This window comes from Adiantum capillus-veneris, chromosome 25 (genome assembly GCF_014529385.1).
Source record: "Adiantum capillus-veneris isolate H3 chromosome 25, ASM1452938v2, whole genome shotgun sequence".
Lineage (NCBI taxonomy): Eukaryota > Viridiplantae > Streptophyta > Polypodiopsida > Polypodiales > Pteridaceae > Adiantum > Adiantum capillus-veneris.
The window spans coordinates 81,235,306-81,307,394 of record NC_140955.1 but is presented as its reverse complement, the minus strand read 5'-3'; the positions used below and the strand labels follow the sequence as shown (position 1 = coordinate 81,307,394).

The 72,089-nt window shown below is 43.2% G+C and overlaps 1 protein-coding gene and 1 pseudogene across 2 annotated transcripts; one reads left to right on the top strand and one right to left on the bottom strand.

Annotated features, from left to right (window-relative positions):
- Window positions 1-43,136: 43,136 nt before the first annotated feature.
- Window positions 43,137-71,122, bottom strand: LOC147425164 (nucleoporin). Of its 2 annotated transcripts, XR_015186339.1 has the most exons (9): window positions 68,155-71,122; window positions 67,815-68,071; window positions 46,824-50,869; window positions 46,043-46,748; window positions 45,338-45,963; window positions 45,107-45,251; window positions 44,937-45,018; window positions 43,309-43,510; window positions 43,137-43,182 (listed from the first exon to the last, which is right to left on the bottom strand). XR_015186339.1 is itself a non-coding variant. In XM_086499471.1 (8 exons), exons 3-8 carry the CDS (start codon window positions 49,563-49,565, stop codon window positions 43,408-43,410), a joined length of 4,404 nt encoding a protein of 1,467 aa, XP_086355597.1. In that variant the 5' UTR covers window positions 49,566-50,869; window positions 67,815-68,071; window positions 68,155-71,122; the 3' UTR covers window positions 43,143-43,407. The 2 variants fall into 2 exon arrangements, 1 of the variants encoding a protein (XP_086355597.1); XM_086499471.1 differs by having other exon boundaries at window positions 43,143-43,510.
- LOC147425165 (uncharacterized) lies at window positions 53,934-55,480 on the top strand (annotated as a pseudogene).
- Window positions 71,123-72,089: the final 967 nt, after the last annotated feature.

Below are 72,089 nucleotides of genomic sequence, written 5' to 3'. Positions count from 1 at the left end.
TCTTCCTAGTTTTTTTTACCTTAGATACAATGCTCATTGATAGAAAAATCAAAAAAATTTAACATAGACAAGTACCCAAAATATGTTAGTTTTTTCATTCCTTTTTGGCTCATAAGGCCTAGCCAACTATGCCACAACTCAGTATACTGCTGCTCCTTTATGGAAATAGAATCCTCTTTTGCACACAAAACAAACATGGAGTAAAGTGTTCCATGCTTTCTACTTGTATTACATGGCTTTTTGACTAGGTAGAGTAGCACCCGATGATCTACAAAGAACCAAACTTATTTGCCAATAAGTAGTGTCTAAACTTTTTGATAGCAGATGATAGATTTACTAGCAAATTGTGTGGTCTTGCAGAATTTAGTAGAATCAAGCCCAAAACTAGGAGATAACTTAAGAAATGAGATTCATGACAACCAAATCTAGTTGGTATTGGATCAAGTGGTCAATTATCTTATTCCTTTAAGCATTGTAAGTCTTTATGTATCTTAAATCAGGCCGAATACTTGCAAATCAAGGATTTAATAGAGAAACTAAGAGTAGAGGGTTGACTGAAGAGAGTGTCAACCAAGGGCTATGATTTAAGTACATCTTAACCTTTTATAAAACCAATACCCATGGAGATTAGATTTATCTAGACCCCAATGAGGAGTATGCTGCTTGCATTGATGACCATGGCATTGAGTTTGAAAAGGAGGTTAGAGCCAACAAGCACGAAACTTTCTACATGGATAGAAATGGAACTCAACACTTGAAAATTATAAATATTGACACTGTGGATGATTGGAGATTAGAATTTGGCACACTAATTTTAAACATGACAACCAAGGAAGGACCACCAATGCTTGAATTGGAAGGTTATGAGCAAGTGGACATAAAGCCATTAAAGTGTATAAAGACTGATAACTCACAACTAGGAGTCTACTATCGGGAGAAAAAAAATGCAAAAAACTTGTTGTGTGGATAGCTCATGCCATGCCAAACCCACAACTAGGAGTCTACTATCGAGAGAAAAACAATGCAAAAAACTTGTTGTGGATAGCTCATGCCAAGCCAAAATTCTTAGCACCTTTGAAGATCATGTATGTTTTTAAGGTCGGGGAGAAAGAATCATTAGATCTTCCCTTGTATCTCTTTAGGGATTGTTTCAATAATAATTTTGTTATTATGACCCCTAAAGAAGTAGAATAGACCAAATGTTAGGGTTATTCAATCAAAAATTGGATTGTGAGAATTTGATCGTGAAATGGCTCAAAAGGTTGAGAAAATGGAAAAATCACTTGCCAATATGGCTAATCAATGGGGCGGTACATCCCATGAAACCCACCTTAGGGATGAAAATTGGGTGAGAGAACAAAACCCATCTTAAACGAAAGAAAATCGAGTGACACTAATGGTAGTAAAGAGCTACATGAGTCACTACTACCCACCAACATGTTTGAAGGATTAGATGTAGGACCACTGGCCAGAAGAGCATAATCAAAGAGTTAGACTAGCAAACCTTTAAAGAAATACAATGGATTTGAGGATCCAATTGACCACTTAGGTAAGTGCAAAGGGCTAAGAGGATTTTTGACTTCCATACACAATTTGAGGGATTTGGAATAACTTGACAAAAAGGATTTGACTTGGTTTCAAACCATCCCCCCTAGAACCATTACAGATCTAACCACATTGACTAAGAGGTTTGTTGCCGCTGTTTCAAAATTGGAAACTAAGCATAGCACAATAGCACAATTTGTAGCTTCAAACAAAAACAAGGAGAATTTGTGAGGGATTTTTTAGGAGAATGATGCAATACAATCACACATACCCATAATTGAAAGTTTCAGTTGAAGAGAGGCTTGTCTCATTATTTCTTGGAGGTCTACTCAATAAAGCATTGCATGCTATGCTCTATAGCAAAAAATACACAACCTTGGAAGCCTTTCTTAGAGATAGATAATGAGAGAGCTTGAGCTCCTACAAGCATGTGCATGCACACACATACACACACAAATGGAGGCAAGTATTTTACTTCTTCTTCTCTACTTACTTAAGATAAGAAGTATAAAAAACATAAAGGAGAAAGTGCAAAATAAGAGGAAACTAATACATCGGTTTAGTACGAACCGCTAGTGAGTGAGCTGGATGGATAAGTATCTTGTCACTCTGGTAGGTAGACCAAATCTGTGTGGTCCAACGATAGTATCATTGGCAAAGATATGTGTATTTACCAAGGCGTGCCAATGATTGATGACTGTCAGCTAGAGTCATCTAGGAGTAGTACATGTTGAGCTTGGCATCTCAACACTCCCCCTCAAGCTCAACACCATCTCATTTATGCCAAGTATCACTTGAAACCACCACAGATTCTGTGCTCCAAGGTCCTTCGTGAAGATATCTGCAACCTTCTCATCCATTTTCATGTACTCGAGGTCAATGTTTCCTGTGAAGCGAGTGGGTGCGCGGGAGTGTGAGTGCAGGAGTGTGAGCGCAATAGTGTGGGTGTGGAGCAGTTGTGGATGATAGTCCACAACCCCTTATTCTTTTATGTTATGTAAATGAATAAGGTAGGTTAAATGGACGAGCCCGATGCCCCCCGACCTATGTGGCCTGCACCCTTATAGTCTCCCACTTGAAGGCCATATTGGCCCAAGTGGCCTATATTAGTACAAACCTATACAAATGTGAATCATCATGAGGCCTCACCCTATGCCCACCATTTCAATGCAATGTGCGAATTTCTTTGTGTCTAAGATCTTCATAAGAGCATCGGCAGGGTTGTCATCCATGTGAACTTTGGCTAACTCAATGCATTTGCTAGCCAAAATATCGCATATCACATGATACATGATCTCAATGTGTTTTGACTTGGAATGAGACACGTGGCTCTTTGCCACCGCAATTGCACTCTGGCTGTCACAATGTAACATTGGAGTCTGGTGTATATTGAAGGTCTCCCACTAGAGGAGATAACCACATAGCTTCCTTGCTGGCACTGGAAACTACAACATACTTAGCCTCAGTAGTGGAAGACGAAGTGCAATTTTGGAGACATGATCTCTAAGAGACTACCGCTCTAGCAAACAAGAAAATGTAGCCAGATATGGATCTCCTAGTGTCCACACAACCCGCATAATTGGAATCAGTGTATCCAACTATGGATGCATCACTGTTCCCAAAGTGTAAGCACTTGCTGGTTGAACCCTTGATGTATCTCAAGATATGATTCACTGCTTCCCAATGCTTTCTGCCTGCTGACCACTGTCACTGCAAATGCAATATTGGTCATGTGCTAACCATGGCGAACATGAGACTGCCAAGTGCTGAAGAATATGGCACCTTTTTCATCTCTGCCTTTTCAACATCTGATTTGGGCAATCATTCTTGCTAAGTTTTACATATGCAGCCATTCCCCTCCTTGCATGTTAAAATGTTGCATGATCTTGTGAATATACTCTTCCTTTCATAGATCAAGTATTCCATGCTTACAATCTCTCTTGATACGCATACCAAAGAAATGATCACCAAAATATTTCATGGAAAACTGCTTGTTTAAGGCATTCTTGAGAAGTGCATTCTCATCTTGGAACTTATCGGCAATAAGCATATCATCTACGTACAAGATCATAATGATGAGGAAACCATCATTCAACCTCCTTGTGTATAAGGGGTGATCCTCTTGTCTCCGTACATAAACTTGGGATTGAATGTACTTATCAAACTTGATGTACCATTGCCTTGAACCTTGCTTTAGTCCATACAAAGATTTCTTGAGTCTACACACCAGTTTTGCCCTTGTTGGCTTCTCAGGTTTTATCTCAAAACCTTCTGGCTACTTCATGTAGACATCCTCTTCAAGATCCCCATGAAGAAACGCCATCTTCACATCCATTTGGACCAATTCCATGTCCTCAATGGCTACTAAACCAAGCACAAGACGTAGTGTAGTCATCTTGACTACTGGAGAAAAAATCTTATTAAAATCTATGTCTTTCTTTTTCTTGAAGCCTTTAGCAACCAATCTAACCTTATACTTAGGCTCGGGATCTTCTTCCATGTACTTCTTCTTGTACACCCATTTGCAAGGCAATGCATGTTTGCCCTTTGGTAACTCTGTCGATTCCCAAGTCTCATTGGCTAAAATCGGGTTACAGGCAGATTGCATAGCTCACTCCCACTTCATGCTATCTTCCATATGAATAGCTTCTTTGTAACAAGTGGGCTCATCGTAGTCACTGACTAACACATAGTCCAATCCTGGCTCAAAATGCTCAGGTGCACGAGATGCACGCGTAGATCTCCTCACTACCTAACTATTGGATTCTACTCTCTTTAGAGCACTACTAGTGGTAGGAACATCACCAGTATATTGAGTTGGATTTTCCAAGTTTGTGGAGGCTACATCCACAAATAAGAATTTCCAATATTTGACCTCTTTAACAGGCTGTCTATGCATTTTAGACTCATTGAATATCACTTGTGAGATATGAATAACTTTTCTAGATTTCGTGTGCCAGAGACGATATCCAATCTCTCCATTTGTACCATAACCAATGAAGATGCATGTGTGACTCGGGATCCAACTTTTTCCTAAGCTCTTTTTGGCATATGCAAGAATGTCCCACACCCAAATACACACGATCTATCATAATTGGGATGTTTGTCCGTACACATCTCTTGCGGAAGCTTAAAATTCAACGGAGTACTAGGCAATCTATTGATGATGTGTACAACTGTCATAACAGTCTCTCCCCAAAACTCAGGAGGTAAATTCGCCATAGATAACATGGTTGTGACTCTTTCTTGAATTGTACGATTCATATGCTTAGCAATTCCATTCTGACGAGGTGTGTGCGGCATAGTAAACGATCGCCAAATCCCTTGTTTGCTACAAAAATTCTTGAACTTTGTGGAGACATACTCTCCACCATTAGCAGCTCGAAAAGATTTTATCTTTCTACCATATTTGTTCTCAACCATAGCTAAGAATTTCCAAAATGTAGCAAACACTTTGTCTTTCCCCTTTAAGAGGTATACCCACACCTTTCAAGTAGAGTCATCTATGAATGTCAGTAAATATAGTTCTCCCCCTAGGGATTTGTGTGGCATAGGCCCACATAAATCGCTATGAAACAAAGCTAGAGGTTTCCTAGCTCTCGATGTAATGGCGAGAAAGTTTGCCTAGTTTGCTTGCCATAGATGCAATGCTCACATATACTGAAATCAGAATAGTTTAACGTAGGTAAGTAGCCCAAACATTGAAGGATTTTCATTCCTTTCTAGCTCATATGGCATAGTCGGCTATGCCATAACTCAGTGGAAGGCTTCTCGGCTACATAGATAGAACTCTCTTTGATTAAAGAGACATACAATGAACCAGATTTGTGAACTTTTATGACAACCAAATTTGCTTTACGCACCATCCAAGAACCATTGCCAAAAACAATACTATAGCCTAGAGCATCAAGCTGCCCAAATGACACCAAATCCTTAGTCGGTTTAGGAACATGTCTGGCTCCACGAAGCATAAATTCAGTGCCATTTTTCATGCATAACTTGACATCTCCCATACCCCATATATCAAGATGATAGGAATCTCCAAGTTTGATTGAACCATGCATAGCAGTATATGTGGAGAACCATTCCCTATGGAGAGTGACATGGAAACTAGCACCTGAATCAATGATCAAATTTTGTGCATAACACTCATTAAGAGTCAATAATGCATCTGGATGCAATTCAAAAGTGAAAAAAAGCACATCTAATGGCTGTTGCACGTCAAGAACAGCCTTTGGAGGTGGAGATTCAACCACATTGGTCTCCTCTATCTTTACACTGCTCTTTGGAGCGTCAGACTTCACAATAGCTTTTTCTTTTTTACAATGTAAACCATGGTAATCTTTCCTTGAATGGATTTCTTACCCCAATTATAGCATTCTACATTTTTCAAGTCATGACATCGACTCTTGCTACAATTCTAGTGATCCTTACGATCCTGTGAACGACTTCGACTACGTCCACCTCTTTGCCTATGGTGATTATGGCCACTTGCCATATATGCATCTCCATGCTCACTACTATTGAGAGATGGACGTCTAATCTCCTTAGTGAGCAATGCACCAGTAACATCACTGAACTTCAGTTTATCGTGTGGTGCGAAGTTACTAATCACAGTATTGAATGTATCCCAAGAAGAAGGCAAAGAGCATAGCAAGAAAATGGCCTTCATTTCATAATCAAAAGTCAATCCTTTTGATATCAGCTAAGAAAATGCGCTATTGAACTCATTCAAATGTGCAATAACAATGCTACCTTCTTTCATATTCAAACGCATAAGTTTCTTCATCAAGAAAACTTTGTTAGAAGCACTTTTCTCATCCCAAGCTGCACATAGAGAGTCCCAAAGCTTTCGTGCTATAGTCTTGTCCATAATCGTGAAGAATATGGTCTCGCCAAGATGTAATCTAATCGTGGCCATAGCATAGGCATCCAACTTTTTCCATTGATCATCAGTGTAAGCATTCTCTCTATGCTCTTTCAATGGCATTGACAAGCCCTTGTTGACCATGACATCAAGCATGCATTGCTTCCAAATCGTACAGTTTGTGCCATCAAATTTCTTTATGTAGTAGTCTTCCCTTTTTGAAGCACTCCTAGCAGCCATAACTCAAGAGAAAATGACCAAAGATTTATGGCCAAAATTCCTGGGAGAATGTACTACAACCTATATATGTACATCTATGAAACCTGTAGAACCCAACCTATAATGTAGATGCAAAACACTATGCCTCAATAGAAAAGTAATCTACGGTTGGATCTACGGTTGGATCTCCAACGCTAACTCCACATGTAGTGTTGATGCCAAATCTATGCCTCTGAGAAGCGTGCTCAGGAATCGAGTCTCTTGAGAGATCACTAACACAGAGAGTAGCTCCTGTCTGTGTCCCACTAATCAAGCAAGTGTATCCCATTTCTGTCTATATTTGAGAGCGATGTCGATGCCAAAAAAAAATGTCGAATCTCTCTCTCTCTCTCTCTCTCTCTCTCTCTCTCTCTCTCTCTCTGTGCATCTCACAAAAGAAAGTGCTCGACTTACCGAGTGAGGAGCTAGAGGTAAAGAGAGATCCACATGTGTGTATGAGATTGTCAAACCACATGTACCTGTACATGTACATGTACATGTATATACACGTGTCAAAGAATTTGTATCCAATTGTAGGTAGACAATATAGACCACACTCAGAATGGTATGGTATGCCCACACATATGTGTAAAAGTGCCCGAACTATGCACCAATGATGTGCATACACGAGGGTAACAGGTGACTATCACTTTGAGTTGCACATAGGTTTCTCACACACGCCAAGCACGACTATAAATTCAGTGCAATTTTAGCAACAATAGGCTGAAAATTGTGTTGCAAATACACCTATAAAAACTTCTCTAAAGTACCTGATACCTGTGGTGTGCAAGGGCAAGCGTATGGCTGCCCAATGATGCACAAAACACTTGCTAATGAGCTGCAAATTCAGCTCTCAGAAGCTGCCCAAAACCCTCTTATGTAGGCTAGATTCAAGGAGAAAGTATGTGCCCACAAACCACATTGCTATGTAGGGCTGCCAGACACCAACAAAATTGACTGCTAATCGGGCCTCTGATCAGTGTGAAATGGGACACAAAATGAGGGTGTGCAACTACCTTATTTGGGGTGTGGAGGTAGGTACCAGATGCGCATAGATATGAGGTGGATGGGATGGTTTGCTGAAGCGTGTGGGCTGTATGTAGAGTGCAATAGGCCCTCCACAAGCTCTATATGGCTGTCCCAAACTTTTCTCCAATCTCTCCTCTTGTGTAGAGCTCGTGCTCTACCTGCAAGATCTCAGATCTATTGTTGGGAGGTAGCACACATGTACGGGGTTGAGTTCCCCTGATGAATTCAATCCTCTCTGTTAATTGGCCAAGTCCTGCTAAGGTTCACAAAGACTCTGTGCATGCACCAAGAGCGAGTCGAGGAGGCGCCAAAGCTCTGATACCACTTGTGAAGTGAGTAGGTGCGTGTGGGAGTGCGAGCGCAGCAGTGTGGGTGGAGCTATTGTGGATAATAGTCCATAGCCCCTTATTCTTTTATGTTATGTAAATGAATAAGGTAAGGTTAAATGGGTGGTGTCTGGTGCTCAACTAGTATGGCATGCACCCTTACATTGCCTGCCAAGCCCCGTTCTTTAATAACGTGGTAATACACCTCAATGTGCTTGGTCCTCGTATGAAACATAAGGTTTTGAGCCAATTGTATGCTATTGAGGTTGTCATAGTAGACACAAAACTCCCTTTGTACTTGTACTCCAAAGTGTTGAAGTAGCAATCCCAAGCATGCTACTTACTATGTCGCCACTTCATCACCCTTGTACTCTTCCTTTGTACTCAATAGAGTAATCATAGATAGGCTTCTTGTTGCTCCATGTGATAGCAGTACTCCCAAGTTAGAACATGAATCCTCCGATAGATATGCAATTATATGTGCTATCATATGTGTAACTAAATATGCAACTCAACATAAGCCCTATAGAGAGTGCATAATCCAAAGTAGCACTCACATAGTGCAATGTGAACCTCTGGCTTCCAAGTGTGGTTTTCTAGGAGACTGCATAAACTGACTCACTAATCCAACAACGTAGCTCAAGTCTGGAAGTGAGATAGTCAAGTAGATCAAGCTACCATCCATCTTCTTGTACGTGGTAGCATTCTCAAGCACTTGATTTGCATCATTCCCACCAACTTCAATTTTTAATATAACATCATTGCAACTGACTTATAATCAATCATTGAGTATGTTCAAAGCATATTGTCTTTGTGATAGCCAGGCACCCTCTCCTATGCGAACAATTTTAATACCCAAGAAATATCACAAGTCTCCCAAGTCTTTCATCTCAAACTCCTGCATCAGTAGATCTTATACACCCTCTACTTTAACCACATTATCACCTCCAATAGTCAAGTCATCCACACATAAATGTGTATCACAAAAATTCTCGATTCATTCTTTTGGACATACAATGAATGATCTGCATAAGACATCTCAAAACCCACATAAGAAATGTCACAATCCTTTCATACAAAGCTTTAGGTTCTTGCTTCAACCCATATAATGCATTTTTTAACCTACATAGAAGGTCACATAGCCTCATATTCACATAATCCTATGGTACATCTTATACACAATTTCCTCTAGGTCTCCATTCAAGAAATCCTTCTTTAGGTCCATCTCTTTCAACAACCATCCTAAATCTACAACCACTGTAATAAACACACGAACAATAGCCATCTTGGCTAAGAATGCATCTGGATGCAAATGGGTGTACAAGATAAAGGAAATTTTTGATGGAAGTATGAGTAGGTACAAGGCAAGGCTTGTGACCAAGGTTCCCTTTTGTAATGGCACCAACTCCCATGTTCCATTTGCATCAAGGGAAACCATCTTCTCATCCGTAGCTTGCTTCCATTTCTCATCTTTGACAACATCTTCAAAAACCTTTGGGTTCCATTTCATGTGTAATCTTCACCATATGTGGACAATGACGAGCCGTATAACTCTCATAAGTCAATCTTTGCACAAGATTTCTTACTTTCTCAGTCATGCATGGTCCAAGATCCCTTCTAGGCTCCTTATTCCTTGCTTGCATCCTTATTACACTCGGAGTTCTCATAGAGGGTATGCCAAAATCCTCATCTAAACTCTGCTCAGAACCATTGTTGTCACCATCATCATGATCAACAATCAAGTTTGGAAGCTTAAGGGCATCATCAATTTTTTCCTTCCCTTTTCTTGATACATTTAAAAAGTTAACAGGACTCCTTCTATCATGAAACCTACCACTCCATGGATTCTCACCATAACTTGAACTAGGTGACCCTTGCAGCCTACATTTTCTCTTACATCAGTCCCTATGTCACAAATTGCTGACGTGTCAAAGCCCCGAAGAAGGGAGCCAACTTGTAGATGCCGATCAAGGGGCCTAAACCGTAAGAAGAATAAGTAACAGAAGAAGAAGTCCTACCAACTTATGGAGATTCCATCCGATGGGGCCCCAAGTGACATAAAGATAAAAATAAAGCAAGACCCGCACACATGCAAAAATTGATGACGTGGCAGATTTCCAAAAATTACGCTGGTATGATGACGTGGCAAGCTGTACAAATTTCCACGTTTTGCGTTGGCTGATGATGTGGCAGTTGTACGGATTTTTGTAAATTGCACTGGCAGCTTTTTGGCTTTGCTTTTGGACCAGATGCTTTTGAATTTGACGACTTTTTACTGAAAATTGGTTTTTAGGCCAAGGGCCTTTAAATATGAGGTTAGGGCTCATTCTCTGGCATGCTTCCTAGAGAAGGTCCAGAGTGTGGAGTTCCGGCTTGTACTGTGTTGATGCAATATAAAGAAATACCGAAAGGGGCGCCAAGGTTTGGGGCCAATACTCTCTGGGGTGATTCCGCCATTCCTTGTCACGTGTCATCTCTCTCTCTTTCAATTCAGCTGTTATTGAAGTGCTAAAAGTCTTTTCAGTCTATTCTTTTCTATTGGCACGTGGTTCCCGTCTTGTGACAGTGGTATCAGATAATCAAGCGTGTGTTTTTTTGAAAGCATACCGGTCCTACAAATGAGCAGACAGAGCTATTGGAATTTGATTCGAGGTATCTTCATCCAACCCGGATTTATTAGCCACTCCCACCCTTACTTCATCACGCATTGGGCGCGCTCCCGTCTTCATCGTTGTGTCTTACATGGCATAAGCCATGAAGAACCCAAGACTTGGAATTCATGGATTCAGCAGAATATTTGCAGTTTCTGCTCAACGAACTCCACGACATTCTTTCGCGGCATCCTCAGCAGAATCTTCTATTGCTGCAAAGTTTTCAACAATTTTTGAACTACATGTTACCCCCTCTAATGCCCCAGGTGGTACCCCCTCCTCCGGCATCAAAAAGTACGAGAGCTTCCGATGGGCAACCTTCTTAGCCATCTTTTCTGATCGGGGAAGTTTTCAGGGATATGGTGTAGCCATCTGACCCCGATCCAGTGCAACCGCCTTTTCCACCACCATTGCCCCCACCTCCACCACCACCACCGCCATCGCCACCAAGCTACAATGGTTGGAGTCCATATGGATACGCTTATTATCCATATATACGCCTAACCAATCCAAAGATTTCAAAGATGGCGGCACAACAGTCAAATTTTTCACTTTTTCCGGGGTGAAAGATCACAAGAAAGCATTGCAGTTTCTACAGCAATTCGACAACGTCTATGCTTTGGGAAACTATACAGAAGAATCCAAGATATCTCGAGGAGCGGGATTTCTTAAAGATAATGCTATGCAATGGTGGAGTTTGATCGCGACACAACCGCATGCTCCAAGGACCTGGCAATCTTTCAAGACAGTTTTTGCACGTAGTTACATGACTTCTATGTTTGCAGTACGGATTTTAGCAGAGTGGGGCAACTTGAAAATGCTTGCCACCGAAACCATGAACGAATATAACCAAAGGTTTCTCGATGTGTACCTTCCGGTGTCTTTCTTTAGATCTGTTCCCTTGGAGGCCCAATACGAGCGATACACCATTGGACTACCATCATCATTGCAAGAATATTGTCTATCCAAGTAAGTCTCCACCATGCAATAACTTATGGACCATGCTGTAGTCGGCTACAAACTGATGAAGGGAAAGCTAGAGTTTACCACAGAAGAATCTCCGGCCACTAACCACAACTCTCGGCAACAACAAACGAATTCTCGAGAGTCTCGTGAAAGTCAACCACAAAGGCCTCATTTGACATCTCAACAACGAGACACCTTACTACAAGAAGTCCGATGTTTTGGATGCTTTCAAACAGGACATAACTATTTTGGTTGTTCCCAATGCACTGACAAACCTTCGGAGCCGACTCCCGTGTTGATGGCCGAAATAAACCCAAGACCATCTCTAGCCAAACAAGCTAAACCGGCCATTGGATTAGTGCCTGACATCTATGGCATACGCCTTGAAAGTACAAATGAATTGTGTTGAGCATGGCAAAGTCAACGGTTTGAAAGCCCTAATTTTCTTTGACCCAAGAATTACAGAGAACTTCATCCATCCACAATTCTTGAAGCATATGGACTTTGATTATGATGCAGAGGGTGGAGAAATTGAAGCTGAGCTAGCCACAGGGCAAACTCAAAAAATGGTACCACTCGTTGGTGCTCTTCCAGTGACTATCCAAGATTATCATGGAAAAGCGGATTTCCACATTATGAAGTTGGGCAATTGTGACGTTCTATTAGGCATGCCTTGGCATGACAAGAATGATGCAACTCTCCAAGTTTGCAACCAAACCATCACGGTGATGCAGAAGGGCAAGCCTGTCGTCCTCAAAGTTCGATTGTCCGAACAAAACCCTGAATGAACTCTCTAGTTGTTTTATAGTTAATACTTTTGAACTTTGTTTGAGAAAGTATTGTTGGAAGCTTTGTTTGAAATGGATCGTATCTGTTTTGAACCTATCTTGGTGCCGATTTGAAACGTTTGACTCTGGTTTTAATACTGGTTTCAATGATTGGTGATTTTACTCCCGTGTGGAATAGTGAGAAATGATGTTTGAGAATGCTTGTTCATACTCATGACCCGGACCCTTGTGATTATTTGTGGGGGGAGTATTGAATGATTGAAAAGTGTTGTTTTTACTCATGGCCCCAACCCTTGTGGTTATTTACGGGGGGATTTTTGTTGTTTTTTTTACTCATGACTCAGAGCTGTATGGTATTTACAGGGGGTTACTTGCGGGAGGAGTGATGAGGGATTCATTGAACAGCTCATGGCCCGGACCTGGATGGTTATTTGCGGGGGGAGTGTTCATCGGCGACTTTATGTTTCTATATGCATATGTGAGCATTTGTGTTGCATTGTGATGTGCCAACCACTGAATATTCCCAATTGGATGAGATTGCCTGGGTATGTAATTTTAGTGCATCAAGACCCCCATGGAAGATTAGTACGGTCTGGGTGTGATGGCTAATTTTACTATGCCGGAATACCAAGAGTTCCTATCTGGACGAAAGGAGAAGCTAACCCTTGATCAAAAGATCCGAAAAGAGAAGCTAACTCCTTCACAAAAAGAGCAAACTGATTGTCCCTCGGAATGACCCTCGGAAATTTTTGCGCTAACTTGAATTGTTTTGCAGATATGCTGTAATCGCGGACGATTACTCTCTTTCAAGAAGGGGAGATGTCACAAATTGCTGACGTGTCAAAGCCCTGAAGAAGGGAGCCGACTTGCAGATGCTGGTCAAGGGACCTAAATCCTAAGAAGAACAAGTAATAGATGAAGAAGTCCTACTAACTTATGGGGACCTCGTCCGATTGGGCCCCAGTGACATAAAGATCAAAATAAAGCAGGACCCGCACACATGCAAAAACTGATGACGTGGTAGATTTTTGAAAATTGTGTTGGCGTGATGACGTGGCAAGCTGTACAGATTTTTGGGTTTTGTGTTGGTTGATGACATGGCAATTGTACGGATTTCTATTAATTACGCTGGCAGCTTTTTGGCTTGCTTTGGGACGAGATGCTTTAGAGTTTGAAGGCTTTTTATTAAAAATTGCTTATTAGGCCAAGGGCCTTTAAATATGAGGTTAGGGCTCATTCTCTGGCATGCTTCCTGGAGAAGGTGCAGAGTCTGGAGTTCCGGCTTGTACTGTGTTGATGCAATATAAAGAAATACCGAAAGGGCGCCAAGGTTTGGGGCCAATACTCTATGGGGTGGAATTCCACCACTCCGTGTCGCGTGTCATCTCTCTCTCTTTCAGTTCAGCTGTTATTGAAGTGCTAAAAGTCTGTTCAGTCTGTTCTTTTCTATTGGCACGTGGTGCCCATCTTGTAACACCCTAAGTCATCCTTCACATCAGCATATCAATTCGCCATTTCATAAAAAATGACATCTTTGCTCACCCTAACTTTATCTTGATAGAATTGTAACATTTATACCCTTTTTGTTCAAGGGAATATCCCATAAGCATACATTTTTATGTTTTTTGGATCAAGCTTACTTCTCAATTCATCTGGCACATGCACATAAGCAATACATCCAAACACTTTGAAATGTGATACATGTGGTTTTTCACTAAAGAATTCTCTTTTGGTGTCATATCATGTATTGCACTAGTAGGGGTCTTGTTCATAATGTAAACACTTGTAGTAATAACAACGTCGGCCCAATAACAATGGGGTATATTATTCTTATCCATCAACGCTCTAGAAAATTTTACTATGTGCCCATTCTTTCGCTCAACAACACCATTTTGCTACAGAATATACCTATATGAAAACTGTCTTTGAATTTTGCAATTTTACAAAAATCCATTCAACAATTGAAGGAATATTATCCCCCTCCATTTGATCTCAGACACTTTACATGTTTCCCCGTCTGTTTTTCAACCTAAAACTTGAAATTTTGAAAGTGCATAAACCCCTCACTTTTTTTCTTCATGAAGTAGACCCATACCTTCCTTGTATGGTCATTAATGAAGCGCGCACAGTATCTGCATCTATCCATAGACGCAATCTTTGCCAGACCCCATACATCTGTATGTACTAAATCCAATGCATTTTTGTTTACATGCTTGTCATGAGGAAATGATGCTTTTTCCTACTTTCCAAACTCAAAAGCCTCACAATCTTTTTGCATTTCAACAACTTTAAAGGTCGGCGAATTTGTAACTATTTCTTTAATTTGCATTATCTTTAGCCTTTGCATGTTTATATGACCGATGCATTTGTGCCATATCTCAATATCTATAAAACTCCTGCACCTTGTGCAAACATGGTAGCATTCACTTTAGGCATACTAACATTCAAAGTAAACATTCTATCTACTTTATTTCCTTGTGCAACCAACTTTTCATTCTTCTTATGCTCTTCAACAAAGAGACCATCATAGTTAAACTGACTTGCAAACCTTGCTCAACAAGAAATATAATAAAATTGTCCGGATCTAACAAAACATGTTAAAGATCCAAAACAATTCAAAATTTTTCGATAGAACAAAGTACCTAAGTTTATATTTTGCACTTTATCACGATTTGCTTCAAAAATAAAGCCTCTTGGAAGATACATGCATTGTGATGTACATGATGTCAATTTTATTTTAGCTCATTTAAAACATTAAAAATATACAAACCGGGCTAGGAAATTGCAAAGAATGTCTTCCTCTTAAAAAAGATTAAAATGAATATTTACCATGCAAATTGTGTGCATATACTTTCTTACATAGAATTTATGTAAATACAGCATTTAAAATAGCGATGATGATTGATGAATAAAGCATTCTTTTGAATATATTTTCATAAGAACATTTAAAAACAACAATATCAAACAATTCAAACATTTGTATATGAAATACTCTTCACGACCGCATTATCGACCAAGTATTTCATATATTTAATACTTAAAAAAATGAAATGCACATACAAATTATATGGCGGTTCGTATGGTCGGGTTAACAATCTGAACACCACATTTATGCAAAAAAAAAGCTTCTAACAAATGGCACTCAATTAGCCGCGTTACCGACGACCAAGTGCCACCCGAATCTAAGGAGAAATAATCGGTTGCATATGAGCATCATATAGCCACGTTACCAACAATCGATGTCCATATGTTTTCTTGGAAATGGGAAGGGAAGTTGATTCACCATAAGGATACTAGATTCGCCACATTACCGACGTAGTACCCAGACAGTAAGCCAATACTTACCACAAGGACACCATCTTTCCCGTATCACCGAGGTGATGCCCTCGTGGTAAGCACTGTTCCGTAGAATATCTTACGCACACACTCCCATTGTGTGGTAAGGTACCTTATGACTGCTGTGCAATACGACAAAAGGTACGCTACCACACAACGCATACACACACACAGAAAACACAGTACCCGAGTCATGTGGTCAAGTACTCCGCTACTGTCATGCACTACGATGTAGAGCACGCTCCCACATGACCCCCTCTCCTTTGATGTACCTGCAAAGGTGGTCCTCTCTCTCTCTCTCTCTCTCTCTCTCTCTCTCTCTCTCTCTCTCTCTCTCTCTCTCTCTCAAGATGGCTCAGGAAAAAACACCCAGCGGGTCCGATCGGGGCCCTATATATATAATTTTGCAGCCTCGCCGGGCTTCTTGGTTTTGGGTTTCCAGGTTACCCTAAACCGGCTTCTTTGTGATCATGTTAAGTGTGATTATGTAAATATGTCAATAAGACCTTGTGATCACACAGAATTTGTGGTAATTACGTATATATTAAATCCCTGGGGACAACCATACAAACTACATGAATTTGGGGCTGCATATGTCCAAGTTGATCAAAAGAATGACAAAGTTTACAATAATTGCTCATCAATGTGGCTTTGGGCTCATAAGTTAGCTATGCAGCTAACAACAGCAGCTGGCAACCACGGCCTCTCAAAACCTTCTAGCAAGGGAGCCCAATCTATTGGGAGTGCTAAAATACTCTTGTATGAAGAAGATGAGGATAACATTGTTTTGAGTGTTGAAGAAAAATTTAACTCTTATCTCCGATAAGTCTAAGTTTTTGCCAAACACAACACCCCTCCAAGTCTACTCATGCCCATGAAGGAATACAGCAATGAAGGTGAAGAAGATTTTTCAAAGAACGAACCCCTAGATCAAGAAAAGGATAGAGCTCCCACCCCACCTCCGAGCCTCAAAGGAAAAGATAACCAGCCGCCGCCAACCCAAGAATATATTTTGGCACCACCCCAAACCACAACAATGATCACAGAAGAAGTGCCCACATTGGAACCACTAGCTCAAAACTCTCTTCTCCTAAAAGACAAAGATAAAACCTCTTTAATCTATGACCCAAAGGAGGAAGCCCGACTTCAAGCCCTCAAGGACAAAGAGCTAAAAAATCCAATGGACAAAGAGGTAAAATCCAAATCTAGTTATAGAAAAAGTAATTGTAAAGCAAGGTTGGAGAGCTGGTGGCCATTGTGACTGGAGCCAGCTCCTCAGTGCAAGTATCAAAAAAGGTGCTCTTAATAGAGGAGGCCTTACTTCGAGCAAAATAGAGGCTTCCTTGAAAGAATCTCGAGAGAAAATTTGTACGTTCTTTGGTAGAAAAGGAATCCAAAGAACAGAAGAGAAAACACTACCACCTACATCTTCTGCAACCCCAATGGCTTCTCCCTCAATGGCTCAGCTGACAAGCACTCTGTCTCCCATCTCACCTGCCCGGGGGATTCACTATGTTTTTCTGTATGGTACCACATGAGTGTACAAGAGGGGGGGTTTTGGATTTTGTACATAAGCGTATACAATAGGGGTAGCCCCCCAATACTTACATGCCTACACCGTACATATAAGGCAAGGGGGGGAGGGGATTTGGGGGGGCGGGGAGGGCGAGGGCGAGGGTGAGAGGGAAGATACTTGAGGGTGCCACTTATAAGGTGGGGGATATATCTTCTACTATTCATTGCTCCTTCCTGATTCTCGCCTCTCTCTTAGGGAATAGCACCCATTTTTAGCCCATGTATGCATGCCTTCTACCTTCCCTCTTGGCCCTTGGTACTGCTAGCTCTCTCGGAGGGGCGACCATCAGAGGTTGCTTTTGTTCTCAAGAGCATGGCCATCTATAGCTTAAAAGAGTTTCAATGGGGCCGCAACAATAGGCTCCATCAACAAGCAACATAGTGTGAGGCAGATGTGGCCCTTGCACTTCTATATTTCTTGGCTCTGCATTCAATCATCTATAGACCAACACCCTCCTCTCCAAGGCAGAAAAGCTCATGCTATAGATGCTAGTCATGGTTAGTCTGATTTTCTCTGTGGTAAACACAATTGATGTGTGTCTACATGCCTTCACACAGTAGATATAGTAGGTTGGGCTTACGACTCATGATGGAGTTACGATAAGGCATATTTGCAATGACCACAACCAAGCATGTAAAAGTGGACCATGGAAAATTCTCATGCTGAATGTGGCCCACTTCACCTTCCTGACAAGTAAACAATAGCACCACACCTTGCCAAGCAATAACAAGCACCAACCTCCTTGTGAAGCAACAACATATTAACTTCTTGGTCTCTTTCAACATCTTTGAACACCCTCACCGATTTGGGCATTACCTTTGGCCGAGCAATAACAAGCACCAACGTCCTTGGTGAAGCAATAGCAACATAACATCTTGGCCTCCTTCAGTGGCTCTCAACACCCTCATCGATCTGTGAATTCACATTACATACTCGTGGAGTTACAGGTAACCTGTTTTTTTTTGTCATTAAACCCCTTTTACTGTAAACGATTCTTTTGACCATCTCTCACCTCTCTTTTCTACTTCACCCGACGACTTCTCTAGGCCTTTCAAAACTAGAAGATTACATCATAAGAAGATTGATTGTCTATCAATACAAGATACTAAAACTAGAATTGCTTCATTACTTTTAGACATAACTGTCTTTTTTTCGGGAGGTAATTTGTGACAAATTACATGCTAAGCAGTCAAATACAGATCTCAATTGTAAAAAAAGAATAAAGATTAGGGAATTGTGAATAATCGAACCAAAATAGATACAAGGGTATTTTGGGAATTTTTGAAATTTGAGGGGTATTTTGGGAATTTCCACAAATTATAGGGGTATTTTGGTAATTTTCTCAAGATTTTTTGAGCACTGGAATGGCCTTCAAGCGCATGCGGGGAGATTTGAGCCTGTAGAGGGGTCACAAATTCGGGCGCCCAATTAAATGTTAACCCTAGCGTTATGTCAATCCTCTCCTTCTCTTACGTCACGCGTGCCTCTTTTGTTGTTATGTGTTAGGATAGCCACATCTACCCTTCCTCGCCACTATGTCTGCTTCTCGAATCCGCTTGCTCTTGTAACTACTGCTTTGCCCTTCACTCTCGCATCGAGTATCGTAGCAGGCTGTTTGTTATCGAGGACAACAGTCTCGATCAAGGCTCCCATGGAGGTGACGCTCGTGCACCTATTTGGCTTGCCTTTTGAGGGCCCCTTTGGCTTGGAGCAAATGCAAGATTTGCTGCCAGGATGCTTTAGATGCATGGGAGAGGCTTTGGAGTGTATATATTCTTAGATTTAGAAAAGTTGGTCTTTTTTCATTTGGAGAGTTGAGTTGTGCAGCCTTAGTGCAGACTGCCTGATGATAGGAGAAGGTGCTATTGTGTGGGTGTCTTTTATTGGATGTGTGAAAAAGGGTGGCTCGTCATCCGTCACATCGAGCCAAATTTCACTGCAGCTTGACATTGCTGCTTCCTTTTCTGAACAGAGGTGGAAGCTTTGTGCAGGGTTGTGAAACTGTTGTTGTGCCTTGTGAACTTGCCCTTAGTAGAGATCACCCCCACTCGGAGGTGTTTTTTTTTTCCTCGGAGAAAGTCACCCTGTGGTTTAGGAACATTAAGATGATTTGTATGGCAATGTGTATGTTCTTAGAATCCAAAAGGGTATTTAATTGGTGTAGCATAGATAATGACAAGTGAAGTGAGTTTATTTCTTTGAGAGTTTATCGTGTGGTTTTGGAGGAATCATATCAGGTGGAAAAGAGGACAATGTTTCGTATGGATTTGTCGTGTGGTAGTATATTGTGGGTTTACGTTTCTCTATGATGAAGTAGCTCTTTTCTCATTGTTCCTAAAATGCAAAAGCATGTAGTGTGCTTATTTATTTGTTACAAGTGGTCTCCTTATTCAGTCATCATGTTTCGTCTATCACTTCAACAGTCATCATGTTTTGTCTATCGGTTTTGTCTATGATCATGTTTCGTCTTGCACAGTCATCATGTTTTGTCTCACTTACGAGTTACAATATTTCTCTAGAGACTCATCACACCAATCTATCACGTCTTGATTGATAGCTCGCAAACGGCAAAGTACACATGTGGATAGCTCTACCTTACCCACCAAGACCAAGGCAATGGTTGCCCCCTAGTCTATTCGACGTGATTCTGTCATTTCCTTTTATCCACTAGCAATAACACAATATTATTGGGTACATCGGTTTTGTCTTTGACTAGCTAGGAAGTGTGTTGCACTTGCATGTTACACTTGCTTACTTTCTTAGCTTCGATATTTGCTCATGACGATAATAACAATAATGAGGGATTAATATGTTGAGTATCAAGCTTGTGATGGTGTTTTCACAAGTTGCGTGTGGGCAACAAAACATGGAATCGGTGTATCAATAAGATGTAAAATCTTTGGCTTCCTAGCCTAGACAACAATTGCAAAATGCTAGGGGTTGCCATTGCTTATTGCATTGCTCCCCATGGAAAGTTGGGAATGAAGATTATTGAGTTCTCGTTGGAGCCTCCTTTATCAAAAATACAGCTCGCTAGCGTAGATTTTAGTTGCAATGATGAGATTTAAAAAATTATTGCAATGTTATCTATATAGAACAATTGCTACAAGCCTGGGGAGAAATAGGCACAAGTTGATAAAAAAAGAGAAGTTTTTCTAGCTATTGGGGGCCATTTTTTCCTTTTAGTTATTTAGGAGTCAAAAAACTTGAAATCTCCTTGGAAATGTCATTCCTCCTGTCTCTTGATGTCGCTCCATATCACACTGCATGAGATTTAGAAATAAGTGATAGTGTACAAAGAAAACTATCAAAATTTCTTAAAATAACAATATTTTGAAGTAAGCGTCTGTACAAAGAAAATATATCAAAAATTTAAAATTAGTGTGATGCCTAAAAGAAAGTTTCAAAATTTCTAAAAATGGCTATTCAAAACCCGTATATATATTAGAGGGGTCAAGTTTACTACACAAGCATTGCAGGAAGGGTGGTATATAAGTTTTTTAGAATTTGTAGATAGGGGGTAAGGCTAGTGCTATGGGGTCCGTAGATAGGGGGGGTTTTCCATATGGTTGCACGCAGGTGATATCCTTCCCTAAGTATAAGTGAATCCCTCGGGCTCACCCGCTCCCTCTATGGTTGACATTGAAGAAGAGCTCTATTCTAGAGGAGCTCCCTAAATGTTAGCAAACACTAAAGAAGAAAATGGAGGTCATTGAAGAGTTAGAGATAAAGCAATGGCCTACCAAAGGTTCCCACATTGCCGCAATAGAAGAAGTAATAGATTGCACATAGCTCTCCAAGAGACAAAAGATAGCTAAAGTTGTGAGCCGGGTATATAAGAACATGGGGACTGACATGCTAATCTCTACCCAGCCATGCCCTATATAGACCCCTGGCCTTCTAAATATAGGGGACCCCTTGACTGCATGTCCGTCCTGGCCCTTGGCCCGGACCCGTGCCCTGACATTACTCCACCATTAAAAAAGAGTTTTCGTCCTCGAAAACAAAAGTCGGAAACTTCTTAAGAACACTAATGCTTTCCCAAATGGCACCTTCTTCAAGTCGGTTGGAGCGGAACCCGGTTCAGTAGGAGGTTCAATGAAACCAAGAGTAACATCTTGATTTTCTACATTGTTGTCCATTTGTAACCATATGATGGTACCGGTTCCTATCCAAACGTAGTGTGTAGACTCCATTTAGAACACTCATGAGCATGGTAAACAATTTTATCACAACACAAGTTTACCAAAAAGAGTACCTCTTGTCACTTTCCATGAAAGTAGCATGCTGACACAACTCATTAGCCAATTTGAAGTCCTTGACTTTGTCCCAATTTTCATCATCAGTAAACAACCCCACCCTAACTAGTGTTCAAGGTTGAGAACCTGAGTTATACATGAAGAGACTACCTAGTCGCAACATGCGTTAAGTGATAGTAAGTAAACTCCAAAAAGAGCATTAAATGCTTATGAATTTGATTGCTTGGTGCTAATGTACGCACTTTGCATATCCTTATGCCCAAGATTACACTTTGTAATCTGTCAATCCCCTTGGATACTGACAGTCCTAAGGTGTGTTTCCCCACGGTTTACAAATAGTCTTCCCAGACGACTGGTAAACGGGAAATTACAATAGCGTATAACATTGTTGAGGAATCAACAATGTGCAAAATAACCATCGTGGTTAACTTAAAAAATCCACAAACACCCAAACCGAGCTATGACCTCGATTGGTGATTTAGTAGACTCAAAAGTAATCTCATAGAGATAGTACACATAGAGTGCCAAATGCTTCATAAGCAACAACCTGAGGAATATGCATGCCGTTCCAAATCATCTTGTGCTAAACACTAGGGCCCATAACACCTAGTGTGCATGCATTTAGCAAAAACTAACCCGAACCTGTATATCCATAAAGATCCTTGCCAATACTTATGGCAAATGTGATGCGCCTAGCACACATTAAAGAGGAATGTAAATAGTTCTGAAAAGAAACTAAATACTTTCAGTTGCAATATTTTTGCAAGCCTTGCGGAAACGTCTGAACCATAATAGAAGGTGAAACAATGATCACTTCTAGGTACAAACAATGAAACTTTTTCATTTACAATTTAGAGCCTTGCTATATGTATAAACAACCATCTGTAAGGTTGTTTAGCAGTCTACCGTGTATGGGGTCGTGATTGTACTAGGATGACTTGGATAGGGCACTTTGCCGATGAATCATTTCCAAGTGTTAGGTTCTTTTTGGTGGTGTTGTGCATGGACAACAACCAAAAATCATGTCAAACAATCCATAATTTATCTTGTCCATGTCAAAGTGTCTGGTGGTATAGCGAAAGCATATTGCATAAGGTGGTAAAATTGAATCTACCTAGTTATCATGTTGTGCATGCAGAAACGAAAGCCCTTGGCAAAAGTGATGGCCTCAAACGTGAGAGCTAAAACCATAAGTGCCTTGCACAGATGTACTGGTAGGGAGTGATATGCCATATTTTGGTAGTTCCCCAAACTTGTGCCTCTGCCCGTGATGCCAAGTCATTGAGCAGTATCTTGGCACAAGGGAGAAGCCTTGCTTCATATTAAATTGGCAAAGCACTTTGGTTTGCACCAAAAACAGTAATTTCCAAGTAACCAGTTGTCATGAAATTTCGAAGGAAAAACCCATTCCAAAATGGCTTATAGCCGTATCTACACAGACGCCGTCGTATATCCTATACACCTGCCTGGTACATAATGAAATAACCTGCAATATGAATTAACCTGCAAACACATTGCCTATGTCTTCGCAATTTTGTATGCTCATAGCATATGCCAAACACGTGAAGTCGCCACATACCCAAGCTTCACACATGAACCAACTCTCCAACATAAGGAGTAAGAGACATAGCGCCTTGCATACCCCCTTCATTGTTTTAGTTTTCAAAGGGCCCCCCTTGGGCGGCCGCATGTGAAAGAACAAGGGAAAAAAGAAGAGCTAAAAACCTGCGTTGCCATGGCGGCTCTGCGCGACAGCGAAACCCGCTCACCACAGAAGCTCGGCATCGAAGTGGGGCTCGGCCCTGTGTCAAAAAGTTCCCATCTTCGCCATGCGCTCCCATCCTGGCCATCTGCGGGCTGTTTGGTGGAGGTGGATCTTTGCTCCCTCCCCGCTCCAAGCGGTCCTTCCCACGATGCTTGGGTCTCGACCCAGCCTTCCCCGCCTGTCAAGAGGCCGATTCCACTGCCTGCTTGTCGGACCTTGCCAACAAGGAGTTGGGTCATGCCTTCCTCGCCTGTGAATCTGTCCTTCCCACGGCCTAAGCGCCCTTGAGAGGCCATGCTGAAGTCGATTGAGAGAGAGAGAGAGAGAGAGAGAGAGAGAGAGAGAGAGAGAGAGAGAGAGAGAGAGAGAAAGAGAGAGAGACGTTGCATGCTCCATGAAACCTTCCCCCCTTCTTCATGGCTCCTTCTCACCTAGCTCTGATACCAATGTAAGGACATAGGGACTGACATGCTAATCTCCACCCAGCCATGCACTATATAGACCCTTGGCCTTCTAAATATAGGGACCCCCTTGACTGTATGTCCGTCCTGGCCCTTGGCCCGGACCCGTACCCTGACATTACTCCCCCCTTAAAGAAGAGTTTTCGTCCTCGAAAACAAAAGTCGGAAACTTCTTAAGAACACTAATGCTTTCCCAAATGGCACCTTCTTCAAGTCGGTTGGAGCGGAACCCGGTTCAGTAGGAGGTTCAATGAAACCAAGAGTAACATCTTGATTTTCTACATTGTTGTCCATTTGTAACCATCTGATGGTACTGGTTCCTATCCAAACGTAGTGTGTAGACTCCATTTAGAACACTCATGACCATGGTAAACGATTTTATCACAACACAGGTTTACCAAAAAGAGTACCTCTTGTCACTTTCCATGAAAGTAGCATGCTGACATAACTCATCAGCCAATTTGAAGTCCTTGACTTTGTCCCAATTTTCATCATCAGTAAACAACCCCACCCTAACCAGTGTTCAAGGTTGAGAACCTGAGTTATACATGAAGAGACTACCTAGTCGCAACATGCGTTAACTGATAGTAAGTAAACTCCAAAAAGAGCATTAAATGCTTATGAATTTGATTGCTTGGTGCTAATGTACGCACTTTGCATATCCTTATGCCCAAGATTACACTTTGTAATCTGTCAATCCCCTTGGATACTGACAGTCCTGAGGTGTGTTTCCCCACGGTTTACAGATAGTCTTCCCTGACGACTGGTAAACGGGAAATTACAATAGCGTATAACATTATTGAGGAATCAACAATGTGCAAAATAACCATCGTGGTTAACTTAAAAAATCCACAAACACCCAAACCGAGCCATGACCTCGATTGGTGATTTAGTGGACTCAAAAGTAATCTCATAGAGATAGTGCACATAGAGTGCCAAATGCTTCATAAGCAACAACCTGAGGAATATGCATGCCGTTCCAAATCAGCCTGTGCTAAACACTAGGGCCCATAACACCTAGTGTACATGCATTTAGCAAAAACTAACCCGAACCTGTATATCCATAAAGATCCTTGCCAATACTTATGGCAAATGTGATGCGTCTAGCACACATTAAAGAGGAATGTAAATAGTTCTGAAAAGAAACTAAATACTTTCAGTTGCAATATTTTTGCAAGCCTTGCGGAAACGTCTGAACCATAATAGAAGGTGAAACAATGATCACTTCTAGGTACAAACAATGAAACTTTTTCATTTACAATTTAGAGCCTTGCTATATGTATAAACAACCATCTGTAATGTTGTTTAGCAGTACTTGTACCTTAACAAGTCATTCTAAGTATCCGACAATTTCTGGCCACAAAATTGCTCCTGATACGTCGTGCTAAAAATGGTCTACAAAACAGATGTGACCAACACTTAGGGACTTTGTCGTGACACATATTTGAAATAGGGGCGCCAGTGTCAGTCCCAGAGACTCATATTCGCCACATGTGGAATATGTCTCAACTAAGGATGTCTGAAAAAGAACATCCTACAAGTACAAGATGTACTTGTGTGTGGAGGTAGCTCTAAACACTTTACGACAGGAGTGAGAGGGACCCTCATTCATTGCTCCACACTGGCTAAACCGAACTCTTGGAGTTCCTAGACCATGTTTTATCCTATGTGACAACATGTACCAAATTGAACCCTACAAGTAGGTTCGTAACAGCATAAGGCAGAAAAATAGATTGGACACTTGGCCCAAAATACTTTGTGCCGACATGCCCTTGGCATGGCTCTGTAATATTCAAGCGTACTTATACGTCTTGAAAAACCAAGCAAAGCGTACTAACAATGGAATAACACCAAATCCATAGATGCGTACTTGGAGATTTGAACGTAATGTTCACTTACCCGTATTCAAACGGAGAGGAGCACGTCTCCTACCTGAAAAAACAAAAAACATGGCACTGGGAACCATGGGTGTTTCCCTTGCAATCCAACCCCTTTGGTTAAAATCTACATAGTCAAACCCTTTGGTAAGACCCTTTGTAGAAACTGCGCAAGTAGCAGGTAACAGTAACCAACATAGTTAACCGTGTACATGATGATTGGAATCAACTTAAGAAGTTGAATTTGTCCACTACCGTGTGGTAGATTGCGGAATTCTTTCCTTGAAAGTATAACTGGGAGAGATCAAACTATGATCCTCAATGCTTATGGGATGATTTAGCAGTCGCCCGCCGGGTCGTACCCTAAACAATATGTCCATAGACACTTCATAGTGCTATAGAGAGAGCAGGGAATCCACACAAGTGAACGGCCTAGCTCTTAGGGACAGCCATGCTGTCGCAACTGATTGCTGCATCTATACTGCCTTGTGGAGATCAGCTACTGTGAGTTAAAGATTTATCAAAAACTCGACTTGAGTGTCGCACTAAAAACATGTAGTGCAAAAATGTCACCCTAAACATTCGTAATGGCAAGGCTCTTGCTTGTCCATTAACGTCGATGTGTACTCCCTTGGGTAGATCTTGAAAACAATCACCCAAAGAATGCCAATATTCGAGTCCTACCCGAGATCCAGCGTGTGTGGCTCATAGCCCTTGTGGCAATTAGTGTGCAATCGAGGAACCGATGAAGACTAATTTAGTTGGCGTCTTGCCCAATTTCTAGCTGAGAGTTAGAGTACCTTGTCTCAGGCTGCCTCACCAGCAAAACATGTATCAAAAGCTTCTTAGAAAGTTGTCATTATACTTGAAAGAAATAAGAAAAAGAGAGAAAAGAAGAGCATGTTGGGCTGAAGATTTTTTCCTGAATTTCGAGAGTGTGTGCCCAGAACGTGTGCTCTTAGGCATCTTATGCCTAATTTGCACCTTATCCTTTAAGCATACCCCATTTTTCAGGTATGACTCCCTCATCGAGCGAGGTAACATAAAAACACAAATCAAATCTTGACCGTCTACCGTGTATGGGGTCGTGATTGTACTAGGATGACTTGGATAGGGCACTTTGCCGATGAATCATTTCCAAGTGTTAGGTTCTTTTTGGTGGTGTTGTGCGTGGACAACAACCAAAAATCATGTCAAACAATCCATAATTTATCTTGTCCATGTCAAAGTGTCTGGTGGTATAGCGGAAGCATATTTCATAAGGTGGTAAAATTGAATCTACCTAGTTATCATGTTGTGCATGCAGAAACGAAAGCCCTTGGCAAAAGTGATGGCCTCAAACGTGAGAGCTAAAACCATAAGTGCCTTGCACAGATATAATGGTAGGGAGTGATATGCCATATTTTGGCAGTTCCCCAAACTTGTGTCACTGCCCGTGATGCCAAGTCATTGAGCAGTATCTTGGCACAAGGGAGAAGCCTTGCTTCATATTAAATTGGCAAAGCACTTTGGTTTGCACCAAAAATAGTAATTTCCAAGTAACCAGTTGTCATGAAATTTGGAAGGAAAAACCCATTCCAAAATGGCTTATAGCCGTATCTGCACAGACGTCGTCGTATATCCTATACACCTGCCTGGTACATAATGAAATAACCTGAAATATGAATTAACCTGCAAACACATTGCCTATGTCTTCGCAATTTTGTATGCTCATAGCATATGCCAAACACGCGAAGTCGCCACATACCCAAGCTTCACACATGAACCAACTCTCCAACATAAGGAGTAAGAGACATAGCGCCTAGCCTAGTCTCATCCAACGTAAGGAGTAAGAGACATAGCACCGAGCCTAGTCTCACATTGGACAAGCCTTATGTGTCTAACCTTACTCATGCCCTGCACAAGGAGGTAGCACAATCTATTGTCCTTGCATCGTACATGCCATCACCATGCCATGCATGTGACGCATGCTTTGACGCCTTGCATACCTCAAGCTCTGCTTTCTCCTAGGCATGCTTACTGCCGCTTTGGCAAACATGGTGCTAGGCACACTTTTTCTGCCTCCAAGACATAGGGGTTACCTCGAGGATGGCCCTATCATCGGTTAGGCATAAGGGTACCTCTTAGGCTTACCCTAGCGCGTCCCAAGCATAAGGGTTACAACTTTCCTCAAGCAAGTCAACAACATGCTCTACAGATATGACACATGCATTGATTGAGTAGACGAGAGTATATGCATCTACTAAGGACATCCCCGCATCATGCTACCAAAGCCATACCCTCCGCAAGCACACATGGTTATGCCCCCTCCGCAAGAGCCATGTCCATGTCGTACATGTAGGGTAGAAGCCGTGACACACTTACAGTGTATTCCAAAGTAATTCCAAGTGTTCTATCGTAAGCATACCATATCAGGCATACAAGGTCGTATGCCTTCTCTAGGGTCATTCCTTGTCATGCATGATATCAAAACATCTAATGTACAATGTACACCAAGCAACACATAACTGTCTCTACGACTACTCAAGCATAACTGCTTGTGTCAAATGCATATGTGAAAGAAGAAAACATAACTTGAAAAAGTTACCTTGGCTTTCAGTCCATCAGCTTCGGGTTTTCTCCAGCAATCAAGCATGTCGAAGCGTGTGCATATGACTGACCCAAGCCTAACCAGACATTTGCCATCTTTGAATGCTTCCATTGCCCCATGCATGCATCTATGCATGGCAATATCCTTGACGTTCCATCTTTGCATGCAACGTCTCGGTATGTGAACTCCCCGTAATACCAGCAGTCCGCTCGAAGAGCCTATGACGCCTCCCAACGCCGTTCCTCAAGCCTGCGAGTCCTCGGATGTTTGCCTCTTGATTGTATTCGACAGCTCCTCGGTCCCGAATCTCCGAGTTGGGGAAAACAAGAGGTCAATCTCGGAGGGTGTGTGCCCGGGGTGGGCATGCCCCCCTTCATTGTTTTAGTTTTCAAAGGGCCCCCCTTGGGCGGCCGCATGTGAAAGAACAAGGGGAAAAAAAAGAGCTAAAAACCTGCGCTGCCATGGCGGCTCTGCGCGACAGCGAAACCCGCTCACCACAGAAGCTCGGCATCGAAGTGGGGCTCGGCCCTGTGTCAAAAAGTTCCCATCTCCACTATGCGCTCCCATCCCGGCCATCTGCGGGCTGTTTGGTGGAGGTGGAGCTTTGCTCCCTCCCCGCTCCAAGCGGTCCTTCCCACGATGCTTGGGTCTCGACCCAGCCTTCCCCGCCTGTCAAGAGGCCGATTCCACTGCCTGCTTGTCGGACCTTGCCAACAAGGAGTCAGGTCATGCCTTCCTCGCCTGTGAAGCCATCCTTCCCACGGCCTGAGCGTCCTTGAGAGGCCATGCTGAGGTCGATTGAGAGAGAGAGAGAGAGAGAGAGAGAGAGAGAGAGAGAGAGAGAGAGAGAGAGAGAGAGAGAGAGAGAGAGAGAGAGAGAGAGAGAGAGGTTGCCTCCTGCTTCGATTGAGAGAGAGAGAGACAGAGAGAGAGAGAGAGAGAGAGAGAGAGAGAGAGAGAGAGAGAGAGAGAGAGAGAGAGAGAGAGAGAGAGAGAGAGAGAGAGAGAGAGAGAGAGAGAGAGAGAGAGAGAGAGAGAGAGAGAGAGAGACGTTGCATGCTCCATGAAACCTTCCCCCCTTCTCCATGGCTCCTTTTCACCTAACTCTGATACCAATGTAAGGACATGGGGACTAACATGCTAATCTCCACCCAGCCATGCCCTATATAGACCCCTGGCCTTCTAATTATAAGGACCCCCTTGACTGCACGTCCGTCCTGGCCCTTGGCCCGGACCCGTGCCCTGACAGGGTAGCTAAAAGAGAAGGGGATTCTCTGGAAAGCAACCCCATCAAGAAAAGAGAAATAGATGTTGTTGTGAGAAAAGTTTGACCATCTACAATTGGCACGGGCCCCATCCTACAAAAACTTTTGCCCTATGCTTGGCTACGGGTGGAGCCACGGGGGCCTATGCCAAGAAGGATCTCAAACTCTCTTTGACTTTCACACTCCCCAAAGATGTGTTCAAAGCCTGAGTTGGTCATTGGGGACAAGCTTATCAAAAAATGCTTCAAGGATAGAATGCAACTCAAAGAATGACACCACCAAATTGACCTCCTTTGTCTAGCAGTCCAAAAGTAGAGTGATTTAATAGCTCTCTCATGGTCTCAAAAGGAGGTAGCCATCGTCAAGAATGACAAGATGGTTGCACAGAGGAGGAAAGAGACCAAGAGACTAAAGAGAATCTTGAAAATGACACAGTTTCTAGAGTATGAGCAACCAAAATTTGAGATTCGCAACAAGCAAATTATGGTGGATCTCTCTAAAACAAACCTCTCAAGGAGCCACTAGTCGTGGTTGTAGAGGCTAAAGAGATAGCCGACGATGAGCTAGAGGGACATTGCTCCGCAACAACCCATCCTACCTACCGTCCCTCTTGAGAGAAATTCTTTTGCTAACACCAAAGCCTATTTAAAAGCAAAGCAAGAAAGCTCCACCAACAAAATGAAGCCCTCAAAGCAAAGCTACTAAGAATGGAAGCGGCCTTAGGTCAAGAAGCGGGTCAAACCACTGTGAAAAACAATGTCAAAAAGGCTATCAAGTAAGCAGAAGTGATTGCAAGGAAAATAGAGGCAGAGCTAGAGCTCCAACGACTAGCCGCAAAAAGAGAAGGATAGTTGAAAGAGGTAAAGGATTCGACCAGGATTTTCTCTTACTCAAGAGGACCCATTGACATTTGATCAAACGTCTCTAGAGAGAGTTTCCCTTGGTGGAGAACTTCCCCATGTTTCCCTCTCTTCCTCCAAGCAAAGCACTTATACAGAGAAATGGTCATTGACCATCATTAGGGACATCATGAGAATGTACGACACAGTACCCAAGTTTGCAATGCAAATCATGATGAAGTTTCTTCACTTGTTGACCTATTTAATTAAAGAAGGCAATGAGCTTATTATGATGCATCCAATGATGTACTGCCTAGTTGCTAGCAGTGCATGGCCTTTGAACCAAAACGATAATCACGCTACATATCTCCGAGATGCCAACCCAATGCATTGAGTCAAGGCCCTAAACCTTAGAAGAAAGACTCCTCTACACACATTGGAAGAAAGTCGATGTTAGAAGAGCCGGGTAGGATGAGATCAACATCACGCTTGCATTTCTTGAGCTTGTGGTCATGCGGTTTGCTCAAATACTAGAGCAAGGAGATCTAAACAAGGCCCACCATAAAGCCCAACACTAGGATAGAAGAGTAGCCCACGTGAGAGAAGCTTATAAGGCTAAAGCAAGCTAAACCACCTGTCAAGCCACCCACCATACGCCCAAAGACGACCAATCCAATGCCAAAAACACCAGCTCAGACTCCTCCTCCATCACCAAAAAGGCCACCCACACCTACTAAGGACCCTTTTCCTCTTTCCCACCTCAAGAAACAGTAACCACCTCTAGAATCACCCGCAGCAAAGCCAGACGTAAAAAACACAAGATAAAATAGCAGCCTTCCTTCAAGGATTAACAACATCCGAGGATGGAGTGCTGACGTAGTAGGGGAGAATTTTGTGTTCGTACGAGCACATAGTTGGAATGTATTCCAGAGCCACAGAATAGCACTAAAGAATGAAAGACATGGGATAAAGGGGGTTCCCAAGGCCCAAAGAAGGCCACCAATTTTGTGTTATTTTGTATACAGGCCACTAAGTGATTGTAACCATTCGAGTCCATTCATCTAAGCTTTTGTAACAAATACTACGTAAAAGCTTTGATTTTAATATATAGAACCCTTGAAGATGATCATGAAGCTTGGGGAATTTTCTTGTATTTATATGGAACTCTTAAATCACAATACTAGGCACTAGGACTATAATTCATCGGTTTTAGCTAGTCAAATGTGAATTCTGGTTTTTAAGCTATATAATGATAAATAGCCACTTTAAGCTCATTTTGAGGGTTCCAAAATTGGAAAGCTATTCACTTAAGCTTACTTTGTGAACATTAAGGAGCGTAGCTTCCTCAGCCTCTCCAAGGAGTTGCCCACTTGTATTCTTTTGCTCTCAGATACTCCCTTATGCATGATAGTTAAGATATTTAATGGAACTAGTTTGCCTTGATTGCTTTACTATGCTTTTGCCCACTTGTATTCTTTTGCTCTCAGATACTCCCTTATGCATGATAGTTGAGATATTTAATGGAACTAGTTTGCCTTGATTGCTTTACTATGCAGATGGTAAGAAGGAAAAAAGTGATAGTGGTATGGATTTTACCGCATTGATCTTGTGATGGTGGCTCCTTAGCATCTCTCCTTTAAGCTTTCGCCAAAAACTCTATGACCTCGCATCACAAATGAGATTTTGCATTGAAAGATGAATGGATGTGAAAATATGCACATTATAATATTTAAAGATGGAGAGAGATGCATTTTGTGCATTGCGATGCTTGTGTCCAAAAAACAAAGAAAAAACCATACGTATGTATGGTTTGGTGTGGAGTTGCATCGTTCTTCACATTTATAATATTACCATAGGAAACGTGCCCTTCCCCTGCCACTTTTATCCCCTCCAATGTTGAAGGGGGACTTATGCTTCTTGTCCAATGTTGGAGGGACTTTTTTATTGTAAAAATACTCGAGTTGTAGAAGTAAGAACTCACTACCGATGTTTTATAAAGACATGTATCATTCCATGTTGCCATGTCATGGTGTATTATCTATGTGTCCCATTGCTCGACATAACAAAAATTCTTGAGTCCTTTTCACCTTCATCTACAATCTTTTCACGATAAAAATGATGTAAACTCATTCCTTTAATGTGTACATGACGTAATCTAATTGGCCTTAAGTGTCGTCGTCGCATTATTTTAGACCCCGATGCCCACAAAGTAAGCCACTCCCTTACCGTTTCTGTTGGTGGAAGTTATGGAAAAAAAGCCCTACCTCAAATTCTACTATTGTGCATATCAACAATAACACACCTGTACCTGTTTGGTGTGTAAAGGATCTGAACATTGGATTCATGTCAACTTCCAGTGTTCCTTGAATTAACTGGAACAAAGTAAAGATAACAAATTGTTGTCATTTTTTGATTTTACAAAAGAAAATTTGTCAGAGAAAAACCATAAGTCCCAACACTGAACGGGGTAAAAGTGGCGCGGGAAGGGTACATTCCCTACAATATTATAAACAATGTGGAGAACCGTGCCAACTCCACACTGTACTTATGTATGGTTTGTTTTTTCCCCACAATACACAAGCATTTTGTGCATGATGTGCTTCCACAACACACAAGCATTTTAATTGTGCACTCGATATATGTGGTTGCATAATCTACATGTTAACAGTGTAAAAACGCATGCTGCTAGCAATGAGACATCATCACTCTAGCTTGTAGATACCATTGCAGTCAATGTTGAAGCCCTCTTGGATTTGTCAGCCTCATTCTTCTTCCTCTATCGACAATTAGGGTAGTTGTGCCCCTTCTTCTTACAATAATGACACTTGATCTCCTTACCTGGGCTAGATTCACTTACCATCACATCCATTTCTCATGCTTGTGCAAAGCATAGGGCCACTAGGAAAAACGGGACTAGGAAAGTGCTATTGCTTATACTTGCCAAGTCAAAGCCCACGTTGCATCTTGAAGACACAAGATGTCGACATTGTTGAGAAAATTCACCATATTGCTTGTTAAGGGCTGTTGGAAGATGTGCTTGCTAGTGCTTTGGTTGATATATGCCAAATGTGGTGCGCTCATGAAAGGACAAGAAGTTCCTCATGGGCTTCTTCTCTGAAATGTCATTACTTGGATATGTTAATTGCAAGATGTGAAGCGAGGGCCTTTATCCAAATGCTATCACCTATGCGTGCATCTTGAAGGCACGTGGCTCTATGCAAGAAGATGAATCGTGCTTGGCACTATCTTAGTCAATATGTATGCCAAATGTGGTGTACTTCAGAAAGCACAAAAAGTGCTTAAGGAGCTTACTGTTCAAAATGGCATACATCGATTTAGCTTACTCTAATACCAATAACATTAGATGTAGTGCAGGTAATGGTAGGAATGATCTAGCAAAAGTGAATGTGACAGTCGATATGTTGGCAAAATTTGCAAAAGGGATGGCAATGGCAGAACACATACTAGTGGGAAGGTGGTGGAACAATGTCAGGAAGGTCTAGCAACTATCCATCCAAGATTGTGCTTTGATGCAGAGGATCGATATCAAAGGTACACTTATATTTCGTATTTTAATTTCCTCTATGTGATCTTAAAAGATTAATCAGTAGTCATGATATTGATATAGGAGCAAAAACAAAGTCTTCCTATTTACAAGCTAAAAATGTGAGATACCTTGCAATTAGTACACCTCTCTCTCTCTCTCTCTCTCTCTCTCTCTCTCTCTCTCTCTCTCACACACACACACACACACACACACACACATGCACACGTGGATTGGCCACTACAGTCACGCTATCAATATAGGAGTGAGTGAAGACAAAGTCTTCCCATTTACAAGTTGAAAATAGACACATATTGGCCCCTACAGTCACACTATCCATATAGGAGCAAAGTCTTCCTCTATTTACAAGCTTAAAATGAGTTGATAAAAGTAATCACAATTGTGAGTGGTTGTGTTAGTTTTTCCAAGATAAATGTGAAGTTGCTTAATAGCTCTAATACTCTCTCTCTCTCTCTCTCTCTCTCTCTCTCTCTCTCTCTCTCTCTCTCTCTCTCTCTCTCCCCTTCTTCTTCTCGGGTGTGTGGGTGGGTGTGTGTGCTAATAAAAATCTCTAATACTCTCTCTCTCTCTCTCTCTCTCTCTCTCTCTCTTCTTCTCCTCGGGTGTGTGGGTGGGTGTGTGTGCTAATAAAAAGAGTGGTTGTGTTAGTTTTTCCAAGATAAATGTGAAGTTGCTTAATAGCTCTAATACTCTCTCCCTCTCTCTCTCTCTCTTTTCTTCTCGGGTGTGTGGGTGGGTGTGTGTGCTAATAAAAAGAGGAAAATGGTATAAGCTTTCTATCACCCAAGTGTGGTAGATTGGTTATGCCATTTCCCTCTTGAATAAGAGGTCTTGAGTTCAACTCCTCGTTGGCTAGATCTTTAAGGTATCTTGGGATAGTTTCCTACGACGTTAAAACTCTCTTCTTCTTCTTCTTCTTTCTCTCTCTCTCTCTCTCTCTCTCTCTATATATATATATATATATATATATATATATATATATATATATATATATATATATATATATATATATATATATATATATATATATATATATATATATATATGACGATATTGTTGGTTAGAGGTTGTGCTTGGCACTCCCTTGGTACACTTACAAGGCGTTCAGAGAGTTAATTTCGGTGCCCAACGTGTCGATGATTGCGTCTGAAGAGAGGCCTTCGATTCGCATCTGCGAAGGCGTGCTTGGTGCAAAGCTTCAAGATTCGCTGCAATGTCGTCGACGTGAGGAAGCTTGGGCTCTCTCTCTCTCTTCGCCCCGACGCCCGGCCTACAATGCGTGTAGGTGATTGCATCTGGAGAGAGGAAAACAGCGCAAAGCTTACCGGCCAGTTCTTGGACATGCCCATGGACAAAAATCGTGTATGGTGAGAGGCAACAGTGTAGAGATTCATCGCCCCGTGTTGGACACGCCGATGGACAGAAACCACTCTCTGTCTCTCTTTCTCTCTATCAGTTGCTGCAAGAGGTGGTTAGAGCAAAACAATCGAGGTAAATACACTTAGTGGAAATTAAAGCAATAGATTAAAGCTACATGAGTTGCTGGTAGCAAACAACGCAAAGCCAGCGTAGAGCTTAAAAATGTACACCACAGACCTTCAAGTAGCGAGTCATTACCTCTGCAATACAGCACTCGAAAGCTTGCGTGTGCAACTTCTTCAATCTCTCTCTCTCTCTCTCTCTCTCTCTCTCTCTCTCTCTCTCTCTCTCTCACACACACACACACACACACACACACACACACAGACTATCTCTCTGCGGAGTCAATGGGGAGGAGATTCATTTTATGCTTTGCTGCTACAAATTGCTGCTTTCATGCGCTCAAATTTTTGCCACTCATTTCATGCGATTTTTTTACCTTGTTTTTTTGGCTTTCTAAAAGAAACCCTTAGTGTTGTGTTGGGTTAGGGAGACTCCTTTCATTTCACATCCTGACATGGTGGAAACTTACGTTTCATTGCACATCCTACATGTCTTTACTTTTCTTGAATTCTATTGTTTTCTCTGGATGATGGAGACTTACCTTTCATTTCACATCCTGACATGTCTTTACTTTTCTTAAATTCTATTGTTTTAGAATGCTAAAGTGAAGCTTCACCTTGCATAAATTTTAGTAAATTTTACACACACACACACACACACATGTTCTTTTTGCATTCTATTGTTTTAGAATACTAAAGTGACGCTTCACTTTGCATAATTCTAATAAATTCTATACACACATATTTATATTAATTAGTTCTTTTTATTTCACCTTTCATTTCACAACTTCACATAGCTTTACATTTCTTGCATTTTATAGCTTGATTCCAATCACTGTTAACGTTCGAGAAAGTCTCTTTTATTAAGCGGCTGCTAATTGAGTTTCTTCCTCACAAAGGAGAAAATAAAAAATACTAGCAAAAATTTTGAGATTTGTAAAATTTTTGGACGATTTTCTCACATATTTCATCGTTTTTTCTTCCGTTTACCATGGTTTGCAGTTAGCTAGTCTCGATTTTCAATCGGCTCAAGACTAAGCTGAGGCAATCCTTTCCCAAACACTAATACCAGTTTAATTCAACCTAACAATTTTATCACTTTCTTATTGTTTTTGAAAGCCGTCGTGACCCTTTCACTTGTTTAACCAACGCTTTTCCCACTTTCTGCGTAGACCAACCCTTTTCCCAATGTCTCTGTCGAATTAAGGGAAGCCAAGTGGCACCCCTCTCCTTGCTCATTTGTCCAAATTGCTCTTAGACAATCAAGGTAACCAATGTTTCTCTTCTCTTTTGCTTGATGCATGTGTTCTTGAAGTTGCTAATAATCAATCTTTTTCAATCATTTAAAGTGCTTAATCATTATGTGATGCTTCTTGAGTGAACGGGGATGCCCTAGGTTGTGTGTTAAAGTATGATAGGCCAAGCAACATGCTTGTTTGCTCACTTATGCACACAAATAGCTTGCTTGAGGCTTGCGTGGAGTAGCTTGCATTTGGAAAGGTTTCATTGGGCACTTGATTGTGAGAGCATCACAATTAAAAAAGGGTAAGTGTAGAGTTCCAAGTGAGTACCTTTAAGGGTAGATTTGGCCAAGCTAGGAATGTAGATGGCATGCATCTCTCAAAACCGCCAATATAGTGGTGGGTGTGTAGATATTTTTTGCGCTCTAAGTTAGGGTTAAACTTCTAAGCTCATCAAATTGACAATTTGGTTGGTTAGTGTGATGCTAAACTACCATGGCTGCACACATATATGCCCATATATCTTGGTCGTTGGATGAAGACATCCTCTAGAACAGTCATGCTCTCTGTAATACTGCATCTTTGATGGAAGAGGCTGTCTGGGTGTGTAATTCATGTATGAGATATATCTCTATTCAAGATTTTGTCTTATTGTGTGAGAGGCATATAAAAGGTTGATTGGGGTCGTATGAAGAAGGTGGATAGAAAGGTCATTCCAATTTTTCACTAATCTATCTCTCTCTCTCTCTCTCTCTCTCTCTCTCTCTCTCTCTCTCTCTCTCCGATGGCTAGCATTAGCCCGGTGGCTAATGCTAGCCATCGGAGAGAGAGAGAGAGAGAGAGAGAGAGAGAGAGAGAGAGAGAGCAATTAGTCGAAATTGGAATAACCTTTCTATCATCCAAATGTATTAGACATTCACTTTAGCAAGTTGAGACCTTATTATTGTTGGGATTCTTGGATGCTTTAGCCTGTGTTTTGGTATGTATCCCTAGTCTAGTGGATGTCTAGGTTGCAGGAATCATGTGTTAGCATGCAAAAAAGGTACCTTAGGTGTATAGGTACTCATGTGGAGCATTGCTAAATGGTGTGGACTCACTTAAACTTAGTAAAAGGGTGCATAAAAGGGCTCAAAAAAGTACCCACAATTTCTCTAGTGGATTTGGGCTCATCTAGCCTAGCTCTATGTAGCAAGCCTCTTTGTACTCACTTTCAATCAATTTAATTCATCGTTTTGTGTCTACATTCTACTCCAATTTCTATTGAGTAATTAGTCTTGTAAGTTAGCATGTGATTAAAATGAATGAAACACTCTCTTAACCTCCCTAATCGCTACAAGTGGTATCATAGCTTGAAGGGGATTATTGGTCATGTTATTGTAAAGAGGATAGACATTGAACAAAGGAGGGTATCCTTGATTAAAACCTTTCTATAGCACAATGGGAGAGAAGAGCATTGAGAGATTTAATGGAGAGGGGTTTTACACATGAAAAATTAAGCTTAGAGTTACCTAATGAAGAGGTTATGCAGCCTAGCTAAACCAACCATTAGTGATCACTCTTCTAATGATAGTGCACAAACACAAACACAAGCCATGAGTGCACACAACCAGACTAAGGGTGAGAAAGCTCTAGGGATTATCATCACATCATTGCATGACAACTATGTACACTTTACATATGAATGTGAGACTTCATCTGCATTGGCGCTACGAGGAAGAAGAGTAGGATTAAGCTTTAAAAATGCCTTTACAAATTAAAGATGAGGCTCAATAAAGAAATATCAAGTTTTTTCGACCGCTTCAAGACTATGATTACACAACTCACCTATGTGAAGTCTTATGTGCCTAAAGAGAACAAGTTTGCTTCCCTATTGGATGCTTTGCCATCCACTTATGACCAAATCGTCACCATCATTGAGGAGAAGGACCCAATCTTGGCAGGCAAGATGTCATTAATTCCCTACAATCTGAAGAGAAGAAACAAACTATCACCATTATTGAGGAGAAGGACCCAACCCTGTCATGCGGGATGTCATTAATTCCCTACACAGTCTGAAGAGAAGAAACAAAGAAAAGACTCAATTTCCGGGGGGGGGGGCATTAACAGTTACTTCTAAAAAATAAAAATGCTCCAAGTGTGGCAAAGAGGAACATATAGACAGGGGATGCTTCATATCCAAGGCTTGTAGCATTTGTGGAAAGAAGGGACATCCTCCTTCCAAGGGCTTCAAGCAGGACAAAGGTAGTACCAATTGTAGTTCAAATCATAGAAGAAAGGTTCATCTAGCACAAAGATGGAGTCGACAACAACCTTCATGTTTCTTGTGGCTATGAAGGTGATAGCATTCACTAGATTTCCTTTTCTGTAAAGCCTTACATGTTTCACTGTATCTTGTTGGACATTCCTTGGAGTAGTATGGTCTCGGTCTTGCATACATCTATTCGAGGAGGGGAGGTGTCTTGCAGATTATCTCTTGGATTAGAGATGTGAAATGTCTCTTGGGTTAGAGGTGTTTTTCTTGTCTCTTGGATTGGGGATATTCTTTTGCTCTTGGTTGGAGTGTGTTCTTTCATTATGTCACTCATCATAGTAAACCCCAAGGGAAGGGTTGATGGGACTTTTGGACTTTATCATGTGTCTTGATATGTACCATCCCTAATCTATTGGATGCCTAGGTGGCAAGAATCGTGTGCTCGCATAAGGTACCTTAAGTGTATAGGTACCCATATGGAGCATTTCTAAATGGCGTTAACTCACTTAGACTTGGTAAAATGGTTCATAGAAGGGCCTAAAAGAGTACCCATGATTTCTCTAGCAGATTTGGACTAATCTTGAGCTTTGTATAGTGTCATCCATGATGCCATAGGAGAGGCCTAACCGAGCTCTATATAATGAGCCTCTTTGTAATCAATCTAACTCCTCATTTTGTGTCACTCTACTCCAATTTCCAGTGAGTAATTAGTCTTGTAATCATTAGCATGAATGCAACACTCTCTAAACTTTCCCACTCTACACTTACATGGCTCTGCCCATTCCAGGTGGTTGTCTTGTACATTCTTGTGTGCTACACAATGTGTGTGTGTGTGTGTGTGTGTGTGTGTGTGTGTGTGTGTGTGTGTGTGTGTGTGTGTGTGTGTGTGAGAGAGAGAGAGAGAGAGAGAGAGAGAGAGAGAGAGAGAGAGAATGTGTGTGTACTTCATGGAAAATGGAATAACACTGCCAAGTGTCGTAGATTATTTATCCTATTGTGTATCAAGCCTTTCGAGCAAGATTAATCAGATAGATTCTCGATCTTTTAGGATTATTCCTACAATGTCAATTTATCTCTTTTCAAATTCCTCCTTCATCATTTTCTACTTCTTATATTAAGTCTCTCTTTCAAGATTCATCAGATAGATCCTCGAGGCTTCTTGGGATTGTTTCTACAATGTCAATTTTTCTCTTCCCAAAATATCTTCTTCTAGTTCTCTCTCTCTCTCTCTCTCTCTCTCTCTCTCTCTCTCTCTCTCTCTCTCGTGCACGAGTGAGTGTGCACACACGTTATAGTACAAACATATGCATAAAAATTATAGCTATCCAACTTGCTCTTTTCCTCTGCTTTAGGAATGCCATGCCTACCCTCAACATACCAAGGACAACATCTTCTTGAATGAGTTCTCTCCGTCATAACATCTCAAGTGAATAGCCGAATGTGAATCGAATATTTTATTTTGGCTTTGGGTATTTATTTTACTTATTTGTCAAAGTGTGGGTAGGGCAATTTGCTAAGGTGAGTATATAAGCACCACCTTGGCCCCATTATATTATAATCAATTCATTGCCAAGGTTGGCTGGTTCAACAGTCTCTCTCTCTCTCTCTCTCTCTCTCTCTCTCTCTCTCACTCTCACTCTCTCTCTCTCTCTCTCTCTCTCTCTCTCTCTCTCTCTCTCATATTCTCCCTATTGCTCTACGCTTCGGCATCGTCGACTTTGACATGGTATTAGAGCTTGGAAGGAGAACCATCACAGATTGAAGAAAAGAGGAATCAACGTCTCTTGCTCTTGGCATTTTTTGCAATGAGGAAAGGGAGACCCTTGAGGAGGCGCATCTGCATTTTCGGCAATAGGCATTTTCGCTTGCCATAGCGTTTTGAAATGCAGACAAGTAGGGGGACCTCCATCGACATGAAGGCACATAAGGCAGACGACGTTTTTGATCCAAGGAAGTTGCAATTTGAAATGCAACGAACGACATTAGCTTGGGTAGTTTTTACAAGCAGCCAGGTCTCCACAAGCAGTTTTTTAAAATGCACACTATTGGAGGCAATTGAAATGCTAGGCGCAAGTCAAAAGAACCCCCTCCATATAGTTGCGTTTTGATATGTTGTGTTTGACAACATTTTTAGACGGCGTTTGCAAAGCAAAGTGAAGCTGCATTTTGAAGCATTGGCAAGGCAGAGCAATAGAAAGCTACCTTCGAGGGCTTGACCATAGGTGACCCAACACCAATTATCAGCTATGGAAAGTGGATCGACCTTACCCATTTATTTAGTGGCCTATGCTCGCCCGAAGTTCTCAAGTAAACCGCCAAATTGTTTGGCCCGAGATTGTGAAGCCAAAAGCAAATGCACGAGTTCGCTAGTGGACAAAGGCAAAGACAAGCTTGAGGAAGCTAGCAGAACCAGTGCTCAATTAGCAGCCTCAATACCCACGAGGTCCAAGATCCATTGTTATAAACGCAAGAAGACGATTCATTTGACTCAAGAATGCAAACCCAAAGGCAAAAGCAGGGACTCACAAGAGGACAAAGGCAAAGGCAATTGGATAGAGATAACAATGATAAAGATTTGTTGATAGAGGAGATTGGCATGGCACACGTGGTGGTGACCACAATGGCCACGACACCAAATTTCTAGGCAAGACGTGATTGCCGCAACTAGCTTTAGCTAGGGAGATGCTTGTGAGCAACGGAGGGGGGCAAAATGAAGCTCCCTACAAATAACGATGTTTGACCACGTGGATCTAAGTTCAATGCACATGCATCTGGCAAGGAACCAATTAGACGTAACTAAAAACACCATGGATTGGTGCACTAATCCATTGTTATTGGCCAGATTATGGATAGGAGGTGTTTGAAAGTTCATTGTCTAAGAAAGTTTGGACATGCTGTGTTCACAATTCGCAAATGGGAATTCTTGGATGTAGTGTGGTCTACAACTCAACTTTCCATGAGGCAAATGACGGCATTCTTCTCGGGTAAAAAGATTGGTGAAAGCATAACCGAGGTGTATTTAGGGTGTCGGGGGTGTCCATGGTAGCTTCTTCATCGACTTGGTCTTCCTACATATGTCCAATATGAGTTGTAGAGAGGGTGTGAAATAACATCTCAAGTGAATAGCCCAATGTGAACCCAATATTTATTTTGGCTTGAGGTGTTTTACTTATTTGCAAGTCTGCGTAGGGCAATTTGCTTGAGTATACAAGCACCACCTTGCCTCCATTGTATTATAATCAATTCATTGCCAAGGTTGGCTGGTTCAACACTCTCTCTCTCTCTCTCTCTCTCTCTCTCTCTCTCTCTCTCGCTCGTATTCTCCCCATTGCTCTACGCTTCTGCATCATCGTCTTCGACATTCTCTCCACCCACAAACACACTAACACATGGAGGCAAGCACACAAGACATTCGAAATACAAGACATATTCGAAATACAGCACAAAAAGTCCCGCTATAACTCTCTCAAAAAAGGTCACACACCTTCAAAGCCATGTAGTCAAGTATGCCACCAATGTTTACCAAAAACTTTTTTAGAAACCAATGGAAAAAAGGAGAGCTTTAAAAATCTACCGGTTTATAGAGAAATTTAGTCGATTTTTATTGGTTTTTACACTGAAATCCTCGAAATTTAGCCGGTTTCCTTCAAGGTGGCCCTCAAAACTAACCGGGAATTTTCAATTTTTGTCCTTTAAAAATAGACTAAAGGCCAGTTTTCTGTGAACACTGTTTGCCACAATCAGAGCATGGACTAGGCGTCATCGAGCTGCAGATAAGCTTTCCGTAACAAAAGTACAAGAGGCTGCTGAGCATAGCTATACATGAGCTGACCAACTACTTGGAGAACACAGCATCCCACAATGTCATGCAGTATGCAAGCTGAAAAACTAGAGGCTGCTGGGGACACAACTCGGATGACGATCTCCCTTAAGAGTCTGCAAAATTTGAAATATCCACAACTTGATTTATGCCAGTCTTGCAAACACCATGGCATGCACATGCACACGCACCATTCCCATGTTGGGGTACAAAAAAAGTTAGGGTAAGGCATAATTTCTCCACAAAAAACTTTACATGGAAACAACTCAGTGAACAAGAGCCAAAATTAGGCTTTTCTTTGTGTAGTAACCATACAATACAAATGTACAGAGGGCGCAACACCCATTATATAGTAGTAGCCGAACTCTTTTTCTTCGCAATGCCAAAAATATACTAATTAGTGAATCTTCTGTATGCTCTGCAACCCTGCAGAAAAAAAAACCCTCTTTGAGCGGAGGGTCCCTGGCATCAATCATCTTTCTCGAAGGGTTAGATACCTTGCACTGTTACTATGCTCTCTTTTTATCTTGTCCAATGTGCCCACACTCATACCTCTTATGAAACCAGCACATTCAAAGCGAATCCCTGCTGACTGTTGCGGCACCCACAATCGGCCAATGACATGCTTCCCTAAGTTCTGCACTTGCTTCCTCACAGCAAAGTGGCCACCATCCAAATGTTTAGCACCAGCCAATAGAGCATTACAGCCAACCTTGCCCCTGGTTTTCTCCTTAGTAATCTCTCTCCAGAAACCCTGAAAGCTCGACGAAAACATCTGAACATAAGAAAGCCATGCTTGATATGTATCTACACATGCTCATCTGACATATTTTCACACGCTGCATCATATCGGAAAAACAGCTGATTTAAAAAATTCCCACTTTAAAATCACATCATTTTTTTATTCTATCTGCACACCAATCTCAACAGTTGCAACAACCTTGAAAATATTCAGGAATAGTTTTGATATAACAGATGTAACGCTTCCAAGTGTTCTCTTCTTTTGCTCAAGATAGGACCATCACATGCATTTTTCGATAGTGCATGAAGAGGGGACACGTGGTGATGGAGGAACAACCATCCACCGCCATGCACGACCTTGGAGGAGCTGAACCGGAACAGCACACTGAAGTGTTGTGATATCAAGCTCCACACATGGTACACGTGGATGACTTCTCAAGTATATTTATCACTAGCATGAGGTAGCAGACACCAGGATCATCACTAGTGGTACTACAGCTAGATGTCAGCCACATGGTGTAGCTACCAAGAGTGACGGTCACTTATCTTGCCAGCTCACTCACTAGCGGTTTGCATTCACCGTTGTACATATTCCCTTATTATGCCCTACTTACTATCTCAATCTTCCGATGGCTCTACTCAAAATTAAACTCAATAGATATTCTAGTGGATACCATGTAAATAAGCTGATGGATACCATTGAGGAAACAATAAGGAAATATATTAAGAAAAATAGAAATTACTAACACCACAGCTTCTTAAATAGATAATCCCATGCCTTCTGACTTTTCGATTCTTGAACTTCAAAGAATAATAACACCTCAAACCAGTCAGCCTATATACCCTTTTTCTTTATTGTTAATGCAAATCATTTTCCTAAACATGCACTCTTAAGGCTTGATAAAATAGGCAATTCAAATGTTTTATTATGGTCTTTGTAACTTTTTAATTCCTTCAAGAATTAACAAGGAGCATTTTATTCCTACTCCCTTTTTTCACAGCTAGGGTTTTTGGACTCCTACAGGGTACTATTGTAAGCTAAGAGGTAGGTCGCACCAACAGCCAGTGGGGGGAATGAGGAAGAAAAACTCCATTTCTATTTCCTTTTGTGTGAATATCAAAGAACTGCTTGACCTGCACTAGTACTTGAAGAAAGATGGCATTAAGCTATATTTCTGAAATGTAATCCCTCCTCTTTTGTAGCAGAGCTTGCTCCAATCAGAAAGGCCAACAGTAGGTGAAAATTTCTCGTTTGAAAAATGTTTCACACTAAGCAATCTAGTTTCTTTTTCACCCCCCGCTCGCGAGAGCACGACCAAGCTCTAAGACACTTTTTTGGGAAACTAGTAAGTTTTAACATGCTGATGTGATCTTTGATGATCACCTTGTTCAAGTACTTTAGAACTATAAGAATTGTGAAGGCAGCAGAACAGTCTTACCAGAAGCCATCCAACCGATCGACCAGAATACGAGTGCCCCGAGGAACTAATCTTGATGAGGTCAAAGGCTTGAACACATGGCCTGAATACAAACAGATAATTTTCCATATAAGAAAAGAGTGAAAAAACTGGTACAAAAGCTCACTTTGCAAAAAAACTTACAAACATACCTTTGTCTTCATCATCTACATCAGCCAATAATCTGGCTGATTCGGTATCAACATCAAGGGCTGAATGATCTGCAACAGCTTTGCGACCACCCCTGCCATGCGAAACAAGAGCAACCGAGGGTGTCGCATGCTTTCCCCTATTGCCCTACAAAATGCACTAAAAGTATTTAAACTGGGGCCTAGTGCTGCTCATTTTCCATCTTCGTTTAAAAGACAATATAAAGTGAATACCTTTTCTTCCGCTTCAACAGAGATCATCATATGTTCGGCAGTGCCTCTTTCTTCCATCAACCTCTGACTCTCCTGAACAGATGATTCAAGAACATGCACCTTTCTTGCCAAATCATCATGCCTTAATTGAATATCCTGCAGCAAGGCATCTTTTCTCGCAAGTTGCACTCGCAGGCTTTCTGACCCAGCTCGTTCGCTCATGGCAAGCACCTCAAGCATCTCCCTTCTTCTACCTAGATCTGGGAGAAGTTCTCCATTAGAAGCTTCTCTATTTACAATGCCTCCTATTTGCTGATAAACTTGGGACAAGTCAGTGGTCCTTTCATCAACCAACTTCTGCAAATCAGTCACCTCGCTCGCTTTATGGGAAACTTCATCTTTCAAAAGGGAAATTTGTGCATCACGGTCCTCTAGTAACAGATGCAAACTCTCAGCTTCCTCAATAAGCTTTTCAGAAAGGCTCTGGAACTTATTGAAATTATTGACTGTGGCGTAGAATCGGTTTGATGCCTTCCCAAGAGAAGCTTCAAGTTCTTGTTTTGCATTCTCTAACTCCTCCACTCTGGCAGAAAGTTGTCCTATCTTTGTTTCTGCCTTTTCTAAGGCCTCCATAAGAGCTTTTTCGTCTGCAAAAATTATTTACAATTTTAACAAAACAGGCAAAACCAAAATTATGTTTCAGTTTATTGGAGTTAGCAAGTTTACCCTGAATTTTTGTTGCCACAATATCATGCAAGGAGCACAGCTCTTCATTGGTCCTGCTCAAAATATCATCCTTCCCCTCAAACTCCTCTAGACATTTCTGAAGTTTAAGCTTGTCTTTCTGTTGTTGTTGACCCATTGCATCAATAACATCCTTCGCTTCCTTTAATTGAAACCTCATCTCTTCATTCTGCTTCTCACTTTCAACCTGAACTTGGTGGCAAGACTGGGTAAGGTCCTTAACAGAGGAAGAAAGCCTTTCGACCAAGGAAAGGGTAAGATTCTGTAGACTTTCATTGGAGGAAAAAGGAAGTCCACCCTCAACTGGTGATATGGAACTTCCAAACTGCTTTTTCAGCCCCTCCACCTCGTCGACGCATGACCTTACCTTTCCTGCTACTAGCTTGAAGTCTTCCTCCAGAGCTCTAATCTGTTCATCCTTTTGGAGTAAAAATGATTCTGTCGATGACGCAGAATCTGCCTCTTGTTTTAAGATCTCCATTTTCTTTGTAAAAGAGCCTAATCCATTGTAAAGTTCAGACAGCAATTGACAATTTGCTGTAGATTCTTGGTTCAAAGCACCCACAAAATTCTTCATGAACGTGTCAAAATGCTCTAACTCGACCTCCATCTCCTCACACAGCAGCCTTATAGAGACTGTTGAGACTCCCTGTTTCCATTCTTGAGTCGCCTTCCTCTTATTCAAAAGCTGCCAATTGGACCCAATGAAAATTTAGCACACAAATAAGAGGTTAAGTAAAACATCACCAGTTATTTGGTATACCTCTGGCTCCCACTTAGATGGGAAATTCTCCTCAAAAGCAGGAGCAGTGGGTAAGGTAACTGAACCCTGATCCTTCAGATCCCTGGAGATCCTTACAATCAAACTCCTTGTTCCTTTCACATCTTCCAATAACTTGAAGACCTCGTCTGCTACCCTACCAAGAAAGATGGACCCGTTAGCTTTCAAAGCATGCACCTTATTGTACAAATCAGTCAAATCCTTGAGCTGTTCCTCTGCTTTTGTATGCTTGAATCTAATTTCTTCCATTTGAGCTGCTAGGGAGTCTTTCAATGAGCTGTTTTCTTGCTCTAAGCTTGCCCCAGCCTCTTTCGATTCACTCAACTCGAATAGGAGTGAATTGACGTTTGCCATGGCATGTTCTAAACGCAATCCTGCTTCTGCCTTTGAAGCTTCAGCCAATTTTTTTTCTTCTATGAGAAGAGAGATGTTCTTCTCTGCATGCATCAACTCATCTGCTAAAGAATCCATTCTCCCTTGCACTTCTTCTAACTCAAGAGCCAAAAGCTCAGTAGCCCTTTTGGACTTCTTTGCTTCTTGTTCGCTGATTCCTGCCTTCCTCTGCAAATCCAATACAAGCTGTGAAGTCCATTGTAGCTTCTCCATCAGATCTCCTGAACGAGGAGCTCCTGATGTAGCAAACTTATCAAGAGCCTCTGCAAATTTTTGTATTGTTTTATTGTTCTCCTGTAGTGACTTCTCTAAGGCGGTGGCATGTTTCCTTGAAGATGTCAGCTCTGCCTCCAGCTCCTGCAACTGATGCTTAAAGCTCTGCTTTGCTTTAGTGAAAGCCACAGATTCTGCTTCATAGTCTCTCCTTAGCTGATCAAGCTCAGCAGCCTTCACATCTAAAGACTGCTTCAAAGTGTCGCGTTGTTGAAGCACACTCTTTCCTTTTTTCACAGCCATGCTCAACTTTTCTCTAACAGAGGCGAGCTTTTCCTCTCCCTGGCTGGCCTCCAATTGACATTTATTGAGCTTGTCCCTTACAAAAGAAAGCTCCTCAGTCTTCACATTCACTTCTTTTTGCAACTGATCTACCTCATCTTCTAGAGAAGTAATCTTCACTGTAAAGGCCTCTAACTGTGAATTTAGACCGTTCAGTTCGAGGGTCTTTGAAGAAACTGCTTCATGCAAACTCATTGCTTGTTTCTCTCCATCCTCCTCTGCCTTTCTCATGGCCATAGTGAGTTCACATATTTTTTCTTTGGTTTCTCTTGCCCCCGCCAACCAAACCTTGCTGTTTTCCAGAAGAAGCTTCACTGAGGTTTCAAAAGCTGCACTTTCTGAAACATCCGCAAACATTTTGTCCACCTCATTTTCTTGCATCACTTCACCAAGCAACATGCGAATCTCAGGTATGAATACACCCAGGTTTCCGATCTGGAACTGCTGCTGCTGCTGCTGGCTTTCCTCTTGGCTGCTCTCACTCAGCTCAAGTTCTCGTGTGGCTGCTCCTGGAATGCAAGCTTCATCTCTAGGCTTATGTAGGCTATTGAACTTCATGGTCATGTCCTCCAAGTCCAACACAACTGATCTCAATTCATCTTCTTTTGCTATAAGCTCGCCTGAAAGCAGAGCGTTCTGTTCTTGCAGCTCCTGAAGAGAGTTTCTGAAGGTGTCAGCAGTAGCTTGCAAGCTTTCCATGTCTGCTTGAAGATGAGAAATGGAATTATGTGCATCAGAAACCGCTACACCAAGCCACTGGATCTTGTCTTCAGGTTCCTTACTTCTGATACTAGCAGGCATGTCCACATTATCCAGCATTTCTTCCCACCTTTGAATGAGCATATTTCTCTCAAGAAGAGACTGCTCCAACATAGCTAACTCCTCTGCCATGGCCCTGTATTTCCGGACATATTCATCACATTTCCTATTCAGCTGTTCAATTTCCTCTGTTTGAGAGGCTTGTTCTGCGAATTCAAAAGAATTCGATCTTCTTGTTGCCACTGTCTCAGAGGGCCCTTCCGCTGAAGTTAAAATATTTTGATTCCTTGCTTCAAGTAACCATTCGACTTTTTCACATGTATCTTTGATTTGCAGCTCCACTGGAAGACTCGCATCCTCCAAAAGCTCCTCTATTTTCTGAAGTACAGCATCCTTTTGTAAAAAGGATTCTCGAAGAGCGTTTGCTGAATTTCGTATGTACGAAAGTTCAGACTCAAGAGCCTCGACACGCTCTCCTGCCTCAGAATGAAGCTTAGCCTTGCTTTCAGCCTCATTTAAAGCTACTATCTTTGCATGGAGATCTTGTTGGTATGATAATGCCAAAGTCTCCAGCTCTGCAGTTTTCTCTGCAAGCAGTTGCTTCAAGTTATCTCTCTGCTGAATGAGACCTTTGCCTTTAGTGACTGCCAAACTCAACCTTTCCCGAACTCCGAGTGCTTTTTGTTCAGCTTCCTGAAGCTTCCTCTCCCCATCCTCCTTTGTCATGCTGAGCTCATTAGTGAGCAAATCTACCGTTTCTTGTGCATGACCCAACTCTACCTCTTTTTCAGAAACAAGTGCCCTCAAAGTTTTTAGTTCCGCTTCATAAGCAGTACCAGAGTCAACAGCCCTTAAAGCAAGAACCTTGTTTTCTTTGAAAGTGGCTTCATACTGATGATGTAAAGAAGCCACAAGGATTTCCAATGTGCCAATTACATCACCACCATCAATAGCTTCAGTAGAAGGATACAAAAGAGCAGTTACTTTCTCTGTTAACGCACTAGCCTGAGTTAGCATATTCAAATGTCCATCTCTCTCATCAGCATACAGCTTCTGAAAGCTTTCTAGTTCAGTGTCTTTTCCCAACAATAACCCTTCCAAATTCTGTATCTTGCTTTCCTGTTCGGCAACAAAAGAGCAGTTACTTTCTCTGTTAACGCACTAGCCTGAGTTAGCATATTCAAATGTCCATCTCTCTCATCAGCATACAGCTTCTGAAAGCTTTCTAGTTCAGTGTCTTTTCCCAACAATAACCCTTCCAAATTCTGTATCTTGCTTTCCTGTTCGGCACACAGATTCGAAAGGCTTTCTAGCTCGGTGTCTTTTACCAGAGCTAGTTCTTCCAAGTGACCTATCGTGCTTTCGCGTTCAACATGAAGACTCTGGAAATGCTCAAGCTCACCCTCCAGGTTTACTTTTTCTTCCAAAACCTTACACATTTCAGCTAAAGTCAAATCACACTTTTGAGACAGCTCAGACAGGCTGTCCGACATCCTTCCCAAGTCTGCCTCTTTAGCTGAAAGTAAATCTTCCAACTGCTTGAGCTCTCCGTTCGAGTTAGCTTTTTCTTCCAAAGCTTTTGCCAGTTCACCCATAGTCAAGTCACACTGTTTAGAAAGCTCGGAGACTTCATCAGAAAGCCTTCCAATGTCCGCGTCTTTGACTATTAGCAAAGCCTCAAGCTGCTTGACATTGCCTTCCATATCCAATCTTTCCTCAACAGCTTTAACCATTTCATTCATGGTCAATTCACACTTACGAGAAAGCTCCGACACCACATCAGAAAGCCTCTCTATGTCCGAGTCTTTGACTCCTAGCAACTCCTCTAAAACATTCGTCCTGCTTTTCAACTGCTGCTCCTTCTCTTCCGAGTCCTTTTGCACTTCATTGCATTTCTGCGAGAGGTCCTCAACTTGCTTGAGGAGCTCCTTCATCTCAATATCCTTAATAGACTGCGTAGCTTCCAAGAGTCTTTTTGTGGCTTCAAGCTCCCTCTTTTCTTTCAAGTCTTCCTGCATCTTGTCCATCCAATGATCAAAATCTTCAATAAAGTGTTCAAATTTAGTGGACCCTGCAATGTCTACTTCAAACAGCTTAAACTGTAAGTCCGCATATTCATTCACAACTGATTCTTGAGGGACAAAATGGTTGAGCCTCTTCATAATATGCATTAAAAATGTAACAAACATGCCCCGCTCTTCAAGATTCTTTGCAGCTTGAGCATTCATTAGAACAATCATATTCTCTAACTCCATCTCCTTCATGCACAATGTGTCTTGCAGTTCCCTTATAGCAACATTCGACTCTATACCTTCCTTTCCCTGCAAGTATGTAAAGCATACAAAATATTTAGGTTAGCATAAAATACAAAATTAAAAGGAGCATAAATACATTTAAACATGTCCCTATCTCTCCAGCATTATACAAGATTGTATCAATTTACACCTCCCTATCCATCCCCCTCCCTTGTCAGAGCCCCATCTTGCGCACATGACTTGAGGTAAGCCATACAAGCACATAGAACGAGCATTAAAAACAGACAACAAGCAATGAGGGAGTGCAGAGCTCGCATTGCTGAAGAAAGTGCAACAATGAAGTCGCTGTAAAAAAAGGTACATTTCCCACATTTTCTCATGAAAAAACTCCACCAATCGCATCTGCAATGAGGAGGGCTGCAAATAGAAGCGAGTTCCCATAAGAATGGAGGCAGAAAACAAGACTTTCTATGATGGAATCCATCGAAAGTGAGGGCTGATGCAGAAACGCAGCAATTTGAAACAAGTTATCACAGTGAAATCTCTGGTAGGAGCCTCCTAAAGCGTGTTGTAGGGTCTCCAAGGAATCCCCAGCGCCATCTTCGTGCCCAGCTCCCGTGCTGGCTGTATCCATGTCCTCTTGATGTCTAGCTGAGCCAAGTCCTGTCGGATGAGCCTGGTGATCTCGGACTGTGTAAGAGTCAGAGAGGGTGCCTCAAATGAGTACTGGAAGGGGGGCCAATCTGTCTATGCTGAACCCATGCGCCTGAAACCATGATGTCATTTCACCATACCAGCATGCTGTATCTCCCTGCATGGCTAACTGTCGAGAGGACTCAAGTGCAAGGCGGGTATATCTGTCTTTGGGAAGTTCCCACATGCGGTGTATGAAGGAGACAGATCTGGTAAGCGCCTCGACTACCAGTGGGGGAGCAGTAGCTCTACTCGGATAATGGCACGTGGTACTGAAGCCTTGGCTCTAATGAGCCGCGAGATCATAGAGACCAGAGGCTTCTCCATGTTCCCCCACCCATCAGTGCGACCGGTCCTCCCGTGATGATCCAATGAAGGTCCCCATATCTCAACTCCATAGAGCAATGCAAACGCCACTAAAGTGTCAAATAGCCAGAGCTTCGTCCGAGGCTCCTGAAACTGAACCTGTGAACACATCCTCTCCAATCTGCTCTCCTCAGTGAAAATGCTGGTCCACTAAAAACCACTCCAAGGTAAGTGTAAGCCTCTGTATACTCCACTGTCTCCTGGCCGTATGTGAATGCGGGCGCTGACCTCCTGATCCACTGTGGGGTGGTATTAAATACCATGACCTTGGTTTTACCAAGGTTGACAGACAAACCACTTTCGTGGGCAAATCTATGCAGGGCATCCAAGTGACGTTGCATCCCCTCTAGAGAGTCGGAGATCAACACAATATCATCAGCATAGAGCAATAGTGGAATCCATGTCCCTGCCAGCTGTGCACCTCTCACCATCTCTCTCAATGTAGTCAGCAACCTCATCCACATACATACCAAATAGAGTAGGAGAGAGGGGGCAGCCCTGCTTCACACCAAGAGTGGAGTGAACCAGTGCGGACAAACCCTCTGAGGTGCGTACATGCCCCACTACTGACCTGTACAAAGCCATGATCCCCCAAATGAGCTCTGTGGGTACTCCCATCTCCTGTAATCTACGCATCAATCTAGCTATGGGTACTGTGTCAAATGCTTTGTGGAAGTCCACAAAGCTACAATAGATCCGTTTCCCATGTGATCTGCCCTCCTCAATGATGGCTCTTGAGTGTCAAGATATGGTCAAGAGTAGAAAAGCCTCTCCTGAAACCTGCCTGCCCAGCTGCACGTATCCCTTCCCTCTCTGCCCATCTACTCAGCTGCTGCTCAAGAATGGATGCGTACAACTGTGCCAATGTGTGTCCAATCATGATAGTGCGATAATTCCCAGGCTCCATAGGGTCTCCTGACTTGAAGATGCGTACAATCGTAGAAAGGATCCAAGTATCAAGTAAGCCCTCACACATAGCACGGTTAAACATAACTACTAGAAGCTTTGCTAGTAGATCTCTGGCATGCATGAAATGCTCAGCCACTAAGCCATCATGATCATATGCTCTCCCAGTCCTCATCCTGTCAACGGCCTTCCTCACCATCTCAGCAGTGAAAAAAGCACGTGTGTGGGCATGGATCGGGGGGTCGAGGAGGGGCGACTGTCCAGAAACTGTGTACAGAGATGATGTGTACTGGCCCCAAGTCTCTGTAGAGGTGATGGTGGGGGGGACTGCTCATGAAAGAGCCGCCACGCCTCACACGAGTCCTGACTCAAGAATAGTTGGTAAAGATCCTGCTCTAGTCGAGCCAAAAATGCCCTTTTCTTCCGCCGCACTAGGCGTCGGAAGTCAATCTGCGAGACTACCTGTGAGTGATGTCTCCCAAAAGCACCTCCCTCTGAAGTCTAGCTCTAGTCTCGCGGCATTCCGCATCATACTAGCTGTTCTGGGACATGCTCCCAGAACGGCGTCTCTGCTCAGGCTCAATGTGTGGGTATGCCTCTGCTGCTGCATCGTGTAATGTCTGTGTCAGTATAGTAGTAAGCTCCTCTAGAGGTCGTCCTAGCTCCTCAATGCACAAGCGTCTGTATATCCCATCTATGTATCAAGGTTGCATCCGTTCGTACGTACTGTACGGATCCGTACGGTATGAATTTTTACGTACTGGTAGGTACTGTACAGCAAATTTTCACCTTTTTAAAAAATCGACTCCCTAGCGAAAAATCGACTCACAAGTCGGACAGCGCTGAGAGTTTGTAGATAAGGGGGCACTTATCTTAGGGATCTCAAGCATAAAAAATCAGCGATTTCTCAGCGAATCAGCCTTGCGTGCGTTTTGCAGACATCTGCGCAGTGCGTTTCAAATTTATCAGTTCGGAGCTCTCGAGTCTCAGCTTCTGCAGACTCCAGAGTTTGTGCCCACTCTCTCCAAGGTATTCCTCTTCCCTCTCTCATGTTCTCTCACGTGACTCTGCGTTCTTCTCGCGAGACTCTCCGTTCTACCAAGTTCTAAGTGCTCACGAGTCTTTCCGTCCTCAAGCAATACGACTTTTTGAATCTCATGAGTTTATGTTTTATGTACATTGCACAGGCTTCATCATGCCGCGCCAGAGCAACGCTAACTGGTCACTCCACACAAACATTGTCCAAATTGTCAACACTCCTTCGCAGAAAGGGACAAGCACGCGTCAATGGCAGTGCAAGTATTGTGGATTGATACGCACAAGCACGATCACCCGCGTCATCAGGCATCTGACAGGCAAAGAATGCACCAACAATTGTGGTCCTTGCCCAAATATATCACAGCAATTGAGAGACGAATTGATTGCAGAGCATTATCCAAGAGGGGCTCCTTCAGGATCTTCTGTGAGAGGGAGTCAAAGTACACAGGATGTATTACATGATGCTTTAGTGGGGGAGTTGTCTGATACAGGTGCCGACGAAGGAGTGGATGCTGGTGGTTATGGTTCAGGACAACCCTCAAGCTCTAGGAAGAGAGCACGTGTATCTGAGGATGCGGAGGATGTATTGCCTACTGCTACAGGTGAGGGACGCCCCCGAACAGGTCCAAGACAAACCACCATACCTTCTCGCATCTCAGCCCAATCTTTGGTAAAGGAGCGACGGAGGGTTGCAGAGATGGAAATAGCTCGTACTCTCATTGAATGCAACATTTCGTTCAATGTATTGAGGACAGATCAGTGGAAGAGGATGGTGTGAGCCATTTCACAGGTTGGTCCGACAGAAGGGTGGAGTGGTTTGGATTATACGAAGATGCGGACCACTATGCTAGTTGAGCAAAAAGCCTTGATAGACAAGGCATTGGTCCCAGTGAAAGCAGGGTGGCAACAGTTTGGATGCACGATTATCTTTGATGGTTGGAGTGACATCCATAGGCGTCACATAATCAACATCCTTGTGTCCTCTTGCTTGGGTACTTACTTGTTGCGTCAGTAGATGCTGGAAAGGCTGGAGAAAAGATTACAAGGGAGTTCATATTCAAGCATATACGCCAAGCAATTCTTGATGTTGGAAAAGATAATGTTGTACAGGTTGTGACGAATAATGCTAGCAATTGCAAGGCTATGGGAGAGATGGTCGAGAGAGAGTTCAAGCGTATTGTGTGGACTCCATGTGCATCACATTGTCTTGATTTGTTGATGGAGGACATTGGCAAGTTGCCTTGGATGCAGCCCATTGTTGCAGATGCAACAAAGATCACCACATTCTTTCGAAAGAAGCACCAGGCGCTTGCCATCTTCAGGAGTCATAGCACATTGGACATGGTGAGACCTTCGAAGACCAGATTTGCCTATATGTATCTAGTCTTGCAGCGGCTCTTCAAGCTTAGGGATCCACTGCTTCAGACAGTAGTTGATCCAAAGTGGAGAAATATGAACAATTCCCAAGACGAGCGTACAAAGTATTTACAGAGAAAGGTACTTGATGAGTCTTTTTGGGCAGAGGTGGAGAGTCTCACAGTGGCTTTCCAGCCTGTATATGTTCTTCTACGTCTCACGGATATGGAGGGCTCTACCTTGGGGTTGGTCTTTCATCTTTTGAAGCAGATGAAGGACCACATCACCAAATGCACGAAGTTATCTGAGGAGCGGTGAGCGTACTTATCTTTTTGAGACTTGTTTTTTTATTTTTCAAGTATAGTATATACTCTTGCATTATTTAGATTTTAATCCTCTTCATCTGCGAATCGCATCACTTAATACTGAATTCTCTTGTTGCTTGCACAATCATCATTGCAACCGAGCTGACATTTTAGGCATTGTAGAGACACGGTGGACGTTTATGTGTCGTCCTATTCATGGGATGGCAGCATTGCTCCATCCTCTCTACAAGAAGCCTGAATTGTACACGGACACTGCCTTGTCCAAGCTACATTCAGATTATGTGGGCATTATGTTTGATGAGGAGGACCAGCTTCTTATTGATGCCGAGTTCTGTAGCTTCATGAATAACCTTGGGCCATCCTTCTCAAGAGCGGTTGCATTGAGAAAGGAGATTTCAAAGGTTCCTCTCACATGGTGGCAGACTCATGGCAGGACGGGACTACCTAACCTTGCTTGTCTCGCTCTTCGAATTCTCTCTCAGGTAAGGGATCTTCACCTAGTACCATGGTCCTAGACTCCTAGTAGCCTACTTGCATGGATGATGGATTTACCCTTGGCTTTGCACTATAAATTACACAGGATTGCTCAGCAGGTGCATGCCAGCGTAATTGGAGCGCTTATTCATTGATTCACACCAAGACCCGCAATCGCTTGAGCACTAGTCAGCTGGAGAAGTTGGTTTATTGCAGAGCCAACATGAGGCTTGTGCGGAGTTTTCACGCTTTGGGGACCCCAAAGCAGGTATGTCAAAAATTAGTGGTTTTTAATGCTAACTTTGTGGTGACTCATGACGTTTGTCAGTCTTGGGTCCAAACTCAAGTTATCTAACTTGCTCCTTTTTATCGAAAAATAGGTGGATCCTACGACCTTGAAGATGGTGGCAGATCCTACTACAGAGGAGATTAACACCCAGATTAGAGATGAGCAGGAGGACATCCTTCGAGAGCTCCATAAAGAGCTCGAGTGTGGATCGACATGTCACCAGGTCTCGTGCCCGAGCATTTACTATTCCACTTCAGCCTGGTACTCAAGATCCTCCTACTACCCGGCGGGAGCTCATTCGCAAGGGGAAGCTCCCTGTTCGCACTCATCGCAAGCGTGCGAATGAGGCCGTGCGTCTCATTGAGACTCAGAGTTCAGAGCAGGTTGCGGCAGATGATGAGGATGTGGATCTACTTCAGCTTGATCCTCCAGTTGTTACAGTTGCAGAGCCAGAGTATGATGATGAGGGCAGATGGAGACATGCCCGATTCAACATCATCATCATCTACATCTGATGGTGACTTTTGAGCAGTGATTTAGGGTGGTTTTGATGGATTTTGACTCGTGACTTTTGACAGTAGATGCATTTTGCTGTGTTCCCATTTCTCTGTCTTTTTGATGGTAGAGTCTAGACCAATCGCTCTCTTTGATGTATCCATCCATCTTTGTATGACTCTTGATGTTTTAAGTATACCTTCATAAGTTCAGAATAGTCTCAACTCACGAATTATAAGAGGGAATAAAGCACCCATAACACTATAAAAGCAAGGGACACAAGAAAAGAAAAGAAAAACAAAAACAAACAAACAAACAAACTAAATCACTTTGTTTGCTACGAAACAAAACTAGATAAAACAAAACATTATTAACTTAAAAATATTTTTAGAAAAGGCATGTGTAAAATAAGTTGACGCAACGTATTTGGCTTAAAACAAGTACTCAACTTTAAGCAAAAAAAAAGGATAAGACATCTTAAAAACTTAATCCTAGAAATCAAACTTCACACAACAACTTCTAACGAAACACATTCTTAAGTCCTCAGATAAGCTAAATACGAAATCGAAAAATGAATACTACTACAAACCTACAAAGGCAAAGAACCAAACTTGACAATATGTGATCTGGTATCATGTTTGTACTATGTTGAAGTTTCAAGTTTTAACTTTTCGCAATCGTGACTTATGTTTAGTGCTATTGAAATTAAACTAAGTGATGTATTCTAAGAGTTAAGTACGGATAATATTTGAAGCAGTATGATGTATCTAATGGACATTGAAGCAGTATCTAATGGATGTTTCTATTTCTAGACTCTATGTAGTTACTAGTATGTATAGGCTGAAAAAGATTGAAGCCACTATTCTTTTTGTTGTTACAAATGTTACGTATTGGTCCCGTATCTTAAAGGCCGATCCGTACAGAAGTACGTACCTTACGTATTGATTACGTATCGTACACTACATACCTTTCCACCTTGCTATGTATACAGAGTCCGTCTCCCGCGTGAAGGTGTAGCGAGTAGGGGCAGATGCCCGTGGCCTATGTGCTACACTGAACTGGAAAGAGATGGTCAACGACACAAGAGCATGATCCACTGCCACCCCAACATGTCTGGGCCCAGCAGTGAGATCCTGGATACTAGAAATGAGGCTCGACTGTGCCATGACATAATCCTCTGTGCTGGCTCCATGTCTGTGTGAAAAGCATGTGAAACCTCCCGCAGCGGGAAATCTCTGTAGGCCATTCAAGATGGCCAATCCATGTGCAGTCCCCATGTCTATCAAGTGTCGTCCATACTCAGTATATTCCCCATCCTGCGATAGTCTAGATAGGCCTGTCTCCACAACATCCAACTCTCTCAGCATCTCCTCTGAGGTATCATAAAACACTGTCTGATGATGGGCAGTCCTAGCATTGAAGTCCCCTAGAATGATAATGTCACCATCTCTAGAGAACTCCCATATGTCATCATCCAAGATAGAAAAGGGGGACTGTCCTTTAGGTGGTGCATATACTGACATACTCGGGGGAAAGTAGCAAATAGCAATGTAAAGATATCTGTCTGTCTCTGCTCTCAATCTCACCCACATGTACCTAGCTTACTCATCCCTGCGAGCTATATGTATCAATGGCTGCAACTCCTCCCTGAATAACACTGCCACTCCTCCTGAGCCCCACCCTCTGCGCTCTGATCGTGTCTCCTGTCTACAGGCTGTCTCCCATCTGTATCCACTAATGTGAGGCATAGACTGCCCAGGGGCCTGATGTGTCTCAGAGTAGAAGATGATGTCTTTCCCGGAAAAACTCTCTTCAAAAGCACCTATATCAAGACACATAGATCCATTACAATTCCAGGTAGCAACTTTGAGTGCAATCCCATAGGCCTCACACCGTCATGTGGAGCGTCGCTCCAATATCACCACTCTTCCATCTCGGTAAGAGGCAATCTTGCCTTTTTCCCTTGCCGCTCTAATCTCGGGCATTACCTCCTGCATATGAGCGATCTGTGAGAGGGTAAGGTGATCCCCGAGAAAGATACCAGTTTTCTGAAGAGTTGGTCTTTTCTTCAAAAAGTCTTTCTTTGCTTCCATGGAGGGAAAACGAAGGATGAGTGCCCTTTCTTTCGAGGTTTCCCCATTGCTCCCATTTTTCTTATTGCCCACTCTCCAGGCTCTTGAGTGCATCGGCTCATGAACCCCCATCAAAGCCATGAGTTCTTTTACCTCTTCGTCTACATTATCTTTGTCTTTAAGACCGCAAATTCTCACATGTAGAGAGCGCACGTGTCGTCTTTGCTCCTCTTCTAGGGTCAAGTTGATAATGGTGGGTGTCGACGTTGTTTCCTTGCTTTTCCCTTTCTTGGCCACCTCAATCCATTCATCTACCTTCTGCTTAGTCTTTGTAATAACGTCCACCCAGGAAGTCGTCATCTCTTTGTGCTGCTCTTCCCCCTCTTTGATGGCTCGCACTTGCTCTTTGATTGAGTAAAAAGGGGACCACACTATACGCACAAGCACTTCCACACTATGCATACATGCTTACCCATACATTCGCACTCTTTGCACTTTCAAATCATCAATTTCTGAATTTTTTGAATTTTCTGCTGAACCTGCAATTTCCTGCTAAACTTGCAATTTCTGAATTTCCTGCATTTCCTGCATGCTGAATAATTCTGAAATCACACACCCCTGCAGATACAATCTCCTGTAATAGATGCAGTCGAATGCTCGTGGTGGCTATCCCGATGGCTGTGAGACCCAGGAAACTTCTTGTCTCTTTGATTTGCTCTATGCTGCCACTGTTTTTGAAGCTCACGACAGCAGGTAAGTGCTGATGAGATTGCTGGGGGGGGGGGGGGGGACTGCGTGAGTCTGCAGACCTGCACAAAGGAGTAGGCAGGGGCCAGACCAGGCGCGACCAGGTAAGGGGCAGACCTGCGCGACCAGGTAAGGGGCAAACCTGCGCGCGACCAGGTAAGGGGGAGGCCTGCGCGACCCAGGCAAGGGGCAGACCTATGCGACCTGACAGGGGGACGCCTGCGCGCGAGAGAGAAATGAAATGAAATGAAATGTTATATTAACGTCTTCAAAAGGCCAGAGAGAGAGAGAGAGAGAGAGAGAGAGAGAGAGAGAGAGAGAGAGAGAGAGAGAGAGAGAGAGAGAGAGAGAAATGAAATGTTATATTAACGTCTTCAAAAGGCCATAATGACCTATGAGACCCGAAAGTTACAAAGTGGTGGATCTGATACAAAGTCAGAGTAACAAAATAACCTAACAACAGTACAAAACAAAGATATATACTATGGGGTCCTAAGTTGGTTGATGTGAGTCAAGCAAAAACTAAGCAAAAAAATGGGTGGCTTGTTGGGATAGCTGAATCACAAGAGATCCAGCATCGGTCGTTGGCGAATCTCATCAATTTCCTCCATGGTTAGTAGTCTGACCGGGCGTTGTGCATGCCTGGCCAGCGTGCTCCGAATTTTCTGTCGTAGCCTCCGTCGATGTTGTGTAGTTCTTCGCAGTTGCGGGCGCTTGGATTTCCCTAGTTCAATCACTCGGTCAATCAGTGTGCCTTTGGTGTGAGACGAGGGGGAGCTCTGCTGTGGGGGTGGCTCTTGCGGCTGTCCCGTGTCTGCTTTGAAGAAGTCTGTGATCCGTCTTTGAGACTGGCTAGCCTCGCCATTCATCAGGCTATCTTTGTGTCTGCGCAGCTCGAGCAAGAACAAACCCAGACATCTCTGATCTTCGTATCCCATGACACTTGAGAGTGGTCCAAAACCCTCTCTGAACAAGCAATGGAAGCGGCCTCGTATCTCGTAGTAGACGGGGCAGCGGCATGTATAGTGTAGCTTTGTCTCGGGTTCCATGTTACACAAGGGACATGTCTTGTCCTCTGTTGGTACTCCGCTGTATCTCCCAATCTCAATCCGCAACTGGTGAGAAGATGTGCGTAACTGGCCAATAGCACATCGTATCCCATGAGACAAGTGGGTATCCATGTATCTGGGTCTCGCCACAAAACCATCTTCCGTAAGCTGGAGGAGGTGGTCTCTGTAGAAAGCCATCTTCGTGCCCAATTCCTGTGCTGGTTGTATCCATGTCCTCCTGGTGTCTAGCTGGGTCAGGTCTTGGCGGATGAGCTTGGTGATCTTTGACTGTGTAAGGGTGAGAGATGGTGCATCCAATGAGTAATGGAATGGTGGCAACCTATCTATGCTGAACCCATGTGCCTGAAACCATGATGTCATCTCCCCATACCAGCATGTTGTATCTCCTTGTATGGCTAGCTGTCGAGAGGATTCAAGTGCTATGTGAGCATATCTGTCTCTAGGAAGTGCCCATGTGCGGTTTATGAAGGAGACTAATCTGGTGAGCGCCTCCACCACAAGTGGGGGGGCCGCTAGCTCTGCTCGGATAATGGCCCGTGGTACTGATGCCTTGGCTCTAATGAGCCTCGAGATCATAGAGACGAGAGGTTTCTCCATGTTCCCCCATCCGTCTGAGCGACCCGGCCTCCCGTGGTGATCTAGTGAAGGTCCCCATATCCCGGTTCCATAGAGCAATGCTGAAGCCACCAAGGTGTCAAAGAGCCAGAGCTTCGTCCGGGGCTCCTGAAACTGAACATGCGAACACATCCTCTCCAGTCTCCCCAAATCTGCGTGGGCTCTAGTAAGTCTGGTCTCTGCTGCTCTTCTGAGTGAGAATGCAGGTCCGCTAAAAACCACTCCAAGGTAAGTGAAGCGTTTGTGTACTCCACAGTTTCCTGGCCGTATGTGAATGTAGGTGCTGACCTCCTGATCCACTGTGGGGTGGTATTAAACACCATAACCTTGGTTTTACCCACGTTGACAGACAAACCACTTTCGTGGGCAAACGTATGCAAAGCATCCAATTGACGTTGCATTCCCTCTGGGGATTCGGAGATCAACACTATGTCATCAGCATATAACAGAAGTGGAATCCATGTCCCTGCCAACTGAGCACCTTTATCCCCATCGCTGTCAATGTAGTCAGAAACCTCATCCACATACATACCGAAAAGAGTAGGAGAGAGCAGGCAGCCCTGCTTCACCCCAATAGTGGAGTGAACCGGTGTAGAAAGTCCCTCCGGGGTGCGTACATGCCCTACTACTGATCTGTACAATGCCATGATCCCCCAAATGAGTTCTGTGGGTACTCCCATTTCCTGTAGTCTGCGCATCAATCTAGCTCTAGGTACCGTGTCGAAAGCTTTGCGGAAGTCCACAAAGCTACAATAGATCCGTCTCCCATGAGATCTGCCTCCTTCGATGATGGCTGGGAGTGTTAGGATATGGTCAAGAGTAGAGAAGCCTCTCCTGAATCCTGCCTGCCCAGTTGCACGTATTCCTTCCCTCTCTGCCCATCTACTCAGCTGTTGCTCCAGAATGGATGCATACAACCGTGCCAGTGTGTGCCCAATCATAATAGTGCGATAATTCCCAGGCTCCATGGGCTCTCTTGATTTGAAGATAGGTACGATCGTAGATAGGCTCCAAGTGTCTGGTTGTCACCAGGAGGTGTATTTTTCCTGTTGCCTTCCGTAAATAAGTATTATATATATTTATTTTATTTTTACTTGTTTGTCCCGGAACCCTTGAAAAGGTGCAAGTGGACATTGCATGGCCAATGTGAAACGGCTGCACAGCCAAATGGGTTTCTCACATCGGGGATCTAGGTCGGTCAGACAGGGGCTGCCCAGGCCAGTTAGCACTGAATTCTGATGAGTATGGAAGCTCGTGTGCGCCAAACTGGAATTTGGGCCACTCGTCAAGTCACTGCAACTTTATAAGTTGAAAGGGGCCAGTAAATTAACCCACATTGTAGATGTTGGTCAAATGGTATGATCAGGAGACCGATAGGGACGCCATGGAAGCATCTCCTAAAATTTAGGGAACTGCTATTTTTGACCGGAAAATGTGTTCGCATCATTAGCTCTGGAATGACAAGGGGAACATTTTATTGCTCTGCTGCCAAGTCAACTGACGCACCAGTTGAGATATTTTTAGCAGGGAAAGCCCAAACTCGGAAACTGGGCGACGTGTCAGTCTGTGAGCGATTCTGCCACTCTAGGAGGCAAAAACGAGCTGCATATCAACAAAGGGGGCGCCATTTTCAGCCTCAGTTGGATTGTAGCAAATACAGAAGCTATGGAATGCTTACCTTGCCCTCTATGCACAGTATGGTGACGGGAGTGATGCCCCACACGCTACATACTGCTCTCTTTCTCCCCTACGTACAGTATGTTATGCCCCACTAGTGGGCTTCTCATTTGACCTATGTACAGCTGTGGGGAAATATGCTTTCATGCCGAGGCAAGAGCCTCTTTGCACAGGAACCGGTGTAGCTAGCTGCTGCACCAAAGCAGGTCCACGAGAGGGTGATAACCTCTCGATTGCGCAGTAAATTCAGCACTGTCTACTTGCTGTTTTTACTCTGTTTTGAGACTGTTTTGTGCCCGGAATGTTTCCAGAATCAAGGGGCACCAAGCCTAAGGTGCAAGGAACAGTGTAGGGACCGTTGTGTGCCCAATTCAGATAAAAAACAAGACTGAACCAGAACTTACAACGACCTGAAATTTACTGTTTTGTGCTCCCGACTGAGGGATAACGCCAGTGGGATAGAGTCCTGAGCTTGGAAACTGATTCGGATTAATTTCGGTACCGTTATGCTGCCGAAATTTTGCAGAATCTGGAGCGTACTAGCTGGATGCAGGTGTTATCTTCCAAGGACTCGCTTTTTGTAATTCTCTCTCTCTAAATTAAAGAAATACCGAAAGGGGCCCAGTCTTTGGGGCCTACATGGTGTCGGTCTCGTGTGCGCAGTGACATTCTAGTCGCTGGACGCAATTGTGTTCTCTTCCCTTCTTGCAGTTTCAGGCACCTACTTTGAGTGTGGTCCCATAGGTCTCGCACCGTCATGTCGAGCGTCGCTCTAGTATTACCACTTTTCCGTCTCGGTAAAAAGCGATCTTGCCTTTTTCCCTTGCCGCTCTAATCTCCGGCATTACTTCCTGCATATGAGCGATCTGCGAGAGGGTGAGATCATCCTCGAGAAAGATGCCAGTCTCTTTAAGAGTTGGTCTTTTCTTCAAGAATGACTTCTTTGCTTCCATGGAGGGAAAACGGAGGATGAGTGCTCTTTCTTTTGAGGTTTCTCCACTCCCTCCATTTTTCTTTATGTTGCCCACTCTCCATGCCCTTGTGTGTGTCGGCTCATGAATCCCCATCAAGGCTGTGAGTTCTTTTACTTCTTCGTCCACATTGCCTTTGTCTTTAAGACCGCAGATTCTTACATGTAAAGCGCGCACCCTTCTCCTATGCTCCTCCTCTAGTGTCTGGTTAATGATGTTGTTGGGTGTGGACGTGGGCGTTATCTCCTTGTCTTTTCCTTTCTTGGCCACCTTGATCCATTTCTCGGCTTCGTCCGCCTTCTGTTGGGTTTTGGTAAGAACATCCACCCAAGAAGTCGTCATCTCTTTGTGCTATTCTTCTCCCTCTTTGATGACCCGTACTTGTTCCTTGATCGTGTTGATTTCTTCGATTACTGAGGGTTACAGTTCGCCCTCTTCCAATGTGTTTCTTGATCGGGCTTCGACAAGTTCTTTCTTGAGTGACGCGATCTCTTCCTCTTGGGTCGTCACTCGGTCTTCCAACGTGCTTATCTTGCTCTCTTGGATCAACACACGTCCTTCGAGCATGTTTATTGTGCCCCAGAGATTGCGGTTCATCTTGGTAATGGTCTCCGTCATTTCCTCTTTGCATTTTTGAATGGCATTATCTAGGGGGTCGGCTTTATCATTCGTCTTCCTCATGCTTGATCGCCGTCCGCCAAGGGGTCCCTAAGCGTACGTGTGCACCCACACTAGCAGCGGGCGCGGTAGCTGGGTGGGAGCTGCGAGAGTGCCGACGAGAGATAGAGAGAGGGGGGAGGGGGGTATCAAAAAGAAATAAGATAAAATAAAGTGAAATGATAAATTAGAGTGCAGACGAGAGATAGAGAGAGGGAGGGGGGTATCAAGAAGAAAAAAAAAAAAGGAAAAATAAATAGAATAAAAATAAAATGGAATGAAATGATATATTAACGCCTTCAAAAGCCCAAATTGACCTATTAGAGCAAGCATATACAACACTGGGAATCTGATATCGTATTCCAAAAAAAAAGAACCGACTTCCTACGCGTAGGAGAAGGGGGGGGGGACATGCTACGCTTAAAAAAAGGGGGGGGGGGGGGGGGGGGGGGCATCCTACGCGTAGAGGAAGGGGGGGACATCCTACGCGTAGAGGGTACCTTACGTGTAGAGAGAGGGGGGTACCTTACGCGGGGAGCGGGGGAACAGGGGAGCAGCTCATGGCGGGGCTGTACAGGCGGAGCGGGGGGGGGGGTTGCAAATGCAGCGCGAGAGGAGGCACGGCAGAGGAGAGGGGGAGCAGGCAGTGTAACAGGGAACGGGGGGAACACGGCCCAAACGTTCCAAAACAGCGTTCCGGACGAGTCCCGTTCCCGAAACGGAGATGGGAACAGAACGCCGTTCCGAAACGGGGTGTAACCGGAACGGTGTTCCGGTGGTGTTCCAGAATGGGGGGAACGAGGCGGAACATGAGGTGGAACAGCGAAACGCGAGGCGGAACGGGCAAAAGTAGGCATTTGGGGGGGAAAAAGTGGGGTTTTAGGAGCAGATTTGGGGCTGTTCGGGGAACATATTTGGTGCAGTTTGAGGGCAGGTTAGGGGGCAGATTTGGGAGCAGTTTTGGGGTTGTTTAGGAGTTTATCTAGGACTAAGCTGAATGGAGGTTATTCAAGCATTAATTTAGGTGAACCGTTCCGGCCCCGTTCCCGTTCCCGTTCCCGTTCTGCCCCCCTACCCTCCTCCTCCCCATTCCCGTCCCGTTCCGGACCCTCCCATTCCCGTTCCCCGTTCCTGTTCTGGGTAACTATGGGAGCAGAGCGCGGCAGAGGAAAAGGGGCCAGTGCGGCAGCGTGCAGACGGCAGGACGCGGCAGAGGGGCAGCAGGGAGGGGAGGCGAGCGGGAGGTGCGGGGAGCGCGAGGGGCAGCAGGGCAGGGGAGGCGCGGCACAGAGAGAGAGAGAGAGAGAGAGAGAGAGAGAGAGAGAGAGAGAGAGAGAGAGAGAGAGAGAGAGAGAGAGAGAGAGAGAGAGAGAGAGAAATGAAATGAAATGAAATGTTATATTAACGTCTTCAAAAGGCCAAAATGACCTATGAGACCAATCAGTTACAAAATAGTGAATCTAATACCATGTCTGGGTACAAAAGAACTAGAAAAGAACTAGAAGTGGAACAAAATACTACTACTACTACTACAATCTAAAACTACGTGGGTGTAGCAGCTGATACAATAGGTACCCGGTAAACTGGATGTAACAGTGTGTGAAACAAAGATGGAAGAAATGGTGAGGATCCATCCTCATCTGCACTCTGGATGTCGAGAGAGTATGGCTCGAATCTTCTGTTGTAGTCTCCGTCGATGTTGTGTAGCTCCTCTCCTCAGTCGCGGTCGTCTGTAGAGAGAGAGAGAGAGAGAGAGAGAGAGAGAGAGAGAGAGAGAGAGAGAGAGAGAGACCATGGAGCAATAACTCAATAACTCACGAGAGAGCTCATACAGTGGAAAACTGAGAATGAGTGCCAAGGGGTCAATAGGTAATCTAGAGTCACATAAAAAATGGGGGGCCCCTTTAGGGCTCACTCATGCTTAACAAAGTGCCACATTATCAAAATAATGACATACGGCATAAATACCTGATTAATATGCCACATCAGTCAAAAATATGCCGATCACATAAAAGCTGAAAATGGCCAAAGTGGAGTAAAAATGCATCGGAGAACGTTTGTAGCCATTCAACCATGAGATGCAACCTAGAATGCCACCATCTAGATATAACATATCTCCAACAGCGTGTCTTAATGTGTCAAGAGGACCCAGAAATTAGAATCAGGTAGAATACATGAGAAGAGGTGAGAGATCGACAGGAGGGCAGGTAGAAGTGCTAATTCTCACCATTGCCAGCTTCACAGGTGTCTACTGTGTTCCCTTAAGCCTAACATTGGCATCAAAGCCATCAATGGCCTGTAAAAAAATAATAATAGTAGTAACAGTAATTCAATGGCTTGCAGAGCACCATCACATGGTGCCATACAGCTTGTGATCTTCCATTTGAAAGGGGGCCCTTGCTCACAAAAATGCCCCAGCAGACAACATAAAATGACGGCATTTCACACCGAATGCCATGCCCTTGAACCGTCAACCATGCCCTGAATAGCTCCAAACAACAATTGGCAGCAACACACCCACTGCCCTAAATCCCAAGAGCTCAAGAGATCTCCTCTCTTTCCCATATGGCATATAAGCACAACTGGCAGCTACAGCAGCAGTCTAACACCACCACCGCCCAGCAATGGCATGGCTCCCACTGTCCTGACAGCTTTAAACCGACCCTAAGACACACACACTTCCCAATGTTTGGAGTGCTACTCTCCAAAAGATCTTCTGGCATCAAGTTGGGTGTGTCAAGTTGTTGAGCAAAGCCTCCAGCCCTCCATGCCGCAGCCCCTTAGCATCTAAAAGACAGACGCTGGATTTCTGCAGACTGAACCTGCTCCTTAGCTGCACCATAAAATCAATTTAAAGTTAGTCTCATGAGAGGGCTCTCACACAGCTTTCGTCGGCCACTTCAATTCCGTACTCACGTTTTGTCTCAACATTAGTCCTAGAAAAGTGTGCCATTTGCACAATAGCCACATATTTCTATGGCTCCACACTCCATCTCAGCCCAGATATCTAACAATAGCCACAAGTCAGTCAAAGAAACTCAAAGGAACAGAAAACAGGATCTTTGATTGACAGCCATTACCTAGCATCATTTAAGATATCATTGAAGGTTCTGTCCACCAAAACATGTAAAACAAAAAATGTGAGGATAGCAGACCGCAAAAGCTAGAACACAACAGCCTTGAAGTGTGAGTGAAATTGGATACATCCCAATGTTAACAGCCACCAATTGCAAAGAAAATAATATCAAGACAATCCTACCTCTATTAATGATCCAGAAGTATCAGGTGGATTAGAGTTGTCTGAGGCCTCTATTTCCTGTCCGACTTGCTGAGTGTCTAAGGGGTAGATCCTCCTGGAGTCAACCTTCAAATCCAGGTCCCCGATCAAGGATCTCAGGAGGGAAGGATCAGTAACCTCTTCAGAAGCCTCATTTTGGTTAATAAAAACGGGTGCTTCATCCACACAAAGACCTGGGCTGGCAAGAAGAGAGACAGCTTCATACCTTTTGGGAGACTCTGAAAGCATTCAAAGTTTTGATGTCAAAACGAACTGCACACCAGGATGACATTTAGACAACCCTTTAACTTGTTGTACATACCTTGCAGTTCCATATGATCGGCGAGTTTTGCAGTCTTCTGAGCAGACAACACGTGCTCTAAACTCATGGATAATTCAGAAGGCTTTGCAAGTTTGGACTCTAAATCAGGCTGACAACTGCAGACATCTGCACTTTGTGTCTGCTCCACTTCATTTCTACAAGGTGAAGAGAGTGTGTCTACTTCTAGCTTCATTCGAACAGCATCTACAATCACATCCTCTTCCCCTTGCTCAACTGTGGCCAGATCACACTCTGCACCCAGACTGGGAGGGGTTACCTCATGCTTCTCGTCAACACAAGCATCAACCGTCTCCTCACCAATGGAATTTGAGCGACTTGAAGGAGCAATGACTGTGTTACCATTGTTTGACTCTGAAGGAACCTCTCCTGCAACTTCTTTGTCTTTAATTAATGCTGCCCTGAATTCCAAAGCAGGTTTCAAATTCTCAGAAGGCCCTGTGTTCTCATCCTTTTCCAAATTTTGACTTAAAAAGTCTACGGATGATGGAAGAGTCATCTCATCCATAGACCCATCAAAACCTTTGACATCTTCAGCTGTTATCAATACTACTGAAGAAGGTAGAGAGGCTGTATTTGGAGGATTGTCCATCTCGTCTTCATCAATCCCACTACCATTGTTGGAGCCAAGGAGGGGGCCTCCACATAAATTCTGGCAGTAATGTGTTGTCAGACCAGACGCATCTGAAACAACAATCTCTTCTGGTGAGTTCATTGGTGGGCTATGGTCTTTAAAATCAGCATTCTCAGCAATGTGATCGGTCTTTATGTGATCCTCCACTGTGGTCTGGCCTGCATCGACAACCTCCAAAGATCTAAAGGGGCTGAAATTATCTTCAGTATCCATGGAGCTTTCGACATATCCTGACCCACAGGCACCATGTTCGGGATCTAGAGGCATTCCTGACACCCCTCTCCAGTCAGCACCATTTGGCAACAGGTGGTCCCCAGAACTAGTACAACTATCATAATGATTAGTGGTGGTAGATACATTTGTTTCGGGAAATGGATCCAAAAGCTTATCTGCCTTCTCTTGCTCTGAGGATCCTGTTCCTGCTAACTCTGGCAATCCTTCCCTCTGTACAACAGGCATCCCATCTTGATCCAAGGACTTATCTGCCTCCAAACCCTCTTGTTCTGGGGATTCTGTTCTTGCTAAATCTGACATGCCTTCCCTCTGTACAACAGGCATCCCATTTTGATAGCCCTCTTGCTCCGAGGATTCTGGTCCAACTAAATCCAGCGTACCTTCCCTCTGTACAACAGGCACCCCATCCAAACAGGCATCAATAGAGAGAAGATTATTCATTAGAGAAAGCCTATCCAAGCTTGACTCAGGAGGCACTCCAGTCAAACCAACATCTAACTCAGCATTCTCAAGGTTGCGACTTTCGACTAAGCCCAGAACTATGCCCTCAGAATGTGAATAAGTGGGAATCCCTACAATGGGGTTCATGGAAGTATTTTCTAACCCCTTATATCCATCATCATCATTCATTGGAGAAAGTTTTGCATGATCCAAGACTGGTTCCAGAGGCACCTCTTCCAAAGACACTGCCAACCCACCAATTATTTGTGAACCCTCAAATTCACCAACGTCACTCGGAACTGACTCATTAGGTAAGCCTTTACAATACAACTCTGGTATATTCTCTACAGTGGGAGTTGTGACAGCATCTTCTGAACCCTCAAACCCATGATCAGTACTTGAAACAAGTCCCCTGTGATCCAAGCTTGATTCTGGAAATGCCTTCACCATGCTCACATCCAACTTAACAGTTGATGGCTGGTCAACACTATCCGGCACATTCTGTAGACAGGCAGTCTGTGAAGCAAGAGCGGAATCAACTTCAGAAAATGAAGTAGTTACCACATCAGTCTCAAAAATGATCATGGGTTCTGGTTTTGATACAATCACTGAATGTGCTCCTTCACCTGATTCACTGACGCATGGCTCTTCCTCCTTGCTTGCAACCTGCCCCACAATCTCCAAAGTCTCAGTGGCAGTAGGAGAACTTTGTGTCATCATCTCGATATCACAAGTGTCAACATCATGCCATGATCGCCGTGATGCATCCCCCCCATCCCTTCCTGATGTTGACTGTGAAGAAGTCAGCACCTGTGGAGAAGAATAGCTTAAATCAGGGGGAACAGCCTCAGCATTGTCACTTGCAAGTATCGCATCACCATGTTCAGACTTCATTTCTACAACTGCTACATCATGACAGTCATTAATCAGGTAAGAAGGGATGCTAGCTGCCAATGGCTCTAGACCTGAACTTTGTTCCTTGTCACATGCTTGAAAAGCCTCCACAGAACTCAATAATGTGTTCTTGTTCTTTCCCTCTAGAGTCCTGTGTTCAGCATTTGCGACATTATGAATTCTATTGAAGTCTGGTGCAATTAGATCTGCCACGTTTATTGTCAAAGCAGGAGCTCCGGCAAAGTCCAAATGATCTTGCTCTAAAGGTTTCCTGATTTGACCTGTACTAGGTGGCTGCATCTGTGACGAGTCCAGTGTTGAGCAAAACTCCCTATTCCCAGCTACCGGCATCTCCTCTCCAGCCACTGGACATTGCCCCAAAGTGTTTCTTTCGGTGTGGGAAGTGTGTGCAAAACCAATACCAACATCATTTGCAGAGTTGCGCTCTATGCTGATTGGGGACGCTTTGCCTACTGATTCCTCTACAATCAATTCATGTAATCCTTTGCTCTCATCGCCAGATCTGGCATTTGCAGCCCCTCGATCATCAGTCGAAGTGTGTGTCATGTTACCTTTAGCATTAATGGCCTCAAAATCACTGATTATGGCATTAATTTTTGATTTTCTGCCCTTGTAAGATGCGTCTTCAACTTCAGACATTGGTCTACCATGCTCTATGTCTGTCTCTTGCTTGTGCTGCTTTGATGAACTGCCCTTTCCTTGTTTCTTTAGACGGAACTGTTCCAGCTGCAAGATACGAATCTCTTTGTAAACTATACTATAGAGTGTTGTGCACCACCAATTTGATTGACAGAAAAAATACAAACCCTTTTCTTGCCAGCTGCCAACATTCCGTCTTTGTGTTTAGGGTTATCCATGATGATGACTAGGGTGGACTGCCATTCACCAAAAGTCGCAAAACAAACAGGTCATTGCTGACCTCCAAAGGGCAGTAACCCAAACGTGTCAATCCTTCCGGATCTGGAAGAAAACCTTGAAATGCTTTCAAAGTTGGATAAGACCTGTCTATCCAATGCACACAGAAGTGAGATCAACGAACACTCAATCAAGACATTATTCTATCAGAAGTTCTCAAAAACGCTCTAGATCCTGCACCTGGTCCAATAAAAACACTGCCGTGCAGTGTAGAACAAACAGGCAGTAAGCAATCGCAGCAAGTTTTGCTGCTATGAAAATCTGATCGCCGTCGCAACCAAGAGGCGTACCTCTGTACAAAATAGAGAGGCCTCGTCGGCAGCGCCGACACAAAATCGTATGAATATTGAAGAGCGCTAATGGCGAGCTCGACAGGAACTTGGCTAATTTATCAGAGAGGCCATCTAAAAGGACACTTTTCCTAAATATGTCACATAGTTCAAACAGGAAGTTGGTATGTCACGTTTGCAAACAACTCGCCATTAACAAGTGGCCAGTTCTACGTTCCTTTGGCTTACATTAACGATCATTGGGCCTCATGCATTTAAAGGACTGCTTTTCTTACCATTTGCCTACATCGAATTTTGCAACGAATGAACTAAAGTACAATGTAGATTTCGACCGATAATTGAGTTCACTTACAACGCCCCTTCAGTTTACAATTAATTTGCATGCATTGCTCAAATCGTGATACTAAACTTTGCGATGGTTAGGGTAAGGTGTATAGGTAATGGGTGAAACCAACAAAGCCTGACAAGTTGAATTCAATTATGAGCCA

Coding starts and splice junctions, on each gene's coding strand:
- LOC147425164 (XM_086499471.1), bottom strand. CDS start 49,565: ATGCTAACTCAGGCTAGTGCGTTAACAGAGAAAGTAACTGCTCTTTTG. Junction 45,964..46,042: donor TGTGGCAACAAAAATTCAGG/GTAAACTTGCTA, acceptor TAATTTTTGCAG/ACGAAAAAGCTCTTATGGAG. Junction 43,511..44,936: donor GATCGGTTGGATGGCTTCTG/GTAAGACTGTTC, acceptor TCGAGCTTTCAG/GGTTTCTGGAGAGAGATTAC.